General features: G+C 51.6%; 1 protein-coding gene across 1 annotated transcript; it reads right to left on the bottom strand.

Annotated features, from left to right (window-relative positions):
• Window positions 1–8,963: 8,963 nt before the first annotated feature.
• On the bottom strand, window positions 8,964–15,157 carry ENPP7 (ectonucleotide pyrophosphatase/phosphodiesterase 7). The gene is made up of 5 exons (XM_065908769.1): window positions 14,905–15,157; window positions 12,296–12,441; window positions 10,552–11,178; window positions 9,643–9,928; window positions 8,964–9,057 (listed from the first exon to the last, which is right to left on the bottom strand). Exons 1-5 carry the CDS (start codon window positions 15,155–15,157, stop codon window positions 8,975–8,977), a joined length of 1,395 nt encoding a protein of 464 aa, XP_065764841.1. The 3' UTR covers window positions 8,964–8,974.
• Between the last annotated feature and the right edge of the window lie 54,079 nt (window positions 15,158–69,236).

Here is a 69,236-nt window from a genome sequence, read left to right as displayed (position 1 = left end):
AATTAATTTAAAAAGATACAGCTGAAGATACAAAATACAGAAATGTTTTCGGCTTCACACTGGCCTTTGTGGTCAGAATAGCAGGAGAGTCAGGGTCTGGTTGGTCTATGTAGCTTGCACTCCCTAAAGTGCCAAAACTACAGAGAACCCCATTTTAAAGAGAAGAAACTGGGCATGTAGATGTGATGATTTGCCCAGGGTCTCATACATAACTAGTGGCAAAACTCGAGGCAGAGCAGAACCAAAGAAAAAGTGAAAGGTGGGCGATGACTGATGCTTCTCATCCAGGCGAGTGGTGGCAGGACCCTCGCTTTGTGTTTTATCTTAAAAAGCAATTATTAGACCCAATTATTAAAAGCATCCCTCTGCTGTTGGAACTTGTGGCTCTTTAGAAAGGATGAACATCCTTCCCTGTGCTTTCTTACCAGTGCTTTAAATTTCTTTGCAGAATTTATTTACCCACGTTTCATAGGAGAAAAGCAAACCTCTTTTGAAAATGACGTAAACAGAAAATGTCAGTTGTCTAATAAAGTCTGAAGAGTAGTCATGGTAAGAAATGAATGACCGGAGCCTTTCCCAGGCAGATCCTCCCATAGGGGAGGATGGAGGGATGAGCGTGCTGTAAAGACATGGCGTCTTTCCTGTTGCCTGGGCTGGATGTTTATAAATTATGTGCTGTTGCCCTTGACCTGTTTCTTTAGCTGAAGTTTCCATGTAAAACACTGGATTTCCAGAGGGGTTTTCTCTGTGGTGTGGTTTGTTCAAAAAGGTTGGCTCTTGTATTTGTTCTCCAGAATGACTTTCTCCCCAGGAACTGCCGGTGAAAAGAACCACTTCTCCAATTAATTCCAGATGTGGAATACATCAACCTGCATCTTTTCAAAATATTCACAATCTTTTAAAAAAATTAATTAACTTTTTTTTGGTTGCGCTGGATCTTCGTTGCTGCACGCCAGCTTTCTCTAGCTGCGGCGAGTGGGGGTTACTTTTCCCCGCGGTGCCCAGGCTTCTCATTGCGATGGCTTCTCTTGTTGCTGAACACAGGCTGTAGGCACACAGGCTTCGGTAGTTGCAGCACGCGGGCTCTAAAGCGCGGGGTTCCCTGCATTGGCAGGAGGATTCTTATCCTCTGTACCACCAGGGAAGACCACGTTGCATTTTTTATTAAGACGGTGGGAGTATTTAAGTTGTACTCTGTTTAAAAAAACAAAAGCAATCTGATGATGGCTTGACTCTGAAGATTGAAAAACGTCATTTTCCATGTTGAACCACCAGGCATCAATTCACCTGGGGGGATTTGGCTGACACCCTACAGCTGGAACCCAGAATGGCCTCAAGTAGGAATTCCCAGGGGCTCCTTGGAGCATCCTTATCCACCGTCCCTGAGCTTCTTTCACAGAGCAACCAGGTCTACAGCCAGGTTCTGGTGGGAGTTGGGTAGACTTCTTCAGGGTGGGGACACCGCAAACTGTTCTTCCTGGCTCCCCCATGGGTGCCTGCAGCAACACTTATTTTATTAGCCAAGCAGGACACTGGGACAATGGGAAGCCAGCTAAGCAAACTGGATCCTCTGTTTAGACCTCATGGCCTGAAACATGAACAATGTGCAGTCTCTGTGCTTTTTTTTCTTTTTTGGTGGAGCCCCAGAATCATTTTGTTTCCTAAAATAAATATAACATAAAACATATCATTTTAACTACCTTAAGTGTATAAATCAGTGACATTTAATGCATTCACAGTGTTGTGTAACCATCACCACTATTTAGTCCCCAAACATTTTCATCACCCCAAGAGGGAACTTGCACTCATGAAGCAGTTACCCCTCCCGATTTCTCCTTCCCCTCAGTCCCTGGCAACCACAAACTCCTTTCTGTCTCCAAGGATGTGCCTCTCCTGGACATTTCATATAAATGGAATCAGGTAACATGTGGCCTTTTGTGTCTGGCTTCTTCTACTTACCATGTTCTTAAGGTTCACCTGTGTTCTCACGTGTATCAGTGCTTCACTCCTTCGTGTGGCTCAGTACTATTTCACTGTAAGGCTACATCGAATTTCATTTATGTTTTTCTGTTGATGGGTATGTGAGCTGTTTCCACCTTTTGAAGACTGTCAAGAATGCTGCTCTGAACATTTGTGTACAAGTGTTTGTTTGAACGTTTGTTTTCAATTCTTTGGGGGTATATACCCAGGAGTGGAATTGTTTTGGTAATTCTGTATTTGACTTCATGAGGACCCAGTAAACTTCCACAGTGGCTGCACCGTTTTACATTCCTACCAGCAATATATGAGGGTTTCAACTTTTCCACATCCTTATTAACATTTCTTATTTTCCTTTTAAAATGACAGTCATCCTATGGGGAGAAGTGGTGTCTCGGTGTGGTTTCGATTTGATTTCTGTGATGATGGTGATGTTGAGTGTCTGTCCTGGTGCTCCGCAGTCATTCGCCGAGGCTCCCTTGCACTTTACCAATACTCTGTGCAACAGCAGGCAAGTCTGTCCAGAAGGGAGTTGAACTGGGTGAATGGCCTTTAAGCTACTTTGTCCACATAACTCCTAAAAGAACTTGGAAAAGTCGTGCCCCTGTGGTACCTTTTTATTAGGTTGGTATCTCTTGTTCTTCATCATGAGGTTTGTTAAGGTTGCAAAGGGTGTGATTTCTGGGATATTGTCAATTTTGACTCAAAAATAAAATAGTTCCTCACTCTAGAGAAGCAAAACCTGACATTTTGTCTTATTTCCAAGATCATCGAGCAAGTCATGTTCCTTTGCCAGAAACAAACCAACCCAGCAAGCAACTTCTCACCTTAAAATAAAAATCATAGTATCCAAATGATCACACCTTGCCTATTTCCTGTGAACCTCGACTCAATTTGATAATAACAATATTTTTAGCCCTGACCTTTGCTCTTCCTGTCACGTGTCCTGACGTTTAGGATTAGCAATACCACATGAGAAAGCAGTTGTTGGCCCACTCGGGACAGACACATGTAAATTTGGTGACCTTGGTTTTCTTGTGGTTTTTCCCCGATTTAAATACTTGATGGCTCTTTGGATTTGGGGAGCTGGTACTTCTGAAGTCTGCCTTTTCTTTACTGTTTGCAAGAAAACTTTCTTTTTCTAAACACATCTGCCGCCGGATTCCTTGGGCGATTCTTTTAAATATATCAAACAAAATGTAATTTAGGTAGCAGTGTGGCGTCATGATATCAAAGTTGTGGGCAAATTCTCCTTGGTTCTTTTCTCCTCCACTTTTCACTTCTCCCACTGAATTTTATTTTAATAAAAGCATTTTTACATTTGACAGTAATTCACTAATCACTCAAGCATAGGTCTGTGCAACAAAAAAACATGTCCATAATTTAAATTTAAAATATTTTATTTCCTGTGACTCTAAGACTCTCAGTATTAAAAATTACTCTGGGTTGAGTGATTTATACAATTAATCGATTCCTCAAACCAGCCAAAATATATTAAAATTGTGGTATATATTTATGATATACATATAAAAATTAGTTGCTGGACTGCATCTCTTAATGAGATGAACGGGGCTGTATGTTTTCAAATGGTTCATGTGTTGTTGGATGAATATTACTTATTATCTCAGACGTGGTTCAGAATCAATTCCATCCCTGTTTTTCATTTTTATTGGTCTAGACCATGAGAAAACTTGTTCATATAAAATTTATACATGGTAACGGGATAGTTTTATTTTTTAACTTCTTGGAGATCTAAGCCAAAAGTCATAGTGATTTATCATGAAAAACATAACAGGACAAAAATGACTAGATTAAATTCTCCTCCCGATGTTAAAGACTCCGGGCTTCAGCGACTTGCTGTCTTGGCAGTGGGGTTATGCGAGTAGCCTGGGTCTCTCTCCTACCGGGAGATTCACCACCTTCGTTCTCCTCTTGCCTTGTGGGATGGAAGGAAGGACAACCTCCGGAGGTGTGATGGGGTGAGGAGGCGGCGTCCCTGTACTGGTGGTGGTGGGGGGCCCCCAGGCTTAGCCTCTGCCAAGCTCTCTCTGGAAACGCGCCCCCGGGCGGGCAGACCCAGACAGCCTCAGAACCGCCCGCTGCGCTTTGGCTATTAGGAAATGCGGGGGCCAGAGCGCTCCGGGCGGGATAAGGAGTAGGAGGGTCCGGGGTCGCCGCGCAGACCTTCCCACCTGGGGTGCGCGCCCCAGGGTGCTGCTCTGCCCCTGAAGTGATCCTTCAAGGTCGAACTGCAGAGAGAGTCGAGGAACCCGCTGCCCACCGATCACAAAGGGGAGGGGCGCACCAGCTTGCTGCGCGTGCGCGGGCAAGGGTGCTACCGGGCCTCGGGCCGTACATGCGGGCAGCGGGGGTAGGGGGCGCCTGTTCGGAGCGCGTGTCCTCTGATGTTCGGGCCCCGAGCGAGCGTGGGATGTGTGTGTGTTCGCGCGCGCGCGCGCGTGTGTGTATGTTGTACGTGTATGCGTATGTGGCTGGGATGTGGAGTAAGATGGTGTTTTGCATGAGGTGCATGCAGTGTGCTCAACTCGTATGGAGTGTGTCTGCGTGTGTGTGGCGTGCTTTGTGTGTATGTGGGGTGTGTGGAGACGGTGGGGTATGTTACATGCTGCTGCGGGTGAGTTGAGTGTGGAGCGTCGCAGTTGTTTGTGATAGTGTACAGCATTTGCACCGCTCCGGGTTCGCGTCCCGTCTGGTTTGGGCTGCGCTCCCAGCTTGGGGCTCAGAGGACCTCCGCTTGCCGCGCGCAGGACACCAGCTCGGGCTGGACCAAGTGCGGCAGATAACCATGGCAACAGATGCTCCCGCGGCGGAGGTGGGCGGGGGCGGGTGGGGGAGGCATCTGATGAGGCGCCCAGGCTAGGTACTGGACACGCCGCCTCCTCGGTTCCCCGGCATGCCTGGGGGATCCGGGGTCCTCACTCGGGCGCTTGGCAGGCCTGGGGCGGGGCCCAAAGGATTCCTGCTGTCATCTCGCAGCGAGTTCTGTTCACAAAGCCCTTGCTGCTTCCAGGTGTGAAGGCGCAGCAAGTCTTTGACGCTTCGGATCCTGCTCAGGGGAGACACCCCCGCGTTCTAAAGGTGGCCGGGAGCCTCACAAGCAGTTAATCGGGTTTTATGACCCACAGGTGCTCCTGTTGGGTCCCAGGACAAATGAAAAAACCTGGGAAGGGCTGAAGGGAGTTTGGCACAGGCTTCTCTTCAGCGGAGAGGGGAGCAGCTCACAGGTTCTGGAAAGCAGACTTCACTCCCATCCAGTAGAGCCTTTGTGGGAAAAGACTGGCCAGGCCTACCAGCTTTGATATACCTGTGCTCCCCTCCCACCTCTGTTCAGAGCCAGCCGGTGGGAGATGCCACCTCAGTTCTTATCCTGTGTAACGGGAGGAGGTTGGTCTAGATCACTTTTCATTCATTCATTCATTCATTCATAACCTTTATCTAGCGCAAAGATGCTCAAGTGTAGTGCCAGGGACAGCAGTATCAGAATCACCTGGGAACTAGAGAGAAATGTAAATTCTCAGGCCCATTTTCAGACCTACCAATGTGAGAAGCACTGATCTGCGGTGACCCTTGTGCTAAACATGGGGCTACATGACCCCTCCCATCATGGGATTCTAAAACAAACCTAGTGGGGAAAGTTCTAGCTCTTTTTTCTGAACATCCTGTGTTTTGCTTGGGGATCCAGCTAAAACAGATGAAGCATAAATACTTCTTGGCCACATCCCCAAGGCTGGTCTGAGAAGGAGTGTGGCTATTTCAGAGAAGGAGGAGTAGAAGTTGGAGTAAGAGGAGGTTCTGAATTCCTCTCAACTTCAGAAGTTGCATTAGAAAGACTTCAAGGGGTGTTGAGGAGCCCAAGAGCGCCGCCTCCTGGTGACAGTGTGTAGGACTGCTCTAAAGAATGGGGCTTCTTGACAAAGGGGGCTTTCAGTGTCCCAATCATACACCCAGCCAGGCATGAACTACCCGGTCATTACTCGGGAACGTTTCATCCATTACAGCCAGCAGCTGGACTGGCCAAATTCAACAAAGGCTCTGAGAAAACAGGAAGTTGTGTGTGGCTGATATGTAAGAGAGTCCTCAGTCATGTCCACGTGGCTCGAGAATGCAGTGCATGGCTTTGTTTCAGCCGGGGTTTTCTCCAGACCCTTTTAGTCAGGCTAATAGTAAAATGAACTTTGTACAGAGAACCGCAACATTAGTTTTCCATGGAGTCCTGGACTCCTCTGATAGGTACTGAGAAGGGTGCAGGGCATGGTGGAAATCCAGTGTACTTCTGTGGAGGGGTTGGGTGGCAGACTTTGGACACTGGCCTTGGGGAGGCTGAGAGCTGCCCTCCAGAAGCATCCTGGGCTGGCCACCCTGTGGGAAGGGAGGGGAGGAGGGAGGGGCGTGGACAACTAGTGTGGTTATCCTGACTCTGGAAAACCTCCTTTATTATTTTTGTTTTGTTGTGTCTACCAGTCAACATTTTTCTTTAAATCAACTCATTTTTTTTTCACTTAAGTTACTTTTAAAAGGAAAAAACTTAGAAAATAACAGAACACAAATGGAAAATCAGTAGCATTCAGCCAAACTGAAGGTAATCATAAAAACAAATATAAGGCAGATATCTCTCTTTTCTCTCTCTTTTTCTTTTCTGTTTGAGAAAACTGATCAAGAGTGATTCTCAGAATATCTGTTGGCTCATCCCTGGAAAGTAGGCTAGTCTGGCCATAGTCGTTGTGGGCTCTTGGTGAAAGGTTGGGTGTCTCTTAGAGACGGGGGTCATGGCGGTTATGTTGATATCTGTGAGCGCTCAATGCTCCATGTACATGGATGCAAAGGGATAACCTCACCCACTAGTTTCCTCCAGCCTGATTTGGGCCTGTCCAGATTCAGAAGCCAGTGTGGGCAGCCAGGAGGGCCTGGGTATCCCAGTAGGGCTGCGGGCGGTGGGGGTGGGACAGTCCTTCCAGGACAACTATGGGATGCAGGGCCAGGGAGTCACAGGGCCTTTCCGGTCAGGCAGGACTCCAGCTCCAGGCCGGTGCTTAGGCAGCTGTGGAGGGCAGGTTGGGATTGATCCTGCAGATGGAGATGGGGCTCAAGCTGCAGGTAGAAGTAAGAGGCCTGGGGAAGGGAAAGGAGGGATTCATAGACAGGGAATAGACAGATCCTGACACCTCGTCCTTCAAAGAATGTGTCTGTCATTGCTATAGCTGGATTTATACACAAGAGCTGAATTTGACAACTTTAGCATCTCCCATAGTAGGGTTTTAATTATCCCCGTGGCTACTATCTAAGAACCACCTGTCTCGGTGCTTCGTCCTGGGGTAATCTCAGAGACATAGACACTCCTTATTATCCAATTTTTCCAAATGAGGAAACTGAGGCTGGGGGAGGTAAACTACTCCCCTCAGGCCATGGGGACAGACTGGAGCAGTACTTGGTCTGCTCCAAAGTCTATGCTCTTGAAAGCTGTTGTGAGTGCACAGTCCTTGAAGTGGCTCAATACTGACAATGTCCAAGACACTAGGTGGTGGACATGGCCCCCTGCTCCTGGCCTGGCCACCCAGGTCCCTTCTGAAGCCAGTGAATACTCACCTTTTCTTAAAACTTCTCCAAGGATACGTCTTATGTGTAGATTTACCCACCCCCCAACCCCCTACCCTCCCCCACAATGGCATTCTACCATTTGCAGCATTTTCTTTTTAGCTGAGCAATGTGGCAAAGAGTTCTGGTTTCCTATCAGTTCTTATCCCCCCCTTTGCTTTTTAATGGGGAGCCCAACCTTTACCAGCTTTTGCTGGCAGTCCAACCAGGGCCTGTTCCCAGCAAGAATGGGTAGGTTCCCCTGTGTTTGTCAACCTCCTAAGAAACTAGGAGTTTATTATAACCTGGATCCAAGTGGCAAGACAATAAGAAACCAGCAGGCTTTAGAATAAAAAGTTGCGTCCACATTGGCCACTGTGTTTTGGTAACAGCCAGTGGGGTCCTTTATTCCCATCCATGCTTTCTGCCCGGCGGTGCACTCCTGGTGGCCTGCGGGCAGGACCTGGTCCTGGAGATGGAGGTGGCCCCTCAGCTGGAGGTGTGCGGACTTAGGGCTGGGAGCTCCAGGGCAGAGCCTCCTTATCGCCCACTGGAGATGGAGTTTGGGGTGTGAGTATTTGAGGCTTCTGTCCTAGTACAACCACCACCAAGCCTGCTGCACCTTCCCAAGAGGGCACTCGGGTACCCCCTCCCCATCACGGTGCACTAGGTGACCGCCCTTCCCCATCCCTGCCCCCTCGCCCTGCCCCGTGCTGTCATGGGGGTGGTTCTGCTTTGAGAGGAGAGGAGGAGGTGGAAAGGGGGGTTGAAGGAGAAGGAGAGGGAGGGAAGGAATGGGGGCATCTTGGGAATCTGGGGGCTGTGGGTCAGTGAACCAGATTATGCCCCCAGAGGTCTAAACCTGGGCGGGGGTCAGATTGTTAGCATGTTGATGGCAAGATTGCTTGGCCATGATGATGGCCAAGCCTGGGCTGGGGCTGTGGGGACACGGAGGAATGTAGGCCTGGTCCCATGTCTACTGAGGAGACAGGCCCATCCGTATCCAGTAGATCATCACAGCAGGAGCAGGCTCAGATCCTGTTTGCAGCTTCTGGAGGCTTCCTGGAAGAGATGGGCCTGGAAGGACAGGTGTGTGTTGGGTTGGGAAGAAGGGATGGGGCAGGGGAAGGTGGAGGAGATGGAGCAGGTGGAGGAGATGAAGGTGGAGGAGATGGAGCAGACAGGCCTGGAGGGAGGGAGTAGAGGGCATCTGGGTGGGGGCATGGACAGTGCATGGAGGCACCCGTGTCACGTGGAGACAGAGGAGGGCCCCATGGGAATTCCTGACCCTCAGCTGGACCTGGGAGGGCACAGGGTGGGTGCAGGTAGGGGCACGGGGGGGCATAATGACTCCAACTTCCTCACATCCCCATCTCCTGGGCCTCTGATCCTTGAGCAGTGGGTGTTATGCGACCTTGACCAGGAGAGTTGCAGCCACCAGCAGTCCCAACACCAAGGGAGGCCAGCCGCTTGGCAGGAGGGCAGACCCTAAGGAAAGTCAGAGGATTCGTGAATGAGAGAAGTGGGAGCATGTTCCTCACCCTGACTCTTTAATGGCAGGCGAGGTGTCCCCAGGCCGCCCCCACATCTCCCTGTTTTCATCATCACCCCACCCCGCCGCCCTGTTCACCTGCCCCAGCTGCACTGGCCTCCTGGCTTGTGTTCAGTGTGATCCCTCACAGCCCCTGCCCAGCGAGGCCTGCCCATCCCCAGCCAGGTGCCCCCAAGAGCTGCCACCTTGCCAGCTCCCGGGTGACCTTTGCCCCTGAGATGGGTCAGGGTTAGGGCAAGGATGTGTGTAGGGGAGGCCGACAGAGGAAGCAGTCCTCACGTGGCCATGGAGCCTGGAGGTAGCGTGTCCAGTGGGCAAACTGCAGCTCCTCTGGCCCTCAGCCTCCCCATCTTAAACAAGGCTGCACCTGTCCACCGGCTCTCCGGCCTGTGCGGTGCCAGGTGCCATGGGATGTCAGGGACTCCAGATGTTCCCACGCACCAGGGACAGGAAGGAGCAGGCGGGGCACCCTGGTTACGGCCCTGCAGGCCCCTATCCCCTCCAGCTGCCTGGAGGCACACCTGAGGGGGTCGTGGTCAGCGAGGGGCTGAGTGTGGGTGTCTGGGTGCTCAGGACACTGTCGTTGGTCTCCTGGAGAATAGGCAGCAGGGTGCTGAGGAGCCCATCGTTGGCCTCTGGCACGATGCCCAGCAGTTTGCACATGAGCTCATACACGTGGACGCTCTCGAAGGGTTCCACCTCCAGGCCCTTCTTGAAGCTGGGGCCCACCGCCCGGAAGATGGTCTTCATGTCCATGACCTTATTGTCGAAGCCATGCTCCCCATTGTTGAACTGCACGTTCACTCTCTGCCCGGAGGGAGGGTCCTGAGTGAGTTTGTGCTGACCCTTCCAGCCCACCCCACCCTCTCCCAGGAGCACCACCTGCCGGGCCGCGGGTTGCAGAGGACGGCTGGAGGGAGTTCAGATGGGGCTGGGGTGGGAAAGATTCTGAGCCTCCGTGTCTCTGAATTCTCAGCCCCAAAGATCAGTGGCCCAAAGAAGGAGCCTCAGTGAAGACCCAGAAACATGAATGGAGACCCACGTAAAGGGGGCAGAGCTTCAGCCAAGGACGCGCTCCTTTCCATGACTGGGCGCCCACGCGTCAGTACTTCCTTTCCTAGAATCCTGCCTTTGCTCTGCATGTTGCTTCCCTCTCAGCCTCTCTGAGCTCTCTCACCTCTTCTATGTCACTCTTACAGCTAGCCTTCCCACTTTACCCTATACACGCACGTGCACACACAAACACATGTATCCATGCACACCGGTACGCAAAGCATGTCCACACCCCAACTCCTGTCGCATAGTGTGGGTGTGTCCCTTTGGAGGCTGACGCGCCTCAAGTTGGGGTCTGAGTAGAAACAGGGGAGTGACTTTTACAGAACTGGAGAGAGATGCAGCAGGGCAGAGAAGTGCCTGCACCCTGGACTCACCCCGTGGATGACGTAACCCGGGTCACTGTACATAAGCAGAGGGGTGACCCGGGAGTGATTGGCGTAGTGGAGGGATTTGGGGAAGAACTCCTTCTTGTAGACGTGGAGTCTGGGGTGGGCGTCCTTGAGGGCCTCGTACACCTTCTCCAGCATTCCTTCCTTGGGGAGCAGCATCCCGTTTGGTCCATAGTCTAGGAGCTCAAACTCAATGTCCTTGAAGCTGAAGTTGGAGACCTTGTGGAGCTCCACCAGGTCGCTGGCCATCTTGTTGACGGTGGTCATGCCGTGGTCAGACACGATGAGCAGGTTGAGGTTGCTCTCCAGGCCGCTCTTCCTAATGCTGTCCCGGAGGTAGCCTACGGTCCTGTCCACCTGCATCACTATCTCCTTCCTCTCCTGGGACTCGGGGCCGTACCTGTGGCCCGTGGAGTCCGGCTCTCCGAAGTAGAGGGTGACCAGGTCCAGGCCCTCGTCCGTGAACCACTTCATCACTGTGTCGATGTTGGCCCTCCACTCCACCTCATCCTTATAGTTGTGTAGGATGCCTTCCTTCCGGCTCAGCGTCACGGCTTCGCCTTGGTAGGTGACGTTCCCGCCAGGGTAGAAGAAGGAGCCGGTCTTCAGGCCCTGCGGGGGGAAGGTGGCATCAGAGCCGAGGGCCGCCTCCCGCTTGTCCCCTGCTGACACATATGCCCCAATTGCCTGCCCCCCGGTCTGCCCACTCAGCCATCCCTGCTCCTGACTGCAGCCACGGGCCTTTGTATTTTCTGAAAGACCTTTCATAGCTCTTATCTTATGTTATCAGGGCTGATACTGATTTTATAGAGGAGAGAGCAAGGTGCCCAGTGGACTCAGCACTGATGAGATAGTGGATATAGAAGTGTCCCCAGATATGCTGTGTCCTCGTTGTCACTGTGGCCGGAGGTCACAGCGCTGCTCTGTGAGCTCTCCCTTCTGACCTGCAGCCCGATGTCTCCTGCCATGCGTCCATCAGCCCCTCCATTGCCTGCCCTTCTAGCCTTCAACCCGGCCATCCGTCTGTCTCTCCGTAAACCAATTGCTGTTTTGTTTACAGATCCATCTGTCCTTGCCACCAGCTGTCCACTGCCTCAGGTCATCATGTCCACCTTGAGATGTCAATTCTCGGCTACGCTTTCTGCAAGGGAGCCTGGTGTCTGTAGCTCCTTCTGAAGTGAGGGGACTCAGATGTGAGTGGACACCCTGCCTGTGAAGTTTATTCTGGGCTCACCTTGAAATCATCCATTGAGTTTGTTGTCAGGAAGCCCAGAGCATTGCAAGAGGCTATGGTTCTGGGTTTTTCACTGGGATGACCCACCTCTTACTTTTATCTTTCAGCCTTTAGAATTTGACTGCCAGGCCTTGAGAGGGGAACCAGGATGAAGCCATTTCGTTGTTCCCTGCCTGTTAGTGGACTGACATTATTTTCCATGAGGCCCCCTTCTCACCAGCACTGAAGCCCAGTTTTCCATCCAGTCAGGAGAACGCAGCAATCTCTCTGGGTCCCAGGGAGGACAGGGCAGCCTGTGCAGCCACTGGTGGGTCCCCATAGGCACCCGGCTCCCATCTCCCATGCGGCCCCGCTCAGCACCTCTCTATGCTGGGAGCACTGAACTCCCAGGTCCCGCCGTGGATGTCACGTGGCCATGCCATGGTCACGGCCTGCTTGGCCAGGTCCCCCTCCCGCCTGCTCCATCTGTCCAAGTGGGTGTGGGTGCAGCGTTACCTGCCTCTGGGCGGTGATCCAGATGGGCAAGCTGCCGTTGTCCCACCATTTCTGGATGCCCAGTGTGGTGTGGTAGGGCCACTTCAGCTTGCTGCTCGTGTTGTAGAACATGTTGTGAACCACCCCGTGATTCTCGACGTATTTGCCTGTGGGATGGCAGAGGGGGGTGGTGGGAGGGAGGGCACAGCCAGGGCAGGGGGCAGGGAAGCACCTGTGGCTCTGGGAGCCGGGCTGGGCCACCACAGCCACGTACCCTGGCCCAGAGATTCTGCTTCCACATTGAGTAGCTTATCCTGCCGCTGAACTCCCACAAAGGCATAAATACACATGTTCCAGGATATCGTTTGCAGCCTCGTTGGTTTTAGCAGAAGATTGGGAGCAACCTGGCTGGCTCTCTGGAGAGAGCTAATTAAATCAATTATGGCCCAGCCATGAAATGGAACCTCAGGCAGGAAGATAAATGAACCAAGAGAAGGTGTCTTTTTTAACTTTTTTTTTTCAGGACTTCCCTGGTGGTCCAATAGTTAAGATTCCGCCTTGCAATTCAGGGGGCGTGGATTTGATCCCTGGTCAGGGAACTAGGATCCCACATGCCGCAGAGCAGCTAAGCCCGTGACGCGCAGCTACTCGAGCCACAGCTAGAGAGCCTGTGTCCGGCGACAAAAGATCCCACAAAAGATCCCTTTGTTACATGACGTAACAAAGACCTGGTGTACAGCAACTAAGACCTGACACAGCCAAATAAATAAATTTTTAAAAACCACAGAAAGCCCCCAAAGCACTATGCTCTATTGAAAACCTTGTGCACTGTTGGCAGGAATGTGAAATGGTGCAGCTGCTATGAAAAACAGTATGGTGGTTCCTCAAAATTTTTTTTAATGGTGAATATGAAGGAAGGAAGTGGACTCTTCAACACCCCTCTTTTTCTACTTTCTGAAGTCACATGGAGGCATTGGTCATGAAAATGCTGGTGTGAGAATGAGCTGTCTGTGACATGCCTTAAAGTCATGCTTCCCTGGCAGCTCAGATGGTAAAAAAGATCTGCCTGCAATGCAGGAAACCCTGGTTCATTCCCTGGGTTGGGAAGATCCCCCGGAGAAGGGAATAACAATCCACTTCAGGATTCTTGCCTAGAGAATTCCATGGACAGGCCATATGGTTGCAAAGAGTCGCACAGGACTGAGCGACTAACACTTTCACTTTCAAAGTCGTGTCCACCCAGAGCCTCTGAATGTGACCTTGTTTGGAAATAAGGTCTTTGCAGATGTCATTAGTTTTGTTAAGATGGCGGCATCCTGGGGACTTCCCTGGTGCACAATGGTAAAGAATCCACCTGCCAATGCAGAGGAAAGGGAAAGTGAAAGTCACTCAGGCATGTCTGACTCTTTGTGACCCCACGGACTATACAGTCCATGGAATTCTCCAGGCCCTAATACCGGAATGGGTAGCCTTTCCCTTTTCCTGGGGATCTTCCCAACCCAGGCATCAAACCCAGATCTCCCGCATTGCAGGTGGATTCTTTTCCAGTTGAGCCACAAGGGAAACCCAAGAATACTGGAGTGGGTAGCCTATACCTTCTCCAGGGGATCTTCCAGACTCAGGAATTTAACCAGGGTCTCCTGCATTGCAGGGATTCTTTACCGACTGAGCTACTAGGGAAGCCCTCCAATGCAGGGGACATGGGTTCAATCCCTGGTCTGGGAAGATCCCACATGCTGCAGAGCAACTAAGACTGTGTGCCACCACCACTCCTGAGCCTGCGAGCCACAATTACTGAGCCTGCGTGCTGCAACTACTGAAGCCTAGGCGCCTAGAGCCTGTGCTCTGTAGCGAGAGAAGCCCCACAATGAGAAGCTCGCGGCACTGAGTGAGCTCCTGCTCACTGCAACTAGAGAAAGCCCACGTGCAGCAATGAAGACCCAGTGCAGCCACAAATAAACAAATAAATAAAATATGTATAAAGAAAAGATGAGGGCATTCCGGATCAGATGGGCCCCAAATTCGATGACCGGTGTCCTTAACAAGAAGAGGAGAGATACACAGAGGGGAGATGGCCGTGTGACAGGGGGCAGGGATTGGAGAGCTGTGGCTGCAAGTCCAGGATCGCCTGGGTCCCCGGAAGCTGGGACAGGTGGGAAGGATCCTCCCTTCCAGCCTCTGGAGGGAGTGTGGCTCTGTGGCTCCTGGATTTTAGGCTTCTGGCCTAAATAGAGCAATGGTGGGTTCGAGGGTGGCTGGGAGCAAGCAATGGAAAGAGCAGGAGCCTCAGGCTCAACTCTCCTGCCTTTCTGAATCCTGGCCACACTCACCTCCACCAGAAGCCCTCCCGGTTTGCCGCCCTGGGTGTGGTCCCCATTTAAGATGAAACCTCCAGGTGTTTTTTGTCTGCCTTCTATCGCTTGCCACTGATGGTAAGGGTTCCTGACATCCCCTTCGGCCGTGTCATGTCTGCTCAGTCAGGGTGTCCCCTCCTTGGCCTCACCTTTGTCCTTGCACTGTGTGCCCCCCGGGTCGAGGCTCCATGCCCGCACTGTGGTTCGCTTTGTGGGTTCCCTGGATTCTCAGCTGCCCCCCAACAACCCCAAACCCCATCTGAGGCCAACACTCACCAGTGACCAGAGTGAAGTGGCAGGGGCTGGTCAAGGTGATGAAGGCCGGGGTCATGTAGCGAGCTTTCACCCCGTCCAGTGCCATGGCATCCAGGTTGGGGGTGTCCACGTCCTGGTCATAGTTCCAGCGGAAACCGTCGAAGGATACCAGGAGCAGCTTTTTCCGGGAGGCCTGCTGGCGGACGGGCGCCCCTGACGCTGGAGCCAGGAGGGTGGCCAGGGCCACGGCGAGGAGGACAGCTGGGGCTCCCATGATGGGTTCGCCAGAGAGGCAAGTGCTGAGGGAAGTTTTCTGCTGAAGAGCAGAGCAAAGTCCCAGGGTCACTGGGCAGCTCTTATCCTGCGCGTCTTTGAACTGAGACTGCACGAGCCTCAGAGAGTGGCCCCTGGCTGCTGTGTCCAGACCACCCTGGGCGTGGCCCTCGGGCGCATCTGCCTTTATCGACAGCGGCTCTCGATGCTCCTCCCCTTCGTGCACAAGTGTCTTTCCAGGGAGGATGGGGACAATTCTGGAAGGCGTGGCGAGCAGAACCGACTCATTCCATTGGGAAAGCCTGTGTCCCCACCCCAGCTCTCATAGTGACTCTGGGTCCCTGTGCCGGGCTCACTCTGTCCCAGAGCACCTGGATGGGGGCCCTTCCTCCAGACCATAATCTGGGGAGACCTTTGGGCCAGGGCTGTGGGTTCAGGGTTCAGGAGGCTGGCCTTGTCTATGGGGACCCCCCAGCACCTCTTCCCCTTCCTGCCCATGCTACGGGGGTTCCTGCAGTGGGGCAGGCAGAGCTCCAACCTGGATTAGTGCCTGCAGTGCCCTCCCTCTCGGGCCTCAAGGACCCCCAGAGGGTACAGGCATGGGCACCCTCACTGTTGGATTTCACCAGCAAGATGGTCAGAAGCGTGGCCTCCCTGTTACACTGCTCACGGAGAGGGCGGTGTCGGGAGGGACTGGTTTCATCGTGCAGTCTTCTGTCTCTCTCACTCACTTTCTCTCCATCTGTTTCTTTATCTCTGTCTCTCTTTCTCACTCCCTATGAAGCACGTTCTGCCAGCCAGGTCCCATTCTAAGTCCTGGAGACACGGCAGTGAAGGAGACAGATGGTGTCTTGGCTTTTTTCAGTTTGGTTGGGGACACACAAAATGAATCAACAAGTAAATAGTGAGAGTCAATAGAAAGAAAGAAACCAGGGAGATAAGATGGAGCATCTATCTGGCACGGGGGCACCAGATGGGTGGTCAGCCAGGGCCTGGTGAGAGGATGACTGTGAGGGAGTGATCCTGGGGGTCGTCAGTCAGGGCAGTGGATTGGGGGCAGGCAGGAGGGTGGCAGGGCGGGTCCTGGGGCCTGGGTTGTGGTATGGAGTCTGGCATTCTTGTGCAGTGCAGGGGGGAAACGCCATGGGATGGTTTTAAGCATGGGAGTGACATAAACTGATCTAGCATTAAAAACAAGAAACTTCACTCAAGCCATTCCATTTGCAGGACTGTCAGCTTGACAAAGGAAGTGGGGGCGGTGCTCCACAGGGAGGGGACTGCTGGTGTCCAAACCACGATGGAGGCTGTGGGAGTGACAGGTGTGGGTAGTTTGGAGGTTCTCCTGGAAGGATTTGCTTCCAGACTGCATGTTGGGGAGACAGAAAGGGAGAAATCAAGGGAAATGTCCAGGTTTCCTGCCTGGAAAGCTGGGGTGATAGCGTCTTGCAGCTATCCCATAGGGTGGTCAGAGGTCAAAGGGCGGGTCGAGGGCAGAGCATTCTATCTTGGCTACGTCTAGTTGGAGGTGCCCACGAGAGATCTGAGGGGAGGTGTCAAATAGTTGGTATGTCCCGAGTTAAATTGTCTTCAGCTGCTGACCGGCGAGGGCGGTTCCACCTAGGACTCTGCTTGGCTGGTGAGAGGGAGTCTTATCAGGTGATCCCCATGGTCTCAGGGCCACCCGTAGCCTCCTCTGCGGTGAGGCAGTGAGGCCCCCGGGTACAGATTCTTCGGCCCTCTCCCCGATCTGAGGGGCCACACCCCGGAGGGATCCACACACAGTGCCGCCCCTCATGAGCCTCTCAGAGGCTGGAGTCCGAGAGATGGACATGGTCCCCTGCATGGACTTCTACAACCAGGATATGTAGTGACTGCCCTGTGCTGGCTTTGTGCAGAGCTGGGGCACAGAGGGCAGGCTTCCCTTCACTGAACTTATGGCCCGGAGCTCCACCCATGGTCCTGTGTGAGGAGCTGCCAAATGTACCACGGAGGAAGTGTGGGTGTCTTAGGAGAGGGCAGTGGGGACCACATTCATTCTAGTGCTGGAGTGAGGACCTGAAAGATCATCTGGGGATTCAACATTTCACGCTGTGCTGTGGTGAGTTGCTCAGTCGTGTCCCACTCTTTGCGACCCCATAGGCTTCTCTGTACATGGGGATTCTCCAAGCAAGAATGCTGGAGTGGGTTGCCATGCCCTCCTCCAGGGGATCTTCCTGACCCAGGGATCGAACCCAGGTCTCCCGCATTGGAGGAGGATTCCTTAACGTCTGAGCCACCGGGGAAGCCCGTGACTACTAGAGTGGGTAGCCTATCCCTTCTCCAAGGGATCTTTCCAACCCAGGAATCGAACCAGGGTCTCCTGCGTTGCAGGCAGATTCTTTACTAGCTGAGCTAACAGGGAAGCCTGCACAGATCTATAGGATGGGTTTAGCTGGGTGATGTGTGGGCAAGAAAACCTTCCAGGCAATGACGGTGATGAGGTGGAGGAGGGGACCGACCAGGCTTGAGGCTGGGAGGCAGGCCTGGGGGATGCTGGATTTTATGTTAGTTATTCTAATGTCTGTTCTCCTAATATATTTTAATGTGTGTTATTCTTCCTTTCGTCTATAATAAAATGTCCGCCAAGGATAAAGACTACATTTCCCAGCATGCCCTGCAGTACAGTTTGGCCATGTGAGCATGTCCTGGCCAATGGGTTGAAAGAAAAAATGTCATGTGACAGCCCTCAGTCTCCTCACAGTACCAGCTTTGCCTCTCTTTGGATTCTTCCTCCCTCTGGTGCCTCAAGCTCAGAAGCTGCCCCGAGAGCTGATGATAAGGGGCGCTCTGAGAGAGGTCACACAGAAGGAACCTGGTCCCCCAAGGCATCCTGGGCAGCGTGGCCGGCCCGCCTTGACTGGCTCAGCCCCTGGGGAGCCCTCGCAAGGGAGAGTCACACTCTCTCTGCTTCCATTTCCGTTATTTGGGTTTTCTGTCACTCTCAGCGGGACCTAATCCGAGGCGATAATAGGATAATGGGCCTGGGAGGCACTGCTGGGCTTTAAGCAGGTGGACTGACATGATATGCTGGCTGCTGCGTGAGGGTTGGGAGGTGGGAGGGGAGTAAGGGGGTGGTGCAGTGGCCTGGGGCTGAGCCGGGGCCAGGGGCGGAGGGGCACAGAGCTGGGGTAGGTAGGCTGGGTGGGTGCCCGATGTGGGGAGGGAGGCGTCGCTGTTCGCACTCTGCGCTTCCGCCTGCTGGTCCCCGTCAGGGATGTGGAAATGCCCTGGCTTCTTCACCCTCTCCTGCCGCCGTGGCTTTCTGGCCTGAAGGTGGCATGAAAGATCTGCTTCCTGCTCTCAGCTAGACTTGGGGTAGTTCCTCTTTTTTTTTTTTTTTTGACTCTGTACCTCACTCACATTTTGTCGCAGGGAGCTCCTTAGCTCACCCCCTGGTAGTTTCCTTTTTATTCCCTGGTCTCCTAGAGCTTGTCAGCAGAAAGAGAGTGTGTTGACTGTAGCTAACAGTTATAAGGTATCTCTGCAGACCAAACCCTGGGCTTCATTCATGATCTTGTTCAAGCTTTGCAGCATTTCTTGGAGGCAGGAGTTAGTAATAGCCTCACTTTACGTGTGAGGATACTGAAACAGAGAGGTTTAAGGTCACTGAGCAAGTGGAGGAGCTGAGACTTGAGCCCATGTGGTGTTTTGCCTGCAGAATCCCCCTTGGAAAACTGCTAGATCCCAGTGACCTCAGTGACTTACCAGACACTTGGGATCTTCTTGTCAGGCTTTGGGGCTGTTGATTTTTTTCTTTAAAGAACAGTGCAGCTGTGAGTATCTTGGTATCACTGACTTTTTCCTTTTCTTTCCCATTCACATCATTTCCTTGGGGGACAGTCCTTAGCAAGGGGTTATCAGACAAGGGATGTAAAGGCGGCTTGGTTCTTATAATCAGATTGCCATCAGGATACTAGCGGATAGATGCTAGTACCGCCTCTGGCCCACTGTTTTCATTGGATTTTATTTTTTGTTCCTTTTGGGTGACTTAGCAGATGTGTAATGATGTCTTAACATATTAAGCCAGAAAGGCTGGGAGAGTTTCATGTCACGATTTCTTATCTTGAGCTCTCCACGTACAGATGCTTTATCATCTCTGACCGTTGATCCAGTGGTCAAGTGATCCCTGAGTCTTAGGGCTTTATTCTCTGTTTAATTTGCAGTGTATATTTTGGGGAAGATGCACTTCTGGATTCTATTTTCCATAGACTTCCATCACTTATATTAATATTTGTCACTTGTAACTTTCCCTACCCTCTTGTGTGCTGGTGATTCTTCAGGTAGACTCAGAGTTCCCTGCAGGCAGGGGCTGCCATATTGTTCTTTGCTGGTGTATGCCAGCCCAGAGTATGTACTCAATGTATATTTGTTGAATATGAATAAATGCATTTAAAGGGAAAAATTATGCAAGTATCTACCATACTTTCTGGTTAGACAAAACCTTTAAAAATACAGACTTATTTTATGATAGTTTAGGTTATGGAAGAATTGCAAAGAAGTAGAGAGTTCAAAAAAAAAAAAAGAAGTAGAGAGTTCCCATACCCAGGTTCCCAAACCATGCCCAGTTTCCCCGATTATTAACATCTTATATTATGTGGTATTTTTCACAGTTAATGAGCCAATATAGATTAAGTCAAGCCCTGGTTCCTTGAGAGGCTGGGGGATGATATTAGATCTGGGTGGTGGGTGTGTACCTTGCTACTGGGGTATTGATAAAGCATTTAAAAAGTCACCATCTCAGCTGTTCTTGAAGCCAAGGGCTCCCCAGCTGAGTCTGGTGCATGTGTAGCTTTGAGAGACACGGCCGATATCTCCTCTGGGCGCAGCATTTATGGGCAAACCAGGATCCATGGTGGAGAGAGCTACTGAAGGGCCCTTATTTGGGGACACAGAAGGAAGTATGGGGGGGTTGTTTGCTGCTTTTCTTGTTTAGGGCATCATTGGTGCCGCACAGGACCTCACGCAGAGGCCTCACTGGCCTGGGTACTGGGGAGATTTGATACATTCAGGTGGCCGTGTGCAGCACACAGGTACCCTGGCCAGCTGAGCAGCACGTGGGGCTCAGGTTGGGACAAACCAGCCTGCCCAGCCCTGTGTTTGGTTTCTGCTGGGGAGAGGGTCATACCAGGCATTGTTCCCATAATCTCATTTATGACCTGGTATGAGTGAATTACGTTGCAGTTCTTTCTGTCTCCCCTGTTAGGCTGTGAGCGACTCTTTATCCCCGCCTCCTGGCATGCAGAAGGCATTGTGTGACTCCTGATGCCTGATTGAAAGAGTCCGTGGGTGACCTTAGCAGGTTGGGACCTCTGCTGTGGCCTTCTGCCCCCGACCAGTCTCCTTGTTTTTCTTTTGTCTCGTTCTGAGAACGGGAATCTCTCTCTCTCTCTCTCTGGCCACTGTGCCCCCTGGGCTGTGCTGCCTGCCAGGGAGCCCCAGATGCCCTGGTGGGGAGTGGGTGTGAGCAGGGCCCCTCCAGCCGGGGGCTGTCCCCTTTGTTGGAGAAGCCTTGAAAGTCAGGGGTCCACCTCCCAGATTTCTACAGTGATGAGTGCAAAGCTGGGTCTGGCTGGGTCTCTCTCAGCTGCCAGTTCGTGCCCTTTCCTGGGGAGTGTGATGTTGCCGGCACACTGTTTACTTCTGGGGATGCTGAATGAAGAGCAGCATGGTTATACAGTTTAGCTGGAGCAGAGGGTTGCCATCAAGAGGGCCCCAGACAAAGAAGAATTTGACTTGGGGACATGGTGATGACCCTTCCCAAACAGAGTCCAGGATGCAGGCCCTTGCATCTTGGGAGGGGGTCCACATGAACTCCTGACTTGGGGGCTGGAGTGGGTGCTTCATCCTTGTGTCCCTGGGTGGGGTGGGGCACTGAGCCTGGGACAAGTGCCTGGGGGGCAGTGGGAAGCCACCAGGAGCCACACAGACCGGCCTGGGCTCCTCCGGTGTGCCGCCAGGAGGGGCCACAATCTTTGTGCCCTTGGTGGTATTCCCTGAGGGGGAGACCCTGGTCCAAGGATGGCCAGTCCTTCTCAAAGGGCTGCTTCGGTCCAGCGGTGCTGCGGGGAGGAGTAGCAGAGAGAACTGGCTTCCTTCTCTCTCTGTCTCCACCATTGGCCCCCTCCAGTGTCATGGGAGGCGGTCACCCCTGCCCGCTGAGGCCGGGACCTGCCTGCTGATGACTGCTCTGATTACTGGGGCCTGACTCTACCTTCCCGACTGGGATTTTATTAGCACAACAACGATCCTCTTTATCAATTGCTGTTGCCTTTTATGACTTCTCAGGGCCTTTATCTCAGCAGCTACCTCGCCTCCTGGCTAAATGAGGATTAATATTTTAACAGGATTATGTGCTGTGGGTTAGCAGTACTCTCGGGGGATGTTGGGCGCTCCCCTCCCCTGCCGCCTCGTTCCTCCTCGCAGGCCTCCTTCCTGGTGTGCAGGGGACGTCTCCCCAGAGATGGGGTCTCTTGTTTCAGAGTCTGGGATGGGATGGAGGGGTGGATGGGAGGGTTGGGGACCTGGACTCTGGGTGGGGGACAGTTTGTCTGAAGAGTAGCTTAGTCCTAGGGCAGGGACAGCCCTGGAGGGCAGGTCCCTGTGGAGACCGCAGACTGTTTCCTGGGATCAGCGGACTTCACCGCCTGGTGAGGGGAGAAAGGAGGAAGATGGAGTCAGAGCTGTGGAGGAGGGAGACAGACAGCGTCAGAGACAGAGGGGGAAAGAGAGGGTGAGGGAGAGAGGGAAGGAAAAGTGAGTCTAAAGCCAGGCCCTTAAACTGTTGAGTTGAGGGACACCAGCTTCTCTGCCCCCTTCTTACTTTCCTCTCCTACCCAGTCTTGCAGATGTATGGAGGGTACAGTTAAAAAAAAAAAAAAAGATTCGTTTTAGGTTTAGCCTTTTTAGGTTCATAGGAAAATCGAGTGTAAGGTGCAGAGATTTCCCTTATACCCTCCCTTCCCACTCATGCATGGCCTCCCCCATTATCAAACCCTGCCCCCTCCCCGCAGGGTGGCACATTTGTCACAATTGATGAACCTACATAGACGCATTATCATCACCTAAAGTCCGTAGTTTCCATTACCACTCTCGGTGTTGTACGCTGTATGGGTTTGGACAAATTTACAACTTGTATCCACCATTAGGGTATTGTACAGGCAACTCGCTGCCCTCAGAATCCCCCAGGGGGGAAGCTTTCATTCCAGTTCCTATAGGCTGGCTCCTGCCAAGAGGGCTTAGGCTCCTCCTGTCCCTTAGGCTGGCTGCACCGAAACTGAACGAAACAAACCAGGGAACAGCGAGGATTGGTGAGGATGCGGAGAAGTGGAAACCCTGTGTGCCGTTCTTGGGAATGTGGAATGGTTGGCTGCTGTGGAAGACAGGATGGGTGGTTCCTTAAAAAGTTAAAGTAGAATTCCCATATGATCCAGCAATCCCTCTTCTGGGGATGTATCCAAAAAAGAATTGAAATTAGGATCTCCAGGAGATACTGGCACACCCGTATTCACAGCAGCTTAATTCACAATAGTCAAAGGGTGGAAACAACCCAGGTGACCATCAGTGAATGAATGGATAAATACAACAGGGTCCCCTATTCAGAAATAAACTTAAAATGGATTAAAGACCTAAATGTAAGACCAGATACTATAAAACTCCTAGAGGAAAGCATAGACCTGACATTGTTTGACATAAACCGCAGCAGTATTCTTTTGGATACAGTTCCTAAAGTAAAGGAAATAAAAGCAAAAATAAACAAATGGGACCTGACTAAACTTAAAAGGTTTTGCACAGCAAAGGAAACCATTGACAAAATGAAAAGACAATCTACTGAGGAGGAGAAAATATTTGCAGAAAGATATGACCAGTAAGAGGTTAATATCTAACAAACATAAATAGCTCATATAACTCAACACCCAAAAACTAAACAAACCAATTAAAAAATGGGCCAAAGAACTGAATAGACATTTTTCCAAAGAGGAAATACAGATGACCAACAGGCACATGAAAAGATGCTTAGCATTGCTAAACATCAGGGAAGTGCAAATCAAAACCACAATGAGACATCACTTTACACCAGTCATAATGACTATCATCAGAAAGAACACAAATACCAAATTCTGATGAGGATACAGAGACATGGGACTCCTCATACCCTGTTGGTGGAGATGTCAATTGGTGCAGCCACTATGGAAAGAATATGGCGATTTCTCAAAAGCTAAAAATAATGCCATAGGACCCAGCAATTCTACTCCTGGGTATATGTTAAAAAACAAAACAAAACGCTAATTTGAAAAAGATACATGCACTCCAGTGTTCATAGCAGCATTATTTACAGTTGACAAGATATGGAAGCAGCCTATGTGTCCACAATGAATGGATAAAGAAGACATATATGTATAGATATACAATGGAATAGTACTCAACCATAAAAAGAATGAAAATTTTTCCATTTGCAACAACACAGATGGACTTGGAGAGCATTATACAAAGTGAAATAAGTCAGACAGAAAATACACTGCATGGTACCACTCATATGTGCGTGCATGCTAAGTTGCTTCAGTTGTGTCCAAGTCTGCGACTCCACGGACTGTAACCCACCAGGCTCCTCTGTCCATGGGATTCTCTAGGCAAGAATTCTGGAGTGGGTTGCCATTCCCTTCTCCAGGGAACCTTCCTGCCCAAGGATCGAATCCAAGTCTCTTAGGTCTCCTGCACTGGCAGGCAGGTTCTTTACCATTTGTGCCCCCTGGGAAGCTCACTCATATGTGGAATCTAAAAAATACAACAAATGAGTGAATGTAACACAAAAGAAGCAGACTCATAGGTGCAGAGAACAGACTAATGGTTACCAGAGATAGGGGAACTGGAGGGGTAGGATATACAAGCTACTGGGTGTAAGATAGGCTCAATGATGGACAACATGGGGAATATAGCCAATATTCTTGAATAACTGTAAATGGGAAATAACCTTTAAAATTGTATAAATTTTTTAAAATATAAAAAAAATAAAAAACAAAACATGGTCCATCCACACAGTGGACTCTTATTCATCCCAAAACAGGAACGAAATTCTGACATCTGCTACAGCATGGATGACTCTCGAAGGAACTATGTTAAGTGAAATAAGCCAGCCACAATAGGACAGATACTGTAATATTCACTAATATGAATTCCTAAAGGAGTGAAATTTATAGAGACTGAAAGTAGAAGAGAGGTTACCAAAGGCTGGAGCAGGGGAATGGGGAGTTATTGTTTCATGGGGATGAAGTTTTAGTTTTGCAAAGTGAAAAGACTTCTGAGATGGGTTGCAGAAAACATGAATGTAAATTTTATGTTTTGTGTGTTTTACTCCAAGTGAAAATTGAAAAAAATTAACTTTTAATTAAAAATTGATTTTTAAGTTAAAAAAATTTTAAGGTGATTTTAAAAAACTTAAAAGTTAATTTTTTAAGTTAAAAATTAAAAAAGATTTAATTAATAAAATAAAAATAAAAGGAATCCTAGGACCTCTCAGGGATGGCAAGAATGTTAGGGGTGATTTAACACTAGGTTTAGAGAATTCTGCTTCCCTGGTAGCTCAGAGGGTAAAGAATCTGCCTGCAATGCTGGAGGTCTGGGTTCGATCCCTGGGCCAGGAAGATGCCCTGGAGAAGGAAATGGCAACCCACTCCAGTATTCTTGCCTGAAGAATCCCATGGACAGAAGAGCCTGGTGGGCTACAGTCCATGGGGTGGTGTAGAGTTGGACATACCAAGTGACTAACACTTTCACTTTAGAGAATTCTAGATTCTGTCTTAGAGGTAGAGTGATAGTCTCTAAAACGTGGGAAGCCTGCTCTGTGTTGGGGACTTCGATACAAAGATAAAAAAGATGGGCTCCCTGCCCTTGCTGGAGGGCAGACAAATCGATTGAAATCACAATAATAAAAGCTGTGTCCCCTCAAATTTAAAAATAATTAAAACAATTTTAAAAGTTCAAAACCAGCTTAGAAGATAATTTTGAGAAGAATTCAAATGTATTTCAGAAAATTTGAAAAATACAGAGGAGCATAGAGAGGGAATTAGGAGTAATTTTTTTAATAAAAATATATTTTTGGCTGCAAGGCATGTGGGATCTTAGTTCCCTGACCAGGGATCGAACCTGGGTTCCCTGCACTTGGGAGCATGGAGCCTTAGCCACTGGACCACCAGGGAAGTCCCTGGGGTTGCTTCTTAAGCCTCCAGAGTCCAGCACCGTTCCCCCTTCCCCCATAGACCTCTGCCCATCTGTGACCCTCACCCAGCTCGTCTTCCCCTCCTCGACCCCCTCCCTTTGTCGACCCTCTCCCTGGACTCCCGCTGTGCTAGTTGGGCCCATCCCCTTGCTCTCACCTTCCTCCTGCCCTCCGTTAGCTCCTCGCTCCTCCCTGCTCACACATCACTCCAATGTTTATTCCATGACAGCAGCTGCCCATTAAACAGGAATTAACTTCCAGGTTCTGGCTGATGGAGGTGCTCAGACAGTGAGGGAGGGCTCACCTTGGAGAGGGGTCTCGGGCTGGCAGGCCAGGTGCCCAGACTTGCCTCGGGGACCCTCTATTCAGGGGCCTGAGGAAGCAGTCAGGAGCCCCTGGGTGAGGGTGTGTGCCTGAGTCCTTCCTGGTGATGTCCTGGTACCCTTCACCTGTTGAGCAAGCTTGCTTTCTGCGGTTCTGGTTGGCATAAAGGAAACTCCCGTGTTTGTGATTCCTTTGAGAGCCTCAGCAGAGCCCGGGACACTGGCCGGGTTTGGGAGCTCACCTGCTGGGCTGTTGGGAGTGACTAGCATCTCTTTATGCATTGGAGAAGGAAATGGCAACCCACTCCAGTGTTCTTGCCTAGAGAGTCCCAGGGATGGGGTCGCACAGAGTCGGACACGACTGAAGTGACTTAGCAGTAGCAGTAGTAAGCATCTTTTTAGAACAGTCTAGGCCCTCCTGCTTGCTCCTGCATCTGTGAGGAGAGGGGCAGCTGGGGGTCGTTTGTCAGCCAGGCACTTGCCCTGTGTTCCCACTGAGACGAACCAGCGGAGAAGGACTCAATTGCCCCGGGAAGATGCAGGTGGTACCTAGGGCAGGTGGCCCTGGGTCCAGTACTAGGGCCCGGCCCAACTCTCCGGGCCGTTGGTCAGCTGGGCGGGGAGGAGACTCTGCCCTCTAATGCAGGCTCCTGGCCTCCGTGGCCTCTCGGTCTTGGGAGCAGAGTCCCTTCTGGACGTGTTTTCCAGTAAATCTGCCTGCTGCCGCCTTCATCGAAAACTGCTGATTTGGGGACTTCCCTATGGTCCAGTGGTTGGGAATTTGCCTGCCAGTGCAGGGGACATGGGTTTGATCCCTGGTCTGGGAGGATCCCACATGCTGCAGGGCAGCTAGGCCTGTGCTTCATAACGACTGAGCTTGCCAGCTCTCTGGAGCCCGCGGGCTTCTACCAGAGAAAGCCTGTGCTTAGCGATGAACACCCAGTGCAGCTCTCTACCAAAATAAATAAATAAATAAAAGTTACAAGTGAAAAATCAGCTGGGGAGAGGGGAGCAGCTGAGGTGCTCAGCCTATGATCTGGGTCATGATGGGATGGGCTGGTCTGGCAGTGGACAGCTAGCTGGGGACGAGCTCTCTCTCCACCGGGGACCCTGAGGCTGCAGTGTCCCTTCAGCCCCAAGAATCTACCACAGGGAGGCCCCTCTGGCTTGCAGTGCTCCCCCTGGAGCTAGCAGCCCCCCGGGAGGCCCACTGCAAGAAGGATGATGAGACACAAGTGACTCCTGCCTGTGCTGAGGGGTTCTTGCATCAGTGTCCTTGGAGCAGTGGTCTTTTCCCTGGGCAGCAAGGCCTGAGTGGGTCTCTCCCAGCCCTCCTCCTCCTCTGGGTATGAGCACCACCTTCTCAGAGTACCCCCAGGAGAGGTATCAGGGTTATGGGGGGTGGTCAGGGGATCCGAAGCAGCCTCTGCTAATTGGGGCAGGACATCAGTTTTGCTGGCATCTCTTCCCACCTGGACCCCCGCCCCCCACCCCCCAACCCCAGGTGACCCTGAGGTCTCTCAGCTCCTGAGTGCCTGGGGGACAGCCAGGACTCTCCCTTTCAAGACCCCACTGGCCAGGGGTCATGTTTGTTCTGTATTTGGCTGAGTACCCCCCTCCCCCAGGAACCCATTGCCTGGTACGCCCTCCTCTGAAAGTCACAGCATCATTCAGAGCTCCTTGGTCCCCACAAAGCTCACCTACTGGTGTTTATAATTCAAACTTGCTTTGTCATTGTCCCCTTGTTTTGGGTGTAAATCTTTCCCCCTCTTCTCTTCTTGGAACTGCAGCTGGTTTGGTCCTCTGCCACCAGTCATGGTCTCCAGGGGCACTCAGGACTCAGGCCTGGAATTTTCCAAAAGGGTTTTTTCTTGAGTGCGTTGGTGTAAACAATTTCCCCTTGTTCCAGCGGCTGAGTTCTGATGGGCAGGGGAAGAGAAGGGGCACAGCTCCAGGGGGTTAGGCCACGGGACAGTGGGACAGTGTCTGAGGTCTCTTTATTGGTGTCTTTATTCCTTCCACTGGCACCCAGAAAGCATCGGGCACCTTGGTGGGCTGGGGGCTCTAAGAGGCACGAAGGTGGTGGACGGGGGTGGGAGTGGTGGGTCCTGAAGGCCAGAGCCAGTGGTGGACTCTTCCGGACACTGCAGACAGATGACATCTCTGTTTATTGCAGCATCTTCTCCCTCGAGACTTTTGGATGACCCGCTATCTCCAGAACCGTCTATTATATAACTATTTGGATGCAGTTTATGTGCTGATAATGAAGAAGGAACTTTCCAGGACAGATAAGGGACTACCTTTGACCCTGCTGAGCAGATAGGGGGTGTTTAGCGTGTCACTGCCAGGCCTGCTTCTCCCAACTCATCATCCTTATCTGGGGACAGGAACGGTGTCCCTTTCATGCGGTGTCCCTTTCGACCTGCCTTGGGCAGGTCCTTGGGAATCCTCACCTGCCCGCCTGTCTCCACAGCGTTGTTGATGGTCACAGGCTTCGTGATTCAGGAGGCTGGTTGACCCTCGGAGGTGTGTGGAGTGGGCTGGGGCTGCAGACAGATAAAATCAAGAACTTGCATTCCCGGCAGGGGGGCAGGAGCAGGGCTGAGGTAGAAGAGAGCGTATGTGGGGGCCCTGTCTCCCACAGGCTGCTCAGGCTGGGCCTCCTGGAGTCGGTGGAGGGGCTGGTGAAGGAGCAGCTCTGTCTCAGAGAATTAGTGCAGCCTGCCCAGCGGGACTGGTTCACTGCGGGTTTGCCCTTGCTCCCTGTCAAGGGTGGAGGCCAAACAGGAAGGGAGGTGAGGCATGGGGGGATGTGGCTGATGTATCATCTGCCCCCAAACCACCAAGGTGAGCTTCTCAGCCCCTGTAGCTCCCCGGACTCCAGCATTCAGATGAGCCTTGCAGAGTGCACGAGCTTCCTGTGGCTGCTGTAACAAATGACCGTAAACTCAGTGGCTTAAAATAACACGCATTTTTCTCTACAGTTCCGGAGGTCAGCGTCTCTCTGGGCTGAAATCTAGGACTTGGCAGGGCTGCCTTCCGTCTGGAGGCATGAGTGAGTCCTGGGCCCAGGGTCCCCAGCTCTACTGCATCCTTCCAACCTCTGCTTCTGTTGTCACATCTTCTCTGACCTCCCAATCTTAAAAACGCCTTTGTGATGGTGACACTGGGCCCAACCAGATAACCCACCCTCCCAGGCTCCTTAGTCACACGTGTAAAGTCCCTTTTGCCACATTAGGTACCGTATTCACAGGCTGCAGGAATTGGGATGTGAACATTTTGGGGGTCATCGTTCTGTCGACCACAGAGGAAGTGTAGGGACTACAGGACCTCTGGGGGAGCTCCTTCCCCAGCGCAGTGTTGCACTGGGTCTTAAAGTCCACGAAGGTTGTGGAGGGGATGAAAGGCATCCAGGATCCTTGGTGGGGACCCAGTAGAGACTCCCCCCAGGTGCCCAGCCCTGCAACAAGAGCCCCATGGGCTTTCGGGTGCAGGAACCATAGAAGAGTAATGATAACACCATAGACTTTCTCTCCCCCAAATGAATATTACCAGAGCAACAGAGAAGATGAGGCTCAGGGATATAAGTTGAGTCAGCTTCTGCAACTTCTAAAATTTCTACAATGTCAGATGAGGTTTGTAGGAGACAGGGCATGTCTTTCTTAAAATTTTTTTTTTTTTTACAATGAAAGTTTTCAAAATCCTTTAAAGACAGACTAGCACCATAAATTCTCATGTGTGCATTACCCCAATTATCAAATTGTCACATTTACTTCATCTACTGCTGTTTCCTTGTCCTTTGCTATTCCCTGGCTGAAGTACTTTCAAGCCTGTTAGCAGATATTCTGTAACTTTGCTCCTGTGAATATCAGGATGCAACTTTCCAAATAGGGGAAACTTGGTGACATAATTACAGCTCCATTAGCACAATGTCATAATTAACGGTAATTCCTTGGTATCAGTGAATGCCCTATTTATAACCACATTTCTCTGATCGTCTCAAAGAGAACTTTTTGCAGTTGGTCTGTTTAAATCAGGTTCCAGACAAGGTCCACAAGTTAATTGTTGTGTCTCTTAAAATTTCTCTTAATCTAGATCAAGACCCTCCTCCCCATTTCCCTTCAGCCATGACTTGCTACAGAAACCAGATATACTGTCCTGCTGATTGTCACCCATTTTCTGGATCTGATTGCTTTCTTTCGGTGGTTTAGTCGCTAAGTTGTGTCCAACTCCTGTGACCGCACGGACTGTAGCCTGCCAGGTTCTTCTCACCATGAGATTCTCCAGGCAAGAATACTGGACTGGGTTGCCATTTCCCTCTCCAGGGGATCTTCCTGACCCAGGGATTGAACCCTGGTCTCCTGCGTTGCAGGCAGATTCTTTACTGACTGAGCTACGAGGGAAGATTGCTTCCTTTTGGTGTCACTTCATCCTCACTTTTCCTGGAAATGGGACTTTAGCTCTAGAAGCTAGATTCAGGCTCACCTTTCTGCCAGAATCCTTCACATCTGGGACTCTGAGTTGGATTCTTAATCACTGGACAACCAGGGAAGTCCCAAGAAATAATTATTTCATGAGAGCGTGCAAATATGGTGCTTTCCTCCTAGAATCATTGTTTTACAAGTGAAGTCGCTCAGTTGTGTCCGATTTTTTGTGACCCCATGGACTCTAGTCTACCAGACTCCTACATCCATGGGATTCTCATGTTTTACAAGGAGCAGTGAGAATTCTGTTAAACAAACCTTCCCTCATCAATTGAGTTATCAGGTTACCCTGAAATAGACTTCAAAAAGGGAAATCACAAATTGTTTTTCTTTTAGTGAACAGTTTTTTTGAATAAAGAGTTAGGCCTTACTTACTTTCAATGAGTTTCCCATGAGGTTTTGTTTTGGTTTGTTTATTCTCCCCTTTCTGTTTTTCTACTTCATATATTCTGTTTGTTTCAGCCAGTTGTGTTCACTGTTCTTTCTTGGGCTTGATTTTCCCCTTTGGCCAGAGATTTCTGATTTTTTCCCCTCAAAATGCAGGCCACGGGTGCCTATCACATCAGTGATGGGAGGAAGGGCAATTCCCTTGGACAGGGGGTGACTGACAGTCTAGCACTGGAGAGGGGGCTTGCTCACCAGAAGCTTTTTCTTTGGGGGATTTATTTTCCTGCCTTGTTTGAAGTGCCTGGGTTGGGCCCTCTGATAATAAGCCGTATCTAAGCAGAATCCGATTAAAGGGCAGTGGATTCTGATAGTCACAGAGCCGCGCTGGGAAAAGCGGAAGAAATCTCAGAACCGAAACAACAGACGAAGACGCCTGGCTCTGTAGTCTCCGACATGTCCACCAGGTGGTGCTGTTGAGCCACGGCTCTGTCGGCTTTGGTCGCAGCGGCCAGCTGGTGTCTCACACTTTTGTCTCCACTCACTGCCGCTGCCCGCCCCCTCCAGCCAGCCTAGGGGAGCCAAGGGAGGACAGACACTGCGCCTTGCGGGGCGCGCAGTGCCCTGCGGGGCGTGCAGTGGTGGGTTCGGTGGTGCTGGCCCCAGCCTCAGCAAGCTCCCGCCGGCGACGGTGACAGCTGCAAAGCTGGCGTGGCTTCCTGGCCCCTCTTCTCCGGCTCTGCTGACTCGGGCTCTCCTCCACCTGCCCCGACATGGAAAGCAGGCGTTTGTGTGGTTATCCGATGGAGGCTGGGGGAGGGCAGATGGGTGTCACTGAAGGAAGCTGACCAGTGGGTGGGTGCCCTGGGGGTCTGAGGGTCCAGGCCCAGACTCCTGCACCTGAAGGAAATGGGGAGTGGCCCAGCGTGGTGGGCCGTGGGCAGGGCACCCACCCGCTCCAGGATGCCTCGTGGTGAATGGTGCGTCAGCAGGAAGGATCACGCTTGGTAAATGGACGCTCTTCCTAGGGGAACCCTTCAGGAGGGCCGTGTTGGGGAGACAGGTGGGGAAAGGCCCCAGGGGCTGCTTGCTCCTGGGGTTGGAAGGGGACACAGCACAGTTGGGGGGTCCTGTCCTCCAGGCTCCTGCCATCCTCCTTGTTGCGTGCCACCTGGGGGCTACTTTCAGGTTGGGGAGTAGGGGGTATGGGACCAGACAGAGGGGGCTGACCACCTGCAAGGCTGCTCTCTGAGGCTCGCAGAATGGACCTGCCTCAGCCTGACCCACCAGGAAGAACCCAGGCACATGAGGGGTGTGCCGACAGAGCAGGTAGATCCCTACATCCAGGGAGGGAACCAGCCAGGGAGGAGCCAGCCCCTCTCACCAAGGACGACTCATGTGCCTGCTGTGTCATCTGTGGAGGAGCAATCACGTTACACAATGAGGGGGATCCCGGAAGGAGACAGGGGTGGAGGGTTCATGGACAAGGGGGTCGTGAGGCGGAGGTAGGGGCTGAGGGCTCATGTCATCGCCCGACCTCTTGGGGGTGCTCTTGCTGCAGCTGACACTCCTGGGCTTGGCTGCCACCTCCCGAAGGCCTGAGAGATGCCTTGTAGCCAAGGTGGGTCCCCATGGGAGGCCCTGGTTCCTCTGGGCAGACGGCAGGGGGTCGGCAGGTTGGGGTCGCCAAGGTGGGCCCTGCACTTGACTGAGGGGCTTGGAGGCTGAACTGGGACTTATGGTGTCCTGCTTCCTCTGCAGCCTGGCCTGGCCTGGGCCCCGGATAAAAGTGGCTCTTCTTTCTCAGGCCATGGCGGTCCTAGGGAGAAGATGGTGATGCCCAGGGGCCTGGAGGAGCGAACTGAGTGGGGGGTGAAGGTCTGGGTGAGGGCTGCGGTCCAGGCATTTCCAGCAGGGACCCCTCAGACACTGGACCCCCCACCCAGGCCTCAGGGGAGGAGGAGGAGATGTGTGGTTTCCGCCTCCCCCAGGGGCAAAGCCTCCTGTCTTCCCCTCTCTGCCCCCCTCGGCTGTGAGGCAGCATCTGAGAGGTGCCTCCAGCCCTGGAGGGGCTCTGCTGTCCCCTCCCCCTCAGGGGTGCCATATGGGGCCCATCCAAGCAGCCAGGTCTGGGCTCTGGCTCCTGCCGTCCCTTCCCGAGGGCCCCGCTGGAGCCAGGGGGAGGACCCAGCGGGCCGGGCAGATGGTGGGCTGCGAGGAGGGGCTGCCCGGGCAGACGGGCCGACTGTCAGGACAGATGGTGGGCCGGGCAGGGGTCCGGAGCCTGGCCCATCTGTTCCAGGCCCCCGGCAGGCTTTTCTCGTCCACCTGGGGCGGAACTGGGATGAGTCCCAGAGGTGGCTTCTGCCCAGGTCCGCTCACGTCCTCCTGGGTCATCTGTCCCCGAGGCTCAGGGCTGGATGTCCTTCCTGGGGCTCATCCTCCTGGCAGGGGGCACGTGGCTGTACTCACAGAGTTGGAGGGGTTCCCCAGGTTCCCGGGGGTGCCCGCCGGAGCGCGCGGCACACCCTGGGGACAAAGCCGCCCATGGCAGACCGGCAATACCGAGAGGCTCCCGGAAGCCACCAAGGAAAGTCGCGTCTGTGCCCAGTTGTCATCATCAGCCAGCCCCGCTCAGCAGAGGGGCGGCTGGTGGGAAGGGGGCCCTGCAGGAGGGGAGGCTGCCCTGGTCGGGGGTCAGGACTGCTTCTCAGAGGAAGGGGTGGTGGGACCCAAGCAGGCTCCAGGATGAGGGGGACAGCAGGCAGGGGGGCAGGCGAGAGGGCCCCCGGTTGAGGGAGCAGCCAGGCCAGGGGGTGGAGGCTCCGCTCAGGGGTGGTGGGTGGGAAGGCCCTGGTGTCCTTGCTAAGCCGTGGAGTCACCTCCCGTGGCTTCAGTCCTTAGATCCCTGAGTGGGGGTGTCACAGCTGTGTCCTGGGGCCTGAGCACACTGGGAGAATTCATCCCATTATAGTCTTATGTTGATAATGATAATCCAAAAATATCTTCGTCTATCTTTTTTTAAACCAATTACAAAGAAAAACCTCTGCGGCCACTGTGGGCCACCCGTAGCTGTGTCCTCAAGCAAGACAGGGCTCCGCTTTTGTACTTTCATCCCTGCAGGGGAGCTGCTCTATTAAAGGCCGAGAGCAGGGGCCAGGGAGGGGCATGCGGGCCTTGGGTGAAGGGCAGGGGTGTTGACAGGGTCAAGATTGCCCTCCAGAGGTCACTCTGAGTGCCAGATGGAGAGTGGTCCTGGTGTCTGCTCCAGTGACTCTCCAAGAAGCCAGAGGAGGGCTCAGGGTTTGGGGAGTGCCTCCTGCCCAGCCAGTGGATGCAATGACCTTCTGTAGCCAGCTCTGGGGGCCCAAGATGACCCTTCAAGGCTGGGGCCATGGCAGCTGCTTGCTGTCTTTTGCTGGCTTCCCATCATCCTCTTTCCTGATGGTGGTGTTAGTCACCCAGCCATGTCTGACTCTTTTTGACCCTATGTACTGTAGCCCGCCAGGCTCTTCTGTCCATGGGATTCTCCAGGTAAGAATACTGAAGTGGGTTGCCATTCCCTTCTCCAGAGGATCTTCCTGACCCAGGGATCAAACCTGGGTCTTCTGCATTGGCAGACAGATTCTTTACTGTCTGAGCCGCCAGGGAAGCCAGTTCCAGGACAAATGCAATTGTCCTGGAGCCAGAGTGTGGGATTCAAATCACACTCTACCCTTACTGGCTGGGTGACCTTGAGTAAGTCACTCACCCTCTTTGAGCTTTGATTCCTTCAGCAATAAAAGGGGGATAGTAGGGCTCCCACTTCATGGGGTCTTTGCGACAATTCACTGAGCTACACCCTTAGAACCCTGTCCAGCTCATAGCTGGCACTCGATATTATTATTACTGTTGTGGTCGTTGTCTTATTTCATTGAAGTAACACCCACAGAACCTTCAATAAACCGTTTTAAAGTGAACAGGTGAGAGGCATTTGGTATGTTCACAGTGTTGTGAAACTGCCACCCCTTGATCATTCCGAAACATGGTCATTGTCTTGAAAAGAAACCCTGTGCCCATTGTGCATCACACCCTATTTATTCCCTTGACCCCCCTGCTACCCCGATCCCCTTAGAAGACCACCAACCCACTTTCTGCCTCTGTGGATTTGCCTATTCTGGGTCTTTCCTATAACAGAATCATACAGCACGTGGCCTTTTGTGCCTGGTGCTGTTTTCAAGGTTCATTCATGTCATGGCATGTGTCGAACTTCCTTCCTTTTTTTCTGACTGAATAATACTCCGTTGTATGGGTGGACCTCATTTTATTTATTTCATTCATACACTGATGAATGTCTGAGCCTTGAATTTCAGTTCAAGGTTTTATTTGAACACCTGTTGTATTTTTTCATGTGAAGCCCTTCACAGATTTTGGAGTCCTCCTTGCAGGCTGATTTCTTTGCATCGTCCCAGTTTGGGTTTATGCACTGCAGAGGTGAACACCCGCTGCGTGTTTTCACGTCTATTATCTGGGCCCTTAAGCATCCAGGGCAGGATCCAGGTTGCTGTGTTGCTGTGAGGCTTCCGTCTTGTGGGCTGACTCCCTGCTGCCTTATGCTGCGGATGGGGAAACTGAGGCACGGAGCGGCTCAGTCACCACCAACCATCCTCTGCTTTCCCTTGCTGTCTCTGAGCCCTGTCCCCTGGGCATGGCCCTGCCCTCCTGTCATGGGCTCCCCCGCTGGGCACAGTGGCCCTGGATCACCCTGTGCCTTCTTCCTCTCCTCTGCTTCGCTGCATCTTGTCCACTGTCTCCTTTCTCTCCCTCCACCTCCTGCCTTTGCTGAGACCTTTACGGTCATGCTGGAAACCCCTGTAGGTGTCCCTTTGAGATATGGATGTGACCAGTTTCTCCTTTAGACCTTCGGCTTCCAGAGCAGGTGCAGATCCTTTGTCAGGCCTGTAGATGCTCCAGTGAGTCCGGATGCCAGGGGGGTGTTTTGTCCCCACAGGGAGAAACCCCAGAGTCCTCTGTGCCTGGAGAACTCTGTGGAGCCTTCCCTCCAGGGGACAGTGTGGGGACAAGCTGTCTGGTGCTTCTGTCCCGTGACAGGGGGTCTCAAGGGACCCTGGGGAGTCTGCCTGGAGAGGTCACACGCTGGCATGGGCGTTCTTGAATCTGCAGGACTGGAAGCTTGGGGGCACCATCTCTCCCATCACGGGTGGCCCCTGGTTCTCTGGATGGTGGGCACTGTTGGGATCGTCTCCTCTCAAGTGGGCCCTGATCCTTCCCGTGGATTCTGAGTCTTAGGGTGGCTCAGATGGGAAGTAGGGCTGACTGGTCTTGCCGTGACTGCCCTCCTTGAGCCTGATTCCTCAGCTCCTCCGTCTGGGAGCTCACGTCCCCCGAGGCGCGCCGCCTTGACTCCCACCATCTAGTGCTGCTGCAGGAGCGGGCCTCCCCGGGACACTCTCACGCCTCCTTCCTCAGGCGCTGCCCCACACGTCCACCCCCGCAAATCCCCAGCGTCCGGCCATCAGCAGTCCTACTGGGCCACAGGGAGCCCAGACCGTGGCGGTGACAGCAGGCCCCTGGAGGGGAGAAGGGACACCTTGGCTGCCACCTGGGGTCAAGATGTCCCTTGCTGGCCCCGGTGTCCTCTGCCAGGCCCTTCCCTGTCTGTCCTGCTCACCCCGCATCGATTGTCAATTGGGCCCTTCACTTCCATCCCTTATTGCAGCTAATGACTCTGCTGCCATTGATCTGCGTAAGGGAGCATCTCGATCAAGCACCTCCTTACGGTGCCTGATGGCTGCTGAGACGTCCCGGTGCCGGCCCCCTCCCCCTCCCTCCCACCTCCACAAGCGCCCCCCCCCATCCCTCTAGGCCTGCCCTTCCCAGCACCCGCCTCCCTGGCTTTGCCCTCCCCCATGCTCTGCCCCCTCTCTCCAGGCTCCTAGAAGGAAGGAGTATCCACTAGCACCTCCCCGTCCCAGGGAGATGACTTCTCCCTTCCTCTCTCTCATCCAGCTGGTAGGAGGACCTTGCTAGTGGGAAGCCTCAGGTTAGGGGGTGGTGGTGCCATTTCGCGGACCGCCTTAACCTTGGCCTCAGGCTCCCACCTACAGACTTTGCACCCCAGTCTGACTTGGGAGGGGAGACTTTGCCTGAGGACTGGCTCCCGGAAAGGCCCCTCCCTCAGATGCCCCCTCACAGGGCCCTGGGGGAGGGTAGGGAGGGCCTGAAGATGGCACCACGGGGCCAGGGCCAGCTCCTTGCCAAAGCTGCAGTCCCTGGACTGGACATAGCTTATCCATGGGCCTGTGGGGCCCCCTTCTGTCCTGCCTTCAGTCTAGGAAAACTGGATTCTCTGCCCCGAAGGAACAGGCAAGGAGACTCACTGAAGGATGATGTCCAGTAAGAGTGTCCGGCCAGTGGAGGCCTCTGCTCACTCCCACCTTTAGCCAGGGCTCCCCGGCCTGCCTTGCCCTGCCTTGATTCCAGGGCCCGAGATGGGCTCTTGGGACCCAGGGAGTCAGGAGGGGCAGTTGGGGCTCCCAGATTTGGGGTTACAGTTACCACCTGGCTGTGTGAAGCTGTATACCCTTGGCCCCTTCCAGAAGCCTCTCTGCAGCTTCGGCAAGTACCTCAGCCTGTGAAACAGCCTAAACACAGCAGTTCAGGGAGATCACCCCTGGCACTGCCTGCAGCCAACCTGCTCAGTCCAGTTCAGACAGGGAGATACTGCAGAGAAACCTGTGTCTCCGAGAGTCCACGTGAGTGTGACCCAGAGTGTTGGGGTCGTGGGTGGGGCCCGAGCGCCCACAGGGGACTCTAATGCTTCCAGGGGACCCCACTTTGAGGACCACGTTAACTGAACTAATAGAGTCTGCTCATGGAAAGTTTTGCCTTTTAAGGAAAGACATCAGGTTCCAGGTTTTTCTTGTTTTGACTTCAACCGGAAACAGGCCAGTTCCTAAGAGCCGTTGGAGCGGGCGGCAGGGGTGTGGGTGGGCCCCCTGCCTTGGGGAGGCCCGGGGTCTCGCCCTCACAGGGAGGCTGAGAATCGGGGGTGCTCCGTTTGCTGCTTGCGGGGACCCCCTCGGTACCCTCTGCACATTCTGTGGGGACTGCTCCGCTCCCATAGGCTGCCCTCACACAACATCACCAGCCTTCACATTAATGGGCATAAAATATTTACTTAACTTGGCTTTTTGCAAATATCCCTTCAGTTATTTCCCCTCTGCTGGGAACATAAACTGTGCGGCCGCGGCACACGCTGAAAGGGTTGGGTGTTAAATAATACAATATAAAGTCTGTGAAGCCCAGACAGCTCTGCGCGGACGGGGCTGCCAGCATGGTCGCTGCACCGGCAGACAGGTCTCCTCGGGAGCTGGACAAGGGCTGCCTCGAGCCGGGCGGGGAGGGGGACAGCCCTGGGTGTTGTTTAAGAGACAATTAAACTCACGTTTCCAAAGCCTCCCCTTCACCCTTCCAGAAGCAAGTTGCGGGGGCCTTGGGGAAAACCAGTGAGACGTGTTTAAAAATGTATCATTCCTTTATATTTTAATACCCTTTATTGAAATGTTTCCTTTTTTATGGCTTTTTCTGACAGCCATTTTGCTTCCCGATTCTCCTGGAGCTGTGGCTCCCGGTCCCTGAGGCTTTGCCGAAAAGCCCCAAAATAGAAACCTGTTCCAGTTGGTCCAGGGGCCGCGGGCTTCTGTGTTATTCATGACTTGCTACCCGGCCCCATCGTTTCCGTGAAGCGGCTGATCTGTCAAGCAGATGAAGCTGGAACTCAAGTTCGTGGGAAGCCGACTGGGGAAAGGGGTCTTACTGGGAACTTGAGAGCTGTTCCTCTCTGACTCAGGAGGGCATCTTCCTCCTTTCCTGACACTTCCCCGGTGGACCGAAGCGTGTCCGGCTTCTCGAACCCAAGGGGCTACCTGAAGGGGGAAGACTTAGTCACTGTGTTTTCTTTCTTTTTTTTTAAAGACTGATTGATTGGCTGATTTTGCTGCTCTGGGTCCTCATGGCTCCTAGTGGACTTTAGATGCAGCAAGCGGGAGCTATTCTTTGCTCCCGTGTGCGGGCTTCTCACTGCAGTGGCTTCTCTTGTTGCAGAGCACAAGCTCTAGACACGCAGGCTTCAGTAGTTGTGGCCCACGGGCTTAGTTGCTCTGCGGCCTGTGGGATCTTCCTAGACCAGGGATCAAACACGCATCCCCTGCATTGGCAGGCAGATTCTTAACCACTGGACCACACCAGGGAAACCCCTCATGGTGTTTTTTCTTATCATTCCAGAAGATTCTGACCCCTGGGAACGTGCTGGGGGCAGGGAGGGTTGTGGGGGAGATGGAGCCAGATAGGGAGATGGAGAGAGACAGGGAGACAGAGAAGGATAGAGAGACAGAGAGACACGGAGATTGTGGGACGGCAAGGGATTAATCTGAGATCACCAGCTGCCAGGTGATAAATGTGCGCTGTTTAAACAAAGCAAAACAGCAGCCCTGCTTCCGCAGTAAGATGGCTCCATTGCGTGTGTCACTTCCAGCCATGAAACAACAAGGATTCATAGAGTATTTTAGGTCTTCGTTTAAGAGACATCATGGATTGGCTTTTCCCTGTTGTCCTTCTGCCTGTGGACCTGTCACGTTCAGGAGGCCTAGGGTCCTGGGCAGCTTGAAGACTGGGGCAGACAAGGAGGCCAAGGAGGGGTGTTCCTGGAATTGTTGATGAATTCTTGGGGTCCAAACCAGGTTGAGGGTGAGTGTTAGGAGCCAGGTGGCAGCAGAACCCATTCCTTCTCCTTCGCCTGCCTCCTCGCACACCGGGCGGCTGTCAGGACCAGCAGACTGGTGGAGGCGTTGTCCCTTTGCTGGGGCAGTGAGTGGCTGTGGACCGGGCTCTAAGCTTGTCCATTTCCCCTCCTTGCCTGGACTCCAGTAGAGCCATAATGGCCACAACAGGCAAGTAGTGTCTGAGAGAGAAGAGGTTTCCTTTTGTCCACTGACTCTGGGCAAATAGCCCCTTTGTGCTGGTGGCCCTTCCTGGTCCTGCTGAGCTGGATCCAGGGGGCTGAAGGGGCAGCAGAACTGTTGCATGTAACATCCCCACAGGGCCAGACAGGCCTGGCGTGGCGAAGTCGTACATACAAGAATGAAAGGAAGGAGCTGGTGAGTTTGCAATAAAAATCTGAAGCCAAGTGTAAACATGCATCTCCTCACACAACTCCCACCTTCTTTAACTCCCGGTGCAAGGGACTCAGAGCTCTTCGGCATGGACCCCAGTGTCCCCAGTTTGAAGTCTGGCGGATGCTGTGCTGGGTCTGAGACCTCCGTGAGTGTTACGTGAACTTCTCAGAGAAGTTGAGGCCGAGGAGAGAGCAGAGGGTGGTCAGGAATCCACTGCAGCCCCCAGGCCCTGGGGACAGTCACCTAGATGACCTGCAGGGTCCAGAACTTGGGCAAAGTCTGACTTTAGGGAGGGGAGAGCCTGCACACTTGGGGTCCCTTTGAGTGCACGCTCTCTGAGAGTGTGGTGACTCTCAGCCATGTACCTGTGAAGTTTTACCTCTCCAAAGACAAAATCAGCAGGGAGAGAGCTCCGAGGTGGCTGAAGCCCAGGAGAGAGCGGGGGCGAGGGGGGGGACTCTCAGATGCCCCCTTTCAGGGCTTCAGCCTGGCTAGGTGGGAAGCAAAGCTCTCCCCACACTGCCACTGCTTGCATCACTTCTGCCTGGACCAGAGTTACCTGCAGGGACACACAGAATTCATCACCCTGCCATCTGGCGTCTTCGCTACCCTGTCCCTGTGTGCCCCCTCATGCTGGGACACCCCCGCCCCTTTCTGCCTGCCCAGTTCCTTCAGGGTCAGCTGACATCTCCTGTCATCCCTATACCAGCTCCCAACTGCTGGGTCCACCCTGACATCTCCCCACTCTGCCCTCTGCCCCCACACCTCGGGGGCCACCCCATGTCTGCCTCGGTCTCAGTGAGATGACGAGGTCAGTGAAGGGCATGGCTCTGTTCCCCACAGCCCAGCACAGCCCTGGCCTCACCCTCAGGGTCACAGGACTGCATGTCATGAATGTATCTTGCCTGCTTGTGACCTCTACCTCCATGTGATTCGGGGACAAGCCACCTCCAGGAGGGAACACACCCACTTATCATTTATTATTTAGCCACTGTCTGTGGCTCTCACTGTGTGCCTCACAGATGTTAACCCCTGCGATCCTTGCAGTGACCCCGAGGAGGAAGATGCATTTTACAGGTGGGGAAACTGAGGCCTAGAGATGGTTTGTGAGCGGCGAGGATCATGGAGCTGGGGAGGTTTCAAGGGAATTTGAACATGGCCAGTCTGTGCCTCAGTCCTCTGTGACCCCAGGGTATCTCTCCTGTGAGCAAGGACTAAAGAACGTCTTATTTATTGTCTTGGCTGGGCATCTTTCCGATGCGGTTCCTTTTTTTAATTTCCTGCTTTCTCAGACGAAGCCTCTGTGCCCCCCCCTCTCAGAAACACGCCCTCAGCCTAGGGACACCAGCCTTGACAGTCAGGGCCCTCAGCTCCCCACTCATCTGCAAGCTTCCCTGGGTTTGCAGCCAAAACCAGGAGGGCGCTGTCTAGAAGAAGGACGGGCGAAGCGGAGGGCGCCCGGCTCCTCCACACAATAAAATGCAGATTTCCCATTAAAAGGCAAAGGTTTTACTTCAAAAGGTTGAATAGGATGCGACTTGAAAAAAAGATTTCCAGCTGGTTAAATTTAGGGCAGGGGACGAGGTCCAATGTGCCAGCGCTCCTGGCTGCCGGCCCGCGGCAGAACCTTTGGACGGGAAATTGGAGCGTTTTCACTTTCAGTGCTTGCCTCTCCGTATTTTTTTCTCTCTCCCCCTGAGTTAGGCAAACAAATGTTGATCGCCGTGTTGGCTGGGGCTGTGCTTACTTAAAATAGGCTGTTTCGGTTGGGTGGTGGCCAGTTCGTGATGGGCCTCGTCCCAGCCCACACCCGCGCCGCATGGAGGGCAGAAAGTGTCCAGCGCCCATGGCTTTCTCCTTCCAGTGACCGCCAGCACCCTGACTCTGCTCTGTGCTTCTCACCCACAGTCATGTGTTCCTGGCCCGTCAGGGGTCCTGGGGGCAGGAGGAGTTGGAGTGTAGCCCCTGAACCCAGTCTCCCAGAAGGCCCATGACCATGGGCAAGTCACGGGGCTGCTTGGACCTTGCTACTCAGTCTGATGGCAAAAAGGCTGGATAACTCATCTCCAAGGTGCTGTCCACCTCTGACATGCTGAGTGGGCCTCCTTCATGGGGTCAAGCACAAATACCAGCCTGTAGAACCCCAGCAGTGGAGGATGGACTCTGGGAACCCCAACTGTTCCCAGAACCCCAACTGTTGGGCCACGAGGCAGGCGAGGCTGTGTGGATGGGGAAGCCAGGGCAGTGTGCATGTGTGTGCATGCGTGTGTGTGCGTGTGGGGGGTTTGTTTGGTGATGCGAGAATGGGGGCAGACTTGCATTTGAGGGTCTCACAGTCCAGACTCTCAGGAGTAGATTGAATGAGGAGGAGTTACCTGACTGGGGTGTTGGGAATAACACAGCCTTTTCAGAGCGGCCAGCCAGAGGAGACCGGCGCGGCCTTGCCCATGGGTGGCTTTTCTCCCTGCTCTCTTCCCCCCTTTCTCCCCTCCTCCCTCCCCCGAGTAGCACTAAGTATCAGCACTCTGGGGGTTGGATTAGACCAGCCTCAGAGACGGGAAGTAAAGTTGCTCAATCCTTATGACTCTTTGTGGTCCCGTTGACTGTAGCCTACCAGGTACCTCCATCCGTGGAATTTTCCAGGCAACTGTACTGGGGTGGGTTGCCATTTCCTTCTCCATCAGAGACTGGAGGCTCAGCTCAAAGGTGTTCTGGACTCTGCTGGGTCTGGGTCTGGGAGCCCCACCCTCTCCAGCGCCCCCACTGATGATCATGCTGGGTTTCTCCTGGGGTGGGCGGCGGGGGCAGGCCTTTCAGTCCCCACACCTTTTCTCCCCTTTCTTATTCTCTGGACTGGAAACTCCAAGCCTCAGCCTCCAGCCCCCACCCCTTCTGGCCCCTTTCTTTTAACTCCGATGCTGGACATGAAAGCAGACGCATGGGCAGAGCGTGATATTAGCGCCAGAACCTAATTTCACAGCATTTCCGTGGAATACTCCATAAAACTGAACAAATGAGCTGTGGTCCAAATCCATCTCATTATGAGCACCAGGCGAGCGAACGCAGCCGAGCCTCCAGATTTGGGGTTGCTGCTGAGTACTGGGGCACTGGGAGCATTGTCGAGGGGGGTCAGCCTGAGATTGCCAGGAAGCAGAGCCCGAGGGGCAGGATCCCGTGTTACCTGAGGGACAGGTGGTGGGTCAGGAAGGGAGCCACAGCCCATCAGGCAGACTGACGGCTCAGCGCTCAGGACCACCTGCAAGGAGCCCTGTCCTGGGATGGTCTGTCCAAACAGAGAGGGGAGACTGGCCCGTGACGCCCTCCTCCCACGGCCAGAGGCTAGCCATTCTGAGCCTGCGCACTTGTGGGTGCCGAGTGGGGACCCAGGGTGTGCTCCTGGGTCAGGTGGAGCAGGGCAGCCAACAGGGTTTGGCCGAAGAGGACTGGACAGCAGTGCCACGTGCCCCTCATCCTCTGGTGGAGGGCGCCATGCCAGGAGAACAGGTCACTGGGAGAGGAGGCGCCTCCCCCTTAGGACTGGGGCTATGGCTGCTTCTCCACCGGCCACCCATGTGGAGGGGGCACAGCAGGGAGACCAGGGTCAGGTGGGAAGGAGGAAAGGAGGGAAGAGGGGAGGTACTGTGTAAGGAGGGTGAGTCCAGGTCCTGGGAGAAGTTGAGTGGCGGACGAGCCTCCCCATAAGCTCCTGGATCACACAGCCCTGTCCAGCCCAGGCCGGCCCAGGGGAGAGCAGGGTGTCCCTGGCCATGTGAGCCTTCAGGCAGGAGGACAGACCCAATAGCTTGAGATGTAGGGCAGATGTCAGACCCAGAGTGGGTCTCCTCTGCAGTACAGGCCTCGAGGTGAAACTGGGCAGGTTGGGTGCAGAGCCCCAGCAGCTCGATGGGGGGCACCTTCCGGGCTCTGAGGACAAGTCAGCCGCCCACACCCTGCCCTTCCCCTGCCCCCTCAGTCCCCTCTGTCCCATTGCATTAGCGTCTTGCCTTCTCTGTTTGCTCCTTTCTTGCGTGATGAAATATGCATAGACATCGAAGTGTAAATAATAAATAAGCAAAATGTGCCTGTGAATCCACCACCAGCCCGGAGCATAGACGGGTATCCTGGATCCCGTGGGTCCCACTGCCCCTCCTCTCCCCCTGTTTTATTCCCCGACCCCAAGATAAGAACTCTGCCTTGCATTAGGAATTGTTCATTCTCTTGATTTTCTTTGTGGTTTGAACCTCTCTGTGTCTAGGTCTAAGCAGCATATCATTTTGTGGTGGCTTTTTGAGCTTTACTTGAATAGAATCTCACCGTGTGATTCCTCTTCACCCTGGCTTTTTTTTTTTTTTTAAACTCTGGTCGTTTCTGAGATTCAGGCATAAACGCAGTCCATTTCTTTTCAGAGCTATGTAGAATTGCAGTGAGTGTAGCACGACAAGCCTCCATTCTCCAGGTGGTGGATGTGTTTTTAATTATTTTGAGCTGCGTTGCTATAAACATTCACGTTTCCTGGTGAACACGGGCAAGAGTTTCTCTAGAAAAGTGGCTAAGAAGGGGATTTCTCGGTCTCAGGGAGTGCGTTTTCCGCTTCACGAGATGAGGACGAATTGTTTCCAGTGTGGTCATGGCACATCCGCCCATCAGCAGTGTCAAGTTGATCGGTGATCCACACCCTCGTCTGCTCTTGATACTGTCTCATTTAAAATTTTTTTACTGATCTGATGTCTATAAAATGGGATCTCGCTGAGGTTTTAATTTCCATTTCCATTACTGATGAAGTTGAATACAGTGTCACGTTTTAATTGACAGTTGCATTTCCTCTCATGAAACATCTATTTTTTTGTCTTTGGTCCATTTTCCTATTGTCATGTGCTTTTTAAAAGTTGATTTTTGTGAGTCCTACACACATTCTGCCTTGGAATCCTTTGTCACTTATTCATGGTGTGAACACTTCCTAGATTGCTGTTCCTTTCTCCACTTCCATGCTTTTTTGTATAACATTTAAAATTTTAATGCAGTTAAAAATCCTCAATTATTTCCAATTATTAGTCCATGGAATTCTCTAGGCCAGAATACTGGAGTGGGTAGCCATTCTCTTTTCCAGGGGATCTTCCCAACCCGGAGATCAAACCCAGGTCTCCTGCATTGCAGGCAGATTCTTTACCAGCTGAGCCACAAGGGAACCCTAAGAATATTGGAGTGGGTAGCCTATCCCTTCTCCAGCGGATCTTCCTGACCTAGGAATTGAACTGGGGTCTCCTGCAGGCAGATTCTTTACCAACTGAGCTATGAGGGAAATGCTTTTATTTCCTTTAGGGATTGCAGTTTTTTGGAAAAGACCTCTCATTGACTTCAAGATCGTGAGTCTTTTGCACTTCCTTTGAAAAAATTTAAAGTTGTTTGATGCATACTTGTGATATGGGGTAGGTGTTCAATTTCATGTTTGAAAGAGGGTAACCAGGGGAATTCCCTGGTGATCCAGGAGTTAGGACGATGCCATACTCTCACTTTTGAGGGCCTAGGTTCAATCCTTGGTCAGGGAACTAAAATACCACAGGCTGAGTGGCATGGCCAAAAAAAGAAAAAGAAAAGAAATAGGGTGACCAGGGGTCCAAGCTTGATTTCTGAAGAGCCCATCCTTCACAGCTCAGCTACTCATGAATGCTCGTGACCAAGCTTGTATCAGCGTGGGTACTGCTCAAGCTTCAAGGCTTCTCCTGTGCTTGTATCTCCGGACAACTCTCCTGTTTCCAGACTGGGAGGGTCTTACCCTAGGGGCAAATGTGTGCATATTTGCTTTCACTTATCTTTCTCTCTCCTTGTTTCCCTCAACTCTCCTCTTTCTGTCTGAATTTCTGGCATGCATTTCCACTCTCTCTGCCTCTCTCCTTTATGCTTCATATGTTTTAGATCCCCGTTTAAAAATCAGAAGTCTGTTTATTTTTATTGTTTTTTTTTTTTTTTTGAGAGTTATGTTTTATTTGGCAGGAGTTTTTAGGACTTCAAGCCCAAGAGACAGCATCTCAAGTAACCCTGAGAGAACAGCTCTGAGGGAGGCAGCCAGCTTATATAGAAGTCTTGCAACAAAGGGCAGGTGGTCTGAACGTCAGAGGATTCTTGTTAATTAAGGAAAACCAGATATCTCAAGTTAAGGAATTTAGCACTTTTCTATGTATGGGAAGATGGAAGAGTCTGGGCTTACTGAAATCATTCTTATGATATGCACCTCAGCTATCTGGAGCCAGTATCCTTTTTAGATCCAACTTTGGAAGCCCCAGAAAAGTTCCCATCCCATTTTCAGGAGGCCTGCTGTCCTGCAGCCTGGAGTCTAGCTCTTGGGATATGCAGCCTAAAGCAGAGTTGCTCTGCTGAACCATCTTCAACCAGCTTCCTGAGATCAGCCTGTAGACCCGTCAGAGTGTGAACAAATTCTTTTGTGGGCTGCTGACTCTGGAGGTATTTTGTTACGCAGCATTAGATCAGCAGCAGCTGACTTACGCACTGGGTCCAGAAGAGGGTTGGCATTTTGAGAAGTTGATGTTAGAGAGAGGGATGAAGTTGTTCTAAGGAGCTGGGGAAGGGAAGGATAATGCAGAGGTGCAGTTGTAAGGAGATATGAACTCTGGGTGGGTGTTAGGAGGTAGGCTGGAGAGAGTTAAGCAGGCAGTGATGGGGGGTTGGGAAGGCACATTGGAAGAAGCTGTAAAAGACAGTGGTGGTTTCAGAGATGACTCCCAACCTCGGGCATCCTCCTTTTATTTGAGCTTGCTCCTTAATTGTCATAGTACTTGGGAGCTAAATATTTCTTCTGAGGTGGTTACGGGCACCTGCTACTTGCACCCCATGGAAACACCTGGACTGTTTCAGTGACAGAGATATTCTGGGCACATCCAGGCTCCAGGCTTTAGCTCCTCTCTATGGGACCAATTCAAGTGGTCCCTTCGGAGCCCCTGCTTCCCAGATGCCTCCACTAAAGAGTATGAACATAGAGGCAGGTGCCAGGATTGGTGAATTGCCTGGAGGGAAGCAGGAAAGGCTGGAACTCTGGGTACGTGGCCTGTGGAACCATGATTGGTGGGGACAGAGTGACCGGATGCCCCTGGACTTCAGTGTGGCCTTGTATCCTGGGTCAGAAGGTTGGTTGAGTGTGGGAACTGGGGTTGGAGGCCCTCCCTGCAAGAATGTGTCAGCCAGAGAAGAAGGCTGGGAGGTGGGGGGAGCAGGAGAAGCAGCTTCTTTTACTCCCTGTTTCCCAAGGCTCCTGATCCAACCTGAACATCATTAACCCAACAAAGGCAACAACCGACACAGTAAAAAGGCTCCAAATATAAACAGCGCACATTCCCATCAACATGTTAATTAGGGCTCATTAACTGCGAACAAGCCCCGTGCAGCCCGAGGAGGCAGCAGCCGCTGGGATGATGTCTCCGGAACCTTCTGTCTGCCCCTGGCGACCTGAGTGTGCTCCCATCTGCCGGGACCCCGGGGCTGCCCGGCCTTCTGCCGCAGCCTGCACAGGTGCTGTGCCCATCCCCTCCTTTTGGGCTTTCTCTTTGGTGGCTTGGTTTCTGTTCAGGCTGGGGTCTGATGTGGGCATGGCTAACACAGCCCCACGACATAAAATCCATAGGAATGGTGTGATAAAGCGGCAGCCACAGGTCAGAAGAGAGTCCCCTGCTCACAGCAGCCATTCCCGGTCATGACAGGGCCTATCACCCAAGCCCCTGGCCAAGCATGTGTCAGCAGATGAGGGAAAAATCTATTTGGAGGAGAAAAGAGGATGTAATTTTTTTTTCTGCCCTACCCATTTAAATGCTAGCTGTAAGATTAGCTCCACTTAAAGCAAAACAAAACAAGAAATCAATGCCGCCTGGATCAACTGCCTTTTAATTATTATTACCATTATTTGCACCTCTAGACCTGTAAAGATCAAAAGTGCCTTCCAAAAGGTTGCAGACAGCCTGGAAATACTGGTGATCATTGCTTTATAGTGCCACCAAGGGATGCTGGCCAGAGGGCCCAGGCAGAGCTGGGTTTAGGATCGGTTCTCAGGCCAAGGAGGGAATTTTGCCAAATTCCCCTCTGCTGGGCTCTGTGGATGCTGCAGATCTGAGTCATGCCCTCTCCAGTTCCGCCAACTTGCAGCAACCCCCCTCTATTGTGATTCACCCCTCCCGGTGACCAGCAGGGCAACAGGAGGTGCCGAGAGGCTGGCGCCAGGGTGGGAGGAGCAGTTCTGGTGGTCCCGAGGGGCCAGGCTGAGGCTGGCCTTCTGCTGAGACCACAGCTTTCTCAGCCCCATGTGGTTCCCTCCCTCTTGCTTTTTCCCCTGGAAGCGCCCACCACACATGGTTCCTTCCCTCTCGTTTTTTCCCCTGGGAGCCCCTGCCCCGCCAGAATCCCACCTCCATCACCCCTACCAAATAGAGAATGCCCATCTTGGGTGCTCCTTTTAGGTGCCCCATCGAGGATCTCTTGGGGACCTCTCTTGCTTTCCAAGCTGCATGCAGGCCTCAGTTTCCCACTCCAGGTAATGGACCGATGGCTTCTTAAGGAAAAGAGAGGGATGCTAACAGTAGTGATGATCTCTGTGACTAATCATAGTGATTCAGGAATTTAAGGCAATGGGCTCAGTTCTGATCAGTGCAATCCCCTACGAGTTCAGCCCTTCATGGGTGGCCGTGCCTGCTGGTTCTTTTGGCTTGTGACAGTGTGACAGAATCTGCTCTATTTTCCCACTTTCTTTGCAATTTCTTTTCATGTTAATAAAAGATTGAAGTCACCTAATTTTAATGGGCACTATCCAGAAAGATGTATTTAAATTTGATACACCAGTGGATTTTTTTTTCATTGAGGTAAAATTCACCTAACATAAAATATACCATTTTAAGATGAATAATTCAGTGGCTTTTAGTACAGGTAACAATGTTATGCAATCAGCACTTTTATTTCCAAAGTATCTACTCTGGACAACTCATAGAAATGAAATCATACAATGTGTGGTGTTTTGTGACTGGCTTCTTTCGATTAGTATAATGTTTCCAAGATTCATCCGCATTATAGCATGTATCCGTGCTTCATTCCCTTTAATGGGCTGCATACTGTTCCATCGTACAGATGGACCACTGTTTGTTTATCCCTTCATTGGTGGATGGGTGTTGGGTTGTCTCCACCTTTGGGCTATTGTGAACAGTGCTGCTATGAACAAGTGTGTACATGTGTCTGTCTTCAGTTCTTTTGACTAGATACTTTGGAGTGGCATCCTGGGTCATATGGTCGTTTTACGATTACGTTTCTTGAGGAACCTCCAAACTGTTTTCCACAGAGGCAGTGCCATTTCACATTCCCAGTAGCAATGCCTGAGGGTTATACTTTCTCCAAGTCCTCTCCAACATTTGTTCATTTCCTTTCTTTCTTCCTTTGTCCTGTCTCCCTCCCTCCCTCCTTTCTTTCCATCCTTCTATCCTAGGGGCGGTGAAGTGGTGTCTGTGTTTTGACCTATGTCTCCCTGATGACGGTGATGTCTTTCCCTGGGCTTCTTGGCCCTTCCTCTGCCTTCCCAGGAGCTCTCCTTGCTCCCTGTTTCTGCCTCTCTCTTCCTGTTTCTTCCCCTTGCTTCTGACCCTCAGGCCACTCCTTGAGCCCTATTGCCCTAAGCAGCCCCTCTGCCTGTGGGCTCAGCCTGGAACAACATAACGCACATTTCAGGAGGTGGCGTCTTCCTGCTCCATCTGGCCCTGGGTCAGATGTCCCCTCCTCTTCCCAGTTCCTCTCATCACGAGGCTGTGGTGGGGGCTCTGATGGGGTTCCCTGGAAGAGGACCCCGAAATATATGCAGGTAGATTACCTGAGGGTACCAAGCACACCGGTCAGGGTGAGAGGAGGAGAGGAAGGTAGCCCCTAAGGGGAATTATCAGGCCAGCCACTGAGGCCACACCCATGTCTCAGGGTTATTCCACCAGAAGGGAGGGGGCTGGCGGTCTGACACTGACCCCTGGTCTCTGAGCACTACTTCCTGGCGATGTTCAGGCCGGCTGCCTGGGATCCAAGGTGAGGAGGGTGAGGACAGCAGCTCTAAGGGCCCAAGAAAGCCCTCAGGCAAAGAAACACAGAGTTGTTTCTTTAGACGTTGGGCCGGCGTGCGCTGAAGCTGTGGCGTGAGGGGATGGGTAGGGCGTGGGAGGATCTGCTGGATCTTGACCCTCTCCACACCCCACCTGTGTCTAGGGACTGCCAGTCCAAGTCCTGCCCAGAACAGGAGCCAATAAGAACCAAATGTGGCTTCCACTGGGGGCTACACTTCACCTGCAGGTGGGGCCTCACGTTCCTTCTTCATCCTCAGCTTCAGAGGGCAGGGTGTTGTGGAGCTGACCGTGGGGAGCTGGCCACAGCTCTCCTGAGTCATCCACACATCTGGACGGTGGATCGTGACAGAGCTCCTGGCTTCTGAAGATGCCCCCTCCACCATGTGCAGAGGACGCACCCCGGCCTCTTGGCATCCTCAGAAATGGCTCTCCAGATGCCCCCGAGACACAAGCAATTTCCAGGCACCTGAGGTGGCTGGCCCAGCTGCCTCAACCCAAGCAAGGAACATTTTCACTCATGTCTGTTCTATTCCCAAGGGAGCATGGCTCTGCAGCTGACCAGGAGAAGGGAGCTCGTCGGCCTGGGCTGGCCTCCCCATTTCCCTGTGTCCCCAGAGGATGCCTGCCTGCTCCATGGCAGGCTGCCTGCTCGCCCTCCCAGTGGGCTGAGAAGGCTGTGAACACCATGGGGCAGCTGGGACTGCAGTGGAGAGTTAGAGAGAAATACCTTCCCTTCCTGCTAGGAGGACCTCCAGGCGCTGACAGCTTTAACTGCTGGGATAAATGAGCATTCAGGGCTCTGGTCTCTGGGACTTGCTCTTCTGCACAGGGGAAGGGATACAGAAGCACAAGTGGAAGATACATCATAGAGAAGCATGAAGCCTGGGTATGAAGTCCTGCCCCAAGGCCACAGAAGTGGAGCCCAGAAACAAGGTCACCTCCAGAACTGACTGAGCCCCTTTGTGACTGTTGCCAAAAGCCTCCAGATCATCACCAGCAGGCTTCCTGACTCCATATTGGGCAAAAATGCCCACTGCTGTGCTCACCCTAAAGCGCCCTAAACCAATCACCTAAGGTCAACCCTCCAGCAGGAATTTTTCTTTGTCTTGAAAGTGAAAGTTGCTCGGTCGTGTCTGACTCTTGGCGACCCCATGGACTATACACTCCATGGAATTCTCCAGGCCAGAATACTGGAGTGGGTAGCCACTCCAGTCTTCTTTGTCTTGAGGCTATTGAAATTGGCTACTAACCCGTGAAAAACGTTGACTTTCCCTGGCCTGTCGGGAGGTCGGCCCGCTGTGCTCACAGTGCCTTCATTATCTCTGCTCCTTGCTCTTAATAAACTCACTCCCTTCTGAAATGCTCTGTGCCTGGGAATTCTTTTCCGATCTGCGCTCAGATTGCCATGACATTGGGGATAGGGGCCTTGTTTCTCCTGCTGCTGACACAGTTCAATTGGTGCAACGTAATGGAGGTGTGTGTGTGCACGTCCGAGTTTCAGGAACCAAAGGGGTGCCTCCAGGCCAGGGAGTATGTGGCTCTTAGCCAACTGGCTGGTACGAGCCTTGCCGAGCAGTGCCGGACACTTCTCTTGACTGCCCAGCTCTCTCCTTCAGTTCACAGTCCCGGCTTCCGTCCCCATCACAATTGACAGTGCTTTGGGAGCCTCCCAGGGATTTAAATTTACAGAGCTGGCTGGATACCTTACAAAGCAAGTGGCTGGCAGTGGTGAGCCCCAACTGTGACCTTCACCCTGAAAGGAGGCGTTTCATTCTGAGGCCATGTTGAGCTGAGAGTGGCCTTTTCTCTCCTCATGAAGAGACTGCGATCCCTAAATGCATCCTGGCAAAAGGGCCAGCTGCCTCTTCATCCTCAAAATGCAAGTCTGAGAGGGTCACACTCTGTAGGGCACCAGGATTGGGGGTGGGCATTGCCGCCACTGTCTTGGGGTTAGAGGATGGTCGCTACCCCCCATGCCCCGCACTGATACCATTGATTTCCCCCAATCTGCATCCGATGAGATCTGCACAGGGATCAATACGCCTGCAGTCCTGTGAGGGAACTCGGAGTGGGGGAAGCGGGAGGCAGAGAACCTACAGCCCGGGGAGACCAGCTTGCAGGTTGGCCTTGTAGTCAACAGGGAAGCCCCGCTCTGGCCAAGGCTGCACCCCAAAGACAGGACATGATGAGCAAAGGGCAGCCAGGCACAGGTCCCTGGAGCCCAGTGGACTGAAGGTGGGTGAGAACAGTAATTCGCTTGAGTGGGGACATCACCTGCAGTCCCCGGAGCTGGGCTGTAGGAAGTGAGTGTTTCTCCCACATGCTGGACACGCAGGTCCCCATGGGAGGCTGGGGTGGGAGGAGGGTTTGAATTTACTCCTGAGGAGCCACCAGGCTAGCACATAGCTGCCATTGTCTTCTCACGGCAGGGCTGTCCTCACCTCACCCCTTGTCCAGTGTCTCCAACAGCTGCCCCGAAGGCTGTTCGCAGTTTGGCTTTAACTCTCAGTCTATTCAGCCCTGGGCAGCCCATTAATGTTTGTGGAATGACTAAGTGGATTTCTGAGGGGCCATCCTGTCCCCCATGACTGTCACAGACCCATTTGCATTTTGTCATCATCTGAATTTCTGACCCAGGACCTTCTTGTGGGGCATGTGCCTGGGGTATTTCCACCCTTTGAAATACTCCTGCACATCCTTCAGCACCCCACTGAAATGTCACCTCTTCCAGGAAGCCTTTCATGCATTTTCAGTTAGAAGTGGTCCTTCTATCCCTGAGCTCCTGAAACTTGCTGTTGTCTCATAGCCTTCCAGCAGTGAGGGATTCCTACTTCGAGCCTAGACTCATCCATTGGTTAATGAATTCCTCACACTGTTTGGAGTGGGGCTTAGCCCCAGGTAGGCATATCGTAGGCATTTATTTCAATGATTAGTTAAAGGAAACCATAAGGGGATGAGCTTGTGTTCCTGGACAGTGCCCCAGGGTTAAGGCAGAGCCCAGTCAGTTTTCAGCCTCACCAGGGAGACGCCTGCAGCCCTGGGTCCTGATGATGACGCTGCCATTCAGCTGTGCCATGTGGAGTCCGCAGGTTTCCTGATTCCCTCGTAGGCTCCACCCACATTGGGACCCTTGGCCTGGATCCATCCCTGCCCTGACAAGTCCTGGCAAGAACGAAGACCAGTTTTCCTGGGGCCTCCTCCAGCTGAGAAGTCACTGTCTCCAATTTGCGCCTGCCTGGATGCCTGCCCCCGACTGAGCACAGGTAGGTCTTCTGTTTCATTCGCACCTGTGAGTCTGGGGATGAGCTTCGTGGGGGTGGGGTCCTGGGTCAGTGTGGGGGTTGGTGGGATGGAGGTGCAATCTCCAAGTGGCCAGGTCAGCAGAAGAGTGAGCATTGGAGAAGGAGGTGGGAGGGGCATATCTCAAAGGATAGGCTGTATTTGCCACTTAGCGTGCAAGCTGCTGCCCCCTGCTCAGGCCAGGGGCTTAGTGACCCGGGAGGAGTCTCCCTGCCACATGATGGCTGCTTGCTCTTTCTTTCTCACTAGATAGGAGTAGTTGGCAATCACAGCTGTGACTGGCTATCCCTGGTCTCAACTGGGGTTTCTTTTTGAGAGGAAGATGGATTTTGAAAGTCTTAAGTTTCTGTGCCTCAGGTGGCAATAATGCTGCCGTGTCAACCTTTTGAAGTTAAGTCTCAAATCTGACCTAATCTCCGTTTTTTCCTTCGGGCATCTGATGCTGGGTCTTTGCCTGCGTTCCATTTTGGTGCTTTGGTTCTTGCCTACTTTCCAATGGTGCTTTTCATTTTGTCTGGACCCCAAAGGACTAGCAGGACAATTGGGATCTCATGATGATCTCTCTGCCTCGGGCTTTGTCCCCCGGGAGCCACGCTCCCTGCTCCTGAGGTTCGCTTTCCTCCAGCACCAGGGATGCGGCTGAGCCCTTGTGGGCGTGGTCACTGTGAACAGGCATGGACACAGCCCATGGCGTGAGGGTGCTCTCCATCAGGGCAGAGGCCTCTCTCTGAAACTGATGCCTGAATCCCCATTCACTGGGCTGGAGGCTGCCCCAGGGTTGTACGGGGAGATGTTTCAGTCAGTCCAGCTGACTGCCGTAACAGCGGTCCCCAAGCCCCACAGACTTAACATACTGCATGCTGCTTATTTTCATACTCCCTGGTGAAGAGGCTAAATACGCCCATGTCTCAGTGAGACGATTCAAGTTTGTGTTGAATATTTCCCATGTGCTTATTTTCCCATTTTCCATGTGGCAATAGCTATTGGAAAATGATAAGTAAAATTGATAAAAGGGATATAACTCTCCGGTATCCTTGTCTATTTATAGAGAGAGTAAAGCAGAGATATAGGGGATTAGCACAGTCTTGTCAAATGGAATCTTTCATCTGAAGACTCAAATAACTAAATTTGCCTCCTAGATCAGACAGTGGGAGTGTTCCCCATAATAGTCAAAAGGTGGAAGCACCCCAGTGTCCATCAGTGGATGGACTAACAAAAAATGGTCCATCCACACACGGAATATTATTCAACCTTGAAAAAAGGAATTTCTGACACCTGCTACAACATAGATGAATTCTGAGGACATGCTGCTAAGGGAAATAAACCAGTCACAAAAGGATATACACTGTCTGATTCTACTCATATGAAGTACCTAGAGGAGTTAAATTTCATAGAGATGGTGTGGTGGGGGGAAGGGGAGGTAGTGTTTAATGCGGACAAAGTTTCTGTATGGGAAGGTGAGAAAGTTCTGGAGATGGATGGTGGTGACGGCTGCACAATGATGAGACTGTACTTAATGTCACTGAACTGTACACTTCAAAATAGTCAAAATGCTAAATTTTAATTTATGTGTATTTTACCACAATTTCAACTGTGGTAAAACTGTGAGTATTTCCAGTGGTTCCCAAGCTTCCTCATACCTTTTTTGGCTGGAGTGTTCGGATAGCACCAGGAGCCCCCAGAGGCAGATGCTGGGACTTCTCAAGTTGGCAAGTCTTGCTTGTCAGGACCTTCCTTCCTCCGTGGTGTGCTGAGTCGCTTTAGTCGTGTCTGATTCTTTGCAACCCCATGGTTGGTAGCCCGCCAGGCTCCTCTGTCCATGGGATGCTCCAGGCAAAAATACTTGAGTGGGTTGCTATTTCCTTCTCCTGGGGGTCTTTCCCAACCCAGGGATCAAACCTAAGTCTCTTATGTCTCCTGCATTGGCAGGAGCGTTCTTTATCACCAGTGCCACCTGGGGAGCCTTCCTCCAAAGCCAGCATCTTTTCCCCGACCCTAAGCCTTTCTGGATTTCAGATTTCATGCCTCTCTCCTCCCCTGAGCTTTGTGCTCAACACAGGGCTTTGAGGAAATCTTGTATTGTTCTGCGTAAATTCCAACTTACAAAAGATACACTGGGGATGATTAACCAGTATCATAGAATCATTTTTCTCCCCCCTAGATTTGCTGCATAGTTGACTTCTAATAGATTAACTTCAAACGCAATTTACTCTGAGCTGTGTCCATGTGCAGCAACTCAACCTTTCTTTTTGGCTGAGAGTCAGGGGAGGCTGCATGCATCCTTTATTGGAAGCAAATTACACGTGACTGGTATTCCATTTTCAGAATAAAACCAGAGCTGCCTCAACGTAGTGGGAGGTGTAGGTAAAAAGGAGAAGAATGAGGAGAGGGTGATACAGGGCATTGGGTACTTGTAAAATCTGCTCTGGGGAGACAGTCCCAGTACTCTTGGATCCCAGAAGTCCTTGGCAAGGTCTGAGCCCCCCACAAAGGCCTTGGGAGGGGACAGCTTCAGCCCAGGATGGCTTCATTGTGGAGACAGAAACTAATTCCTCTCTAAGTGGGAAAAGGCTCTTTAGCTGCATTAAGAGGCTGAGATCTGATGAAAAGGCGAATAGATTCAATCTTCCTTGCATCAGTCACCTGGGACTTCATCAGACTCAAACCGATTAGAAAAATTCACATTGAAAGCATCATTTATAATAGACCAAAATTATAGAAAACATTTGGCCTGGAGGGAGGGAGAAATAGCATTTCCACCTAAGCCATAATCTTTCATTATCTCCCCCACCTCCTTTATGGGGTTTGACAGCCCTGTCTCCTCCCCCAGACTAATCATTAGACTAATTAGGGGCTAATCAATGTTTAATTAAAACCTAGCCATTAATTACAGGAGGTACTATGGCAACTTGGGAATAAAACGTGGCTGCAGGAGGGATCAGATTTCCTCAAGCATGGCCAGTGGCCCAAGCAGAAAGCCTTCCTTCTTGTGTTTGTGTTTCCTTCTTTGCACTTTGGCTTGAGGGGATCTGGAGGTCAACAGGGGGAGAAGGGAGGGAGTGGAGAGGAGGATGGATTGCTCTGAGTGTCTTGGCTTCTGGCCTGTTACCCAATTTTCCCACCCACTCCACAGGAGCTTTCCGCATGGTTCTAGCATCATTCTTCCCAAGTCCCAAATTTAATCTATTAGTCTTCTGAAAATCTTTTATGGGCATCTACTTACTTGCATTTAGACTACACCCAGACCTCTCATCATGAGCTGCAAATTCCTAGGTGAATGGTTCTCAACCCTGGCTGCGTGTTAACCATCACCAAGAGAGCTTAAAAAAATTTGAATGGAAGGATAGACAAATAGAACAATGAAGAATAGAGAGCCCAGAAATAAACCCAGCATATATGGGCATGTGATATACGACAGCACTGCTGAGGAGGGGGCATGAATGATCTTTGCCATAAATGGTGCTGGGCCAATTGGATAACCACCGAGGGGAAAAAAATAGGAAGCTTGATCCCTACCTCACACCATACATGAAAATCAATTCCACTTTCTAGAAGATAATATAGAAAAAAAATTTGGAATATCTTCATGATACGAGCAGAGCAGACTATAAAGGAAAAGATTGATAAATTGGGATATACGAAAATTGAGAGCTTCTGTTTATCAAAGACACCATTAAGACAGTGAAAAGACGGGGACTTCCCTGGCAGTCTAGTGGTTAAGGCTCCACCTTCCAATGCACGGGGCACACGTCTGATCCCTGGTCAGGGAACTAAGATTCCACATGCTGCATGCTGCAGTCAATAAATAAATAAACAAAAAAAAATTTTTTAAGGGAGCGCAAAAGGACAATCACAAAGCTGGAGAGGACACTTGCAAAATACAGAACTAAAAAAAGTTCATAGAAAACTGGGAAAGTGACAGCAAGCAGTTCACAAAGAGCTTTATTGGTCATCAGGGAAATGCAACCTGAGACGCTGCTATAAACCCATCAGGATGGCTAGAGTGAATAGATTAGTGGCCTCAAGGGTTGATAAAGACCTAGGACAGTGGGACCATCGGTACATGTCTTGTGTGACTGAAAACCAAAATAAGCCATTTGAAAAACTGTTCAGCAGAGTCTGCTAAAGCAGAACGTGTGTCTGCCCAGGTTCCCCGAGCACTGTGCAGGGAGTGGGGGGCATGCAGGAGGGGCTTGGCAACTCTTGAGGCGGTAAGTGACCTAGCACCAGGAGGACTCTTAAGACAGGACTCCCTGTTCTCAGGGGAGGAGGGGTATGAAGGAGAGAGCCTGGATCTTGGATCCCAGCTCTGCATGAGCAACAGGTTCACCTTTCTGAGCTGTGGTTTCTCCATCTGTACATGGTGTTTACTGCGAGGGCTTGCAGGAAGGACTACATGTGATGAAGCTTATAAAACATCTAGCACATTGCATGGCCAATAGTTGGCATATAGTCTCTTTTATCACCCTAGGAGTCTACAAGCAGAGAGGGGCACATAAATGCAGATGTAGAGGGGCAGGAAACAGGCACGGGGAACCCAAGGTTGAGTCAGGTATAATCAGCCAGGGTCTGCATTTAGTGGCTAGCTCTGCACTTTTATTTGGGGGTGGAGTCGTGGCTGGGTAGGATCTGAAAGTGGCGTCAGGCCCTGTTGCCCTCACACCAGGTGGCAGTGACGTGGCATTCCCTGTTCAGGGAGGCAAGCCAGCCTCAGACACACCTCAGACAAAAGGCAGCCTTTTTCACCCTAGGGTCCTCTGTCAGCCTCCCCTTTCTTTACCACTGAGCCACCTGGGAGGATCTAGCCCATATTATTTCAGCATAAAAAGGAATGAGCCCCACGACATTCTATAACAGGGATGGACTGGAAAATGTGCAGTATGATTCCACTTATACAGAATGTCCAGATCAGACAAATCCATGGAGCCAGGGAGCAGATTGGTGGTTTCCAGGGGTCTGGGGGGCAGACAGGGGGATGGGGGTGACTGTTAAATGGTGTGGGGTTTCCTTCTGGGACTGGGATAAAATGTCCTGGGTCTAGATAGAGGTGGTGGTGGAACAACATTATGAATGCACTAAATTCCATTGAATTATAGACTTGAAAATAGTTAATTTTATGTACGTGAATTATATCTAAATTAAAAAAAGAAATTGTTAGTCCATCTTTTCCCTTGGGCTGCTGGGAGATGTGACAAACACACTGAATTATTGCTGTTTAAAACCCACCCATGGTTGCCTCCTTTGAAATGATGGGCAGCAGGCTGGGTTCATCTGCCCGCATCCTGATTGCCCCCATCTGGACCCAGGGCCCTACAGGTGTTGGGAGCAGTTATGTCTACAAACAGATTTATCCTAAGGTCAACAGCTGGACTGCAACCAATGCAAGGATGCCCCTCCCCACTTCCCTGACCCTTGATGCCTCTCCAGACGCTGGTAGGGTTTCAGCTTGGCCTGTCTGCACCCCCCACCCCCACCGCCATCTCCTTTTGCTTCTAGAACAGGAATACACATGCCTGTTGAGTGGATACTGTTGCCATGTGCGCATACTGGTTTAAAAGGATGTGTTAAGTGGCTGACACAGAGATAAATGGGGATGGAGTTACCGGAGGGGGAGGGGAGTCCTCAGAGCAGCAGGAATGGGTGTCACTCCCCACCCCCGAGGTGGCAGGGTGCCAACCTCATGCCGCCGTCTTGGAGGGGTCACCTAGTACCTTCCTGCTGTCACCTGTGCGCACCCGGATTCCCCACCTGTGCTGCCCTCACCAACCTACAGGGGCATCTGGAATCTGAAGAAGCTGAAGGTTAAGGAGTGCATGCAGGTGTTGGGAATGATCCAGGGGTGCAAGTGTGATGCATCACATATTGAAAGAGGGAGGGAGAGAGGAAGTATGCCTTTATCCACATGTAAATCAGGAGACAGATGACAGAGCCACTCCTGACTCCCTTCTAGGTCTTCCTCCATCTCTTCTCTTTGATGAGCAATGTGAGTCCTTCCCATCTATAGCAGTGAATTTCCAACTCAAAGGAAAAAAAAAAAGCCCATGAGTAAATTAAGTCCCTCTCCCATGCTGCCTGTATTGGGGCCACTGAGACCAAAGGGTCTCATTTATTATTTTTACAGACGAGCAAATTGTTTTCACCCTTAGTCTCATCCTCTGAAGCATGGGCTTATGTGGACTTGAGGGGCTCTGTCCAGAAGATGCCATCTGTGACCTCAGAAGGGACCAAGTCCCGCTGACATGTGCCTCTCAGTGTGGCCTCTAAGCATCTACCTGAGGGAGATGAGTCCTCCTTTAAAGACCCTGGAAGCAGACCCTTGAGGGTGGTCATCTGGCCCCCGGCTTTCTTTCCTTAGTGTTCCAAGACTGATTGTCAGAGTGCTCCATGGCAGAGTGATGTGAGTGTTGGTGTCCAGCCCTGTACAGTGTGGGCTCCTAGAATCCATCCAGGGTTGGTACATGTGGCTGGGATGTTGAGAATGTGCTAAGAGTACGTGGGGGTAAGGTGGGGAACTTGGAGGCTTGAAGACCCTCTTCAGTCTCTCTCTGAGCTCCCAGAACAGGCCACTGAGAACCAGGTCAGAGGAAGTTTCCAGTCACTGGGTACGTGCTTCCTCCTCCCCATCACCTTCCTCTTCCGTTACCCCTCTCCTCCTTCCCCCCTGTCTCACAAACTGTCCCGCCCATCCCCTCTCAGCACTTGCCACCAGCAATGCAGTGTGTCAGAAGTCTGTTTCCAGATAGATCTGCTCTTGTGCTGTGCGCCACCTTGAGCACAAGTACGTGTGTGTGTGTGTGTGTGTGTGTGTGTGTGTGTGTGTGTGTGTGGTGTGAGGGGACAGGGTGCCTTGGCCCAAATGTGTCTGCACAGGGTGGAGCCCTCCAGGATGGCAAAGGACTTGGGCACAGTCAGCATAAAGAAACCAATGTCTTCACCAAGGCCAGGAAGTTAACCTCAGTCCAGGGGACGACCTGCTGCCTGCCTGGCATCCTCAGTGCCTGCCACCCCTTGCCCTGCCCAGCTGCGCTTTTCTGAGGGGATCCCTTATCAAGAGCCCCTGACACTTGGAAGGAGGAAGTAGTTATGGAGTCTGGACTGTGCTCTGATTCCTGCCTTCCCCTCATGTTCCCAAGAAGGGCGGTGGCCGGAGGAAAGCATCCTGGAGGGTTTGGATGTGGTGGGAGGGGAGGTCCTGCCCCGTCCTCCTCCTGACTCCCAGAACTCACATCACACACATCTTCCTGTCTCAACACGTGGTCACCTGTATTTCACTACCTGAAATACTACCTGTATTTCACTATTTGACTACCTGCTCTCATGGACCAAGAAGCAGACATGGGGAGGCTGTCAGTGGCTCTGAGCCATGAATTTCTGGTCAGATTTAACTCCTTAAGAGTGAAAGGGGAAACTTCCCTCGTGGTCCAGTGGATAAGACACTGAGCTCTCAGGGCAGGGGGCTTGGGTTTGCTCCTTGGTCAGGGAACTAGATCCCACATGCCACAACTAAGACCTAGTATGGCCAAATCAAAAAAAAAAAAAAAAAAAAAGAGGGAAAGGAAGGGGGCCCAGGCTCCCTTGGCCTCCCTGGTTCTTCATCTTGGTGCCCATGATACACGTGGTGGGGCCTCTCCCACACCTGCCGGAGTCAGGGCTTCGCCTGCAGGGCCACCTCCCACTTCCCCTCTGTGCTCTTTCTTATCCACACCCCTTGACCTGTTTGCCTCACTTCTTGCATCCTAGTTTGCAGTCCTCCCTTATCTCCCACCTGGACCAGTGCCGAGGCCTCCCCGTTCCCCCCATCCCTGACATTCTCAGCCTACATATCCCATTGCTTTCAGAGTTGTCTATTAGGAACAGAGCTATTTCCATGGCATGGAACATTCTGCTCAAGAACATTCAACAGCTCCCCATTACCTACAGAAGGAAATGTCCCAGGGGAGCCAGTCTTCTTAAGCAGGGCATTGAAACTCCTCCAATTTGACTCTGACTTCACTTTATGGGCCTTCCCAGCCTCACTGCCCCTCAACTCCTCACCCCTACATACCCGCCCCCCCCCCCCCCCCCCCGCCCCCCGCCACCCGGAGTTAAACAAGATGGCCTGTGGCAGTTCTCATCTGTGTTCACTCAGCCTGGGCTCTGTGTTGGAAAGGTCTGTGGTGTATGAGGGAAGAGTCTCAGTAATTTTCTAGCCCACGCTACCTTCTCTTTTTTCTGAACTCAGAGTATTCATGGTCTGGGTCACTCTGCGTGGAAATTCATTTATGCAACAAACACACTTTCCATTGACATGATTCTTTAGCACAGCTTCACGAATTCTTCAAGCTCTTTGAGGGGGAACTTTTCTAGGAAACATCCCTCAACCTGCTCCTAATTACCTGGTATTTTCAACCCATCTTTGTACGGTGTCAAAATCATGTCAGTGTATCATTTTCAAAATTCCATCATACAGAACTTACAGCTTTCTTGTCCTTTCGTCCTTTTATTCTTTTATCTACTGTGTGTTTATTGGGTTCCTGCTTTGTGACAGGTGCTGACGGTGTGAGGGACACAAGGCAGGCCTGTGCTGTTGGTATCAGGTGAGGCAATGCTGGGGCCCCCGGCACATGAGAAGCACCATGGTGATGAGGGTGAAAAAGGTGCAGGGGTGCTAGGTATGCAGGTGATGGAAGCTGATGTGGTCTTAGGGCATGTCAGAGGGCCCCCTCTCTGGAGAGGGGATGTTTCAGCTGACATCTGAAGGATGAGGAGGTACTGGACACAGAATGGGGGGGGTAATCTGGAGGGACTGAGAGGCAGGCAGACATGTGAAAGGCAGGAAAAATGTCCCAGGTGAACCAAGTGGCCTGAAATCAAGCCAGAATATCCAGGCAGAAAAGGCCATAGACCAAGTCGAAGGGTTTGTCTTGTATCCAGGGGTGATGGGAAGCCATAGAAGCGCTTTGAGTTGGGGAGTGACACAATCAGACCTGCCTTTTGCAAAGATCAGCCTTTGCCTGCTATGTGGAGACACTGTTGGAAGAGGGCAGAGGGACTGAGTGAACTGTAACAGGGGTCATCAAGCTAGGGCTATGGACCAAACCCGGCCCACAGTCTGTTTGTGTCTATAAAGCTTTATTGACACCCAACTGTATTCAGTAGTTTATATATTGCTGCTCTCAAGAGGTGGAATAGTTGCCATAGAGGGCATATAGCCCTTGGTGCCTAATATATACATGTATAAAAATATTTTTTCCCTTGACTTTTATTTTTTGGTGTTTTTCTGTCTTATTATTATTTTTTAATATTTATTATTTTTTTGGCCATGCCAGGTCTTATTTGCAGCATGTAGGAACTTCGATCTTCATTGCAGCATGAAGGATCTTTAGTTGCAGCATGCAAACTTAGTTGAGGCATGTGGGATCTAGTTCCCTAACCAGGGCTCAAACCCAGGCCCCCTGCGTTGGCAGCATGGAGTCTTAGCCACTGGACCACCAAGGAAGTCCTGATGCCTGAGATATTTACTCTGACCTTTTACAGGAAAAGTTTGCTGACAGTTCTGTTAAAACACTGCCTTAATTTGGGTTGTTCTGGAAACAGAGCTGACAGGAGGATGTGGGCACAGGTATACTAGTGGTGAGTGGGTGGAGGTCAATGATTTAAAAAGTGGGACCAACAGGATGCAGGGCTGGATGGGGTCAGGCAGGTGAGAGAGTGGAAGTGAGGATGTAGATGGAGATTCTGCTTCAAGGGCAGACCTCCAGTTCAGATCTGGGCAGGTTTTGAGCAACCCAACTGTTCTGGAACCTTCACTTTGTTTCTCTACGAGATGACCTCTAGTCTCTGCAGCTGAATCATGCTCCACAAATCTTTCTCACCACGATTCACTAACAAAACTGAAAAGACTCTTCACTTTCCTCCCAAATGTGACCCACAATTCTTGCAAGTTCCTCTCTGAGCAAAGCATGGGTACCACCATCCTGTCTCTCCCCCATCAGCAAAGCGGCTGTCTGCCTAATTCCTAATTATGCCCTTCAAGGTTGCATTAAATCATTGCACCAGGACACTGCATTGTGGGTAATCAGCTGCTGTTTTAATATGTTTAGCTGCTCTGCATTTCCACAGGCAGAGACTGTCTGAAGTGAAAATTGTGCCCCTGTCTGTCAGGATCTCTGCTGGAAATCACAGAGCAGAGGATAAGTCTGGTGTGGCAGGTTGGATCGTGTTTCTCCCCACAGAATAAACCCTGCTGAAGGCATGGGCTGGAACTTCCCCTTCTCACTCTCAGACACATCTCAGAGACTTATGGTCATCCTGACTGGAGGAAATCCAGCTGGAATCTGTTCTATGAATCCCCAGCGTCCCTTCACTTCTTTTTAAAAAACAGCTTCACTGAGATGTAATTCCTGTGCATACAATTTGCCCATGGACAGAGTTTTTGGTATCTTCACAGAGTTATGCAATGATCACCACAGTCAATTTTAGAACATTTTCATCATCTCTGAAACAGATAATGATAACTATCATCTCCCAAGGGGGCACCCCCCCCCCCCATACCCCTGAAAACCACTAATCTCTACTTTCTGCTTCTATAGATTTCCCTGGACATTTCATATAAATGGGATCATACAATATATGGCCTTTTGTGTCAGACTTGTGTTACTCAGCATGTTTCCAATTCTCATCCTTGTTGTAGTGTGTCACAGCTTCATTCCTTTTTAATGGCTGAATGGTGCTTCTGGGACATTTACTTCCTGAGGCCCATCAGTCATCCCTCCCTGGGGGCTTCATCTTGTAGTCCTCATAGCACCCACGCGGTAGGTCCCTAACCTTCACTTGACGGCTAGGGGAGCCGAGACTCAGAGTAAGTGCCTAACTCAAGGTCACATGGTTGCCTTGAGGGAGGGGGGGTCTAATCCTGGTGTTCAGAGCATCTTCCCAAATCTTCTGTAATTTTCCTAGAATCCAGAGCAGATTAGAGTGAATTAGGAGAGAGGCCTCTGAATCTGATAGGGCCCTGTGATGGACTGAATAATGGCCCCCAAAGATACCCAGCTTCCAATCCCTGGAACCAGTGAATGTGAGCTTATTTGGAGAAAGGGTCACTGCAGATGGGATTAAGGATCTAGAGGTGGGTGATTATCCTGGATTATCTGGGTGGGCCCTAAGCAGTCACATGTATCAGTTTAAGAGGAAGGCAGAGGGAAATCTGACACTTTGTGACACACACAGAGGCGACACTCACATGAAGATAGAACAGAGAGAGCCGTGAAGCTGCTGGCCTTAAAGACTGAGTGATGTGGCCACATATCAAGGGTGGTCAGCAGCCCCACGGGCTGAAACAGGCAGGAAAGGCTTTTGTCCTGGAGTTAGCCCTGCTGACAGCTTGATTTCAGACTAGCGATGCTGATTTTGGGTTTCTGGCCTCCAGAACTGGGAAAGAATCAATTTCCGCAGTTTGAAGCCCTTTGTATGGCATCTGTTAGGGCATCCTCTGGACACTAACACAGGGCCTCATACCTGATTCCCAGGCCCGTTGTGCCTGAGACAGCTTTCTGCATGTCCTAGCCCGAGCACGGTGGTACAGCTGGCTGTGTGGTGTTCTGTATACACTGAAAGCTGGGAATAGCATCTAATATCTCTTATCTAAGAACTTTGCATAAATGAAACCAATCCCCACAACAGCTCTGTGAGATAAGCTCCTATTGCTATTCCCATTCTACAGATGAGAAAATGAGGCTCAGAGGGGCAGGTTCACCAGTGAGGGGCAGAACCAGGTGGTCCTGTTGCCCACTGGGTTTCTAATGCTCTCTGTGCCTCCTTAAACTATGCTGCTTAAAGTAGCATGTAAGAGCACAGGCTTGGAAGGCATTCATTCACTCAACAAATGCATATCAAAATATATACGAGTCCTGGAGAAACTGCTGTTAAGAAAATTTGTGTCCTCCCCGCTGGGCCCTCACGTGTGCTAGTGAGACAGTCGCTGAAAGTATAATATGTAACCCTAGAGAAATGCTGGACGTGCCAGGACTCTTTCTGGGGGTGCATGGGTGTGCATAGGTGTGTGCGTGTGTGCAAGCATGCTGTATTACACAGGGGATTGGGGAAGGGAGCTTCAGGTGGGAGCCCAGTGGGGGCCTGCAGGGCCCAGGTGTGCTGGAGGAGCCCTTGACTGGCTCAGGAGAAGGGGTGGGGTAGGACCAAAGGAGACTAGAGCGGGTGGAGGGGGCTGAGTGGGCAGAGCTGTGCCAGCCACTGGGCAGAGGCCCTGAGGAGCACTGGGCCGAGGGAACACTTGAGTTGTCCCACCTTCCTTGTGTGGCTGTGGGTCAGAGCCTCCACCTCAGTGTTGTCCCAAATTTTAAATGCAGGCGCGATTGTGCCTGGCACCTGGTCAGCGTGTCTCCACAACTGATAATGAGATGTCACCCACTGCCCATCAGTGCCCTATGACTCTTGGTCATCTTGTGGAGGGAGGCCCCCTCAGGATTAGGATGCCCCATTTCAAGCACCTTCGTTGTACCCTTAGCATACATAGTCTTACCTTTCTTTGGAAACTACTTATTTTTGGAATTTTCATTTTCCCCTCAGTTCTAGGGGGTTTCTTGTTCTGGAAGGTAACATAATATCCACCCACATTTCCTTCTCTAAAGCTCTAGAACTCCCCCAGAACTAGGTGGATTTTGGCGCTTAGGATTGTTGGGATTTTAGAAAGATCACAGGATACTTAGACTATGTCATGAAAGAGGTTCTGGGGTCTGGGGCTGCACTGCCTCATGGGAGATCACCAAGAGATGACAGCCAGGTGACCCGAGCTGGACCCAGGCCAAGAGAGGCTCCTTGCCCTCGCCCCCCTCACTTCCACTCTGTCCACCGTGCCAACTGCCACCTGCCGGTGCTGCTTTCAAAGGCGCAGCCGGGAGAAGGAGGGGTGTGCTGAGACCGCCCAAGGGGCCACGTGCCTGGCCCCCCAAGACCTTGCAGTAAACTTTCGGGATTTGGAGGCGCAGCTGCTAAAGGAGAGTCTGAGCCCTTGATCATCCATAACTGCTCACTTATAAGTAAAATGAGGGCTTCCCTGGTGACTCAGCTGGTAAAGAATCTGCCTGCAATGCAGGAGACCTGGGTTCGATCCCTGGGTTGGAAAGATCCCTTGGAGAAGGGAACAGCTACCCACCCCAGCATTCTGGCCTGGAGAATTCCGTGGACTGTATAGTCCAGGGGGTTGCAAAGAGTCAGACACGACTGAGCGACTTTCACTTTCACTCAACCAGCCCGGAGAAGCCGTTCCTGCTGACGGCCCCGCTGCCCCGCCCATGTGGCTGCCTCGCCCTCCGCCTCTGTCCCTGCTGGGGGTTCAGGCTTCACCCGGAAGCTCTGAGGGTGTGAAGCCACGCGGCTCCAGTCAGCGCGGTAAGTAATGGCCGCCGGTCACTTCCGGTCGCTTTGCATGTTGGCGCCGAAGTTAGAAAACGTGAGGTTTTCAGAGTTAATTGGGTTTTTGAACGTAGGATAAGGGATGTGGACACGTGGGCCCAGCCCACACTGACAGAACTTTCTAGGTACCAGTCAGCCACTGCGCCTTTTCTGCGCGGCTTCATTTTGCCTTGTCAGTCACCCCCAGAGGCGTCCAGCGAGCCGCCTGGCCGGCGGGCTGCCCCCCAGGCATCAGGCTGTTTTTCCTCTCCTTCTGGTGGAGGTAGGGGCTCAGGTCGCAGCCCAGGGAGAGGGCGCAGAGCCTCCCGCAAAGCCAGGCACCCAGACGCGCCTGGGGCCATGGGCATTGCCGTCCTGGAACTCCTTTCTGGATTCCATCCGAATTCTGAAGTTCACTCTTTTTTTAAATCGTCCATGGAGTCAGGTCTTAGTCCTGAGAGGGGAGGCCTGCTTTGTGCAGACAGCCAACAGGCATTTGAATAATGTGGCTTCAGGGAGAAGGGAGGGAGGGACACGGGCGTTCTTATGACTTTACATGGGCCCTGAAGGGCACCTCCGAAAGAGGCGTCCCCGGGTGTTTTAAATAGGTGGCATCAAAAAAAAAAAAAAAAAAAAAAAAAAAAAGTGGCCCTCTCCAAGGTGATAGAAATGTTCCAAAGGACAAAAGTCTACGACATGTGAAAGTCCAGTTATTTTTATTTGAAAACCAGCTCATTTTGTGATCGTCAGAGCTCACATAATAGCGTGGACTCCATTACACTGAGGGCCTAGTGCCTGTGGCTGGATGCCATGCCCACATTTATTTGACCATGACCTAAGAACCTCCCAAAGGCCTCATCACATAATACTCTCCCCTAATACTATCACACTGGGAGTTAGGATTTCCACAGATGAATTTCCGTGAGGGGCACAAACGTTCAGCCCGTAAGAGCTCTCTGTTTCCAAACATTATCTATACATTGAAATTTCCTTACTCATCAGTTTTAGACTTCATTATTGATCTTTCTTTCATGGTATAATCAGATTTTAACTTACTTATATTTCTTCTTCCCTCTCCTCTGCCCAAATGAGCTCTCACTTTTTGGTTTTATCTACATACAAGTTTTTCTTATCACAACTATCGTAACCACAACAGCTTTCTTTCTTTGGTACAATGTTTCATTTATCCTGTAGTTAATAATTGCTTAGGCTTTCACTGGCCCTCCAGCATGCCTTCCCATGCAACCTTCCATGAGGTCAGTCCTGTCAGATAGTTGGTCAGCTCTCTGAAGTCTCCCTGGAGGCTTCTGACCCCTGCCTCAGCCGGTATGGGCTGCTCCAGGCTGCTGCATGATGCTTGTTCAGGACTTTCCTTTGCTCACTCCAGTGATGGAGCCCATGCTTCTTAGCTCTTGCAGCTTCATCTTTTTGATTCCTACCTACTCTTGATGGAGCTCATTCTCTTATAACACCTGAGATGTCTTATTCTTTTCTCATGTTCAATTTGAATGTAGACTCCTGGTTTTGAAATTATTTTTACCTAGAATTTTGAAGGCATTTTCCTGCTGAATTCTGGTTTCCATGCTGCTGTTGAGTAGTCTGATGCCATTCAAATTTTTGATCCTATTTTATGACCTGGTTTTCTTCTCTCTGGAAGCTTTTATCCTTGGTGTTCTAAAATGTCATAAAGATGTGCCTTTGTTCTTTTATTGTTTGGATACTTTGTATGCTCTTCAATCTGAAGGCTCATGCCTTTCAGTTCTGGGACGATTTCTGGTATTATTTCTTTGATAATTTTATTCTCTTGATTTTCTCTGAGCTTTCTTTCTGAAATTCTTATTTGTCAGATGTTGGGCCTCCTGGCTTCATCATCTAGCTCTTTAATTAGAAAAAAAAATCTCCTATTGTACATTTCTTTGCATTTTTGTTCTACTTTCTGGAAACTTTAATTCTCCAAGGTTTCTATTGACTTTAATTTATATTATTATATTTTTATTTCCAGGCATTCTTGTTCTTTAATTGTTTCTTCTTGTTTCATGGACTGTAATAGCTTTTCTCATCTCTATGAAGATATTAATGGTACATTCTTTGAAGTTTTCTTCTCTTTGTGAAGTATGTACCTGTACTAGTTATAGTCTAGTGCTGTGTAACAAATTACCCCAAACATAGTGGCGTAAAAGGACAAACATTTCTCATCTCACAGTTTCTGTGAGCCAGGTATCTGGTAGGGCCTAGCTGGGTGGTTCTGGCTCAGGGTGAGTTTGTAGCTAATGTGTCATCCAAGACTGAAGTCATTTAAGGCTTCAGTGGAGATGAAGGATCTGCTTTCAAGCTCAGTCACTTGGTTGATGGCCAGAGCTCTAAATTCCCCAGCACACGGGCCTCTCCATATGGCTGCTGGACATAGCAGTTGGCTTCTTCCAAAGTTAGTGAGAGGAAGAGAGAGAACCAAGATGGAAGCTGTGGTGCTTTTTATAACCTAATCTCAGAAGTAACCATCATTTCTTCTGTCATGATACAATGTGGGAGGGAGGACACAAGGATGTGAGTAACTGGAGACTGCCATCTAGGAGGCAGCTGACTACCCCAGCACTTGTTATGAATTTCCCCTTAGTTTTTACTTTGGTCTCTGTTGTCCATGATGGAGGATTTTCTTGAATATTTGGTGATCTCTCTGTCTG

Source organism: Muntiacus reevesi, chromosome 18 (assembly GCF_963930625.1).
Source record: "Muntiacus reevesi chromosome 18, mMunRee1.1, whole genome shotgun sequence".
Lineage (NCBI taxonomy): Eukaryota > Metazoa > Chordata > Mammalia > Artiodactyla > Cervidae > Muntiacus > Muntiacus reevesi.
The sequence above is the reverse complement of the archived record's forward strand: the minus strand, read 5'-3'. Positions and strand labels throughout refer to the sequence as shown.

Bases quoted from the DNA above. Each gene is read 5' to 3' on its own strand.
- ENPP7 (XM_065908769.1), bottom strand. From the start codon at position 15,157: ATGGGAGCCCCAGCTGTCCTCCTCGCCGTGGCCCTGGCCACCCTCCTG. The intron at 12,442-14,904 runs GTGAGTGTTGGC...GCCATCCCACAG, and splicing joins CCACTTCACTCTGGTCACTG to GCAAATACGTCGAGAATCAC. The intron at 9,929-10,551 runs GTGAGTCCAGGG...CCCTCCGGGCAG, and splicing joins CGGGTTACGTCATCCACGGG to AGAGTGAACGTGCAGTTCAA.